The 71421-nt window shown below is 44.7% G+C and overlaps 3 protein-coding genes across 7 annotated transcripts in view; 2 read left to right on the top strand and 1 right to left on the bottom strand.

Annotated features, from left to right (window-relative positions):
• The window catches only part of PHF6 (PHD finger protein 6), a gene marked incomplete at both ends in the record, with an annotated part of 16005 nt that extends 5935 nt beyond the window's left edge, over positions 1 to 10070 (top strand). Inside the window, 5 exons of one of the 2 annotated variants that reach the window (XM_079541931.1) lie at positions 6818 to 6981; positions 7161 to 7304; positions 8295 to 8399; positions 9177 to 9310; positions 9941 to 10070. In XM_079541931.1, coding sequence (XP_079398057.1) covers positions 6818 to 6981; positions 7161 to 7304; positions 8295 to 8399; positions 9177 to 9310; positions 9941 to 10070 — 677 coding nt within the window. Of the gene's footprint in view, positions 1 to 6814; positions 6982 to 7160; positions 7305 to 8294; positions 8400 to 9176; positions 9311 to 9940 lie in introns of both variants that reach the window. The other variant, XM_079541930.1, reaches the window with a different exon arrangement.
• A 13191-nt stretch (positions 10071 to 23261) lies between these two features.
• Positions 23262 to 38043, top strand: HPRT1 (hypoxanthine phosphoribosyltransferase 1; the record flags this gene model as incomplete). The annotated part of the gene is made up of 9 exons (XM_079542028.1): positions 23262 to 23288; positions 24433 to 24539; positions 25957 to 26140; positions 31177 to 31242; positions 32131 to 32148; positions 34137 to 34219; positions 36456 to 36502; positions 37349 to 37425; positions 37996 to 38043. 9 exons carry the CDS (start codon positions 23262 to 23264, stop codon positions 38041 to 38043), a joined length of 657 nt encoding a protein of 218 aa, XP_079398154.1.
• Positions 38044 to 68097: 30054 nt separating this feature from the next.
• Positions 68098 to 71421, bottom strand: part of PABIR2 (PABIR family member 2) — a gene marked incomplete at both ends in the record, with an annotated part of 7980 nt that continues 4656 nt past the window's right edge. For all 4 annotated transcript variants that reach the window (XM_079541709.1, XM_079541710.1, XM_079541711.1 and 1 more), the window contains 2 exons: positions 68098 to 68248; positions 69300 to 69396. In XM_079541709.1, the coding sequence (XP_079397835.1) occupies positions 68098 to 68248; positions 69300 to 69396 (248 nt within the window). The remainder of the gene's footprint in view (positions 68249 to 69299; positions 69397 to 71421) is intronic.

The raw sequence follows: 71421 nt of genomic DNA, 5'->3' as shown, positions 1-71421 counted from the left end.
TTTTATGTCACCTCTGTTGGGGGATGTTGGAAGAGTTTTTAGGATTGTTGGGTTTGATGCAGCGTGGAACAGATTTGGTTTTGGTTTGCTTTTCTCTTCCTGTAGGTTGCACTGCTGCCTAATAGCAGGATTTTTCTGTCCCTGCCCTCAAAAGCAAGCGCTCCTTTTAGCATCCTAGCTCGAGTCAGAGTTCTGATATACCTTTTCTTAAGATTTTTAGTTCTTCAAATTATTACTTGTTTTTTATTTCCAATTTATTTTAAAAAATAATAATTTAAAAATCTGCTGCTCATTTAATGCCTGTTAAAGAAAATTTCCTGAGGCTATTCGGAAGTTCAGATGAAGGACCTATGTTGGAATTAAGCTTACCAGGTTAAAACCTAACAGAAAGGACCTCTTAATTATTATTTATTGCTACAATGAAGTTCAAGTGGAGCAGGAATTCATCGGACTCAGTATCTCCCTACTCATCAAGACAAAATTAATGAGCGACAGGAGTTCATTTCCCTTTAATTTTGAGGAGCTGTGAAGTACCTTCTGTTTTTTGGAATATCAAAGTGACAAACGTGGCAGCAAAGCAGCCTGCTTTACATTCGTTATCAGATTCAACAGTTGTTAGCTTTGTCTGATTTATCTGTACAGCCCAGCCTTCAGGTGACACAGGACAGGAAAAATACATCGCATTTACTCTTCTGCACATTTCAAGTAATTCATTTGTGCCGTGTTCCCCCTAGCTGGTAAAAGAATAGCAGTGAGGTGCTCTCTTTGTTCGTGGCTGTGAGGCTGATGAAATTGAGGACACGGCAGAGCAGACCAAGCTGCTGGTTTTGTGTCTGCATGTCGAGATTTTTATCTTGCTGCTTACCAATATAACTGACCTGACCTGCACTCAAATACTTTATTCGTAAGCTAAGCAAGCCTTCTAAGTTTCCAGTGCCTAACAAATTATGGGAGACTGTGCCAGTGCTTTCAACCTATCACAGCTCGTTCTTAGTCAAATTGCTGTCCCTTTTGGTACAGTTCATTTTTTTATAAGAGTAAAGCTTTGGGGCTGTTTATTGGAATTTATTTCAATTTTTATTTAAATTATTGAATTTTATTTATTTATTTTTATTTATTATTGAATTTATTTCGGTTTACTAGAAATAATCATCGAAATTTTAAAATTGCTGTCTTCTATTCAGTTCCCTGCAGGTGGGGCTGCCCTGGTCCTTCTGTATTTAAAACAAGTTCAGCTGATCCAGACTAGTTTAATATTAATTAAGAGAAGAACATCATTTCATTCTTCTGTTTGATCCGTTCCCTCCTAATGAAGAATAAGGAAGGCAGCCATGTGACTGCCTGTTGTTAATGTCTAAAACGGACCCTTGGGAGCTGCTGGGTCAGAAAATAATGTCGGTGATTCCTATTGTAGCTGTACACAAAGCCTTGGGGAATTAGGTTTCCATGATAGAAATAAGGACGCGCCATGTCTCAGCACCCTTTTTATCTCATTCTAAAGCTCAAACTGAAATCTGTGCTTATCTTTTTGCATAGTAGGTGTGGTCAGGATAATATTCCTGTGTCTGACCTGGTTAGAAGTTCAGTATCAAACCAATCCCTTTTTCAAAGTACTGTTGAAGCCAGAGGCTGGTAGGAGAAACATCGCAGACCTGGTGGCATTGTGACTGGGTAACATTTTGATTCACCATGGGATGCCTTAATCTTTGTTTCTTCATAGTTGCGTTTTCTTTAACACTGTTCATAGCATAAGCTTGCCTTCCGCTGTAGGTGCCAATGCAGCCAGGTGTAAAAGCTTCTGTAGCATTGCAGTTTGCTGTCCTTTCAGCTCTGCTGGTGGGTGGTTACAGTTTCTTTCTAAGCTCCACTGACTCAGCCTTATTGTCTGTGGTAAGGAGCTGCTCTGAGTATGGCATCAAATGCATGTACAGTGTTAGGACAAGAAGGATTGATCCAGATAATAAATTAACCACATATTCAGTCCATTGTAGACTAATTAGGTATTTTGAGGGAACATCACTGTGGTGCTGTCCTAAATAAAACCATGTAGCTAATGGAAAAGGAAAAAATCAGAAAGTAAGGTAAATGGTTTATACTGTCTGTGGAGCTGTGCTGTGATGTTTACATTGTAATTCTGCTTCTTACCTAGGCGGGACATTATCCAAATAGAAACTTGGTCAGCTGACTGATGTTTGAAAGGTTCACCAGACCAGTTATTGTAAGCTTTTTGATTATGTAGATAATATATTATCAGTCTGCTGTCTTTTGTCGGTAGCTGTTTGCTTGAAAGAACGTTTATGTTTGTAAAGGACTATTTTATTCATTTTCTATGTTAAAAGCATTTCATTGAAGAAATAATCTCAAGTTCTTTGTAACATAGGTACTGTTGAGTCAAAAGTAGCTTTTGAACAGGGATCATCAGTTCCTTGAGGAATCTGATACTTTGAAAAATGTGGTGTTGGTGACCTAAGGGTTAACTTGTTTTTCTGCTTCACCCCTGTTTTCTCGAATTTAGATATGATTGACATAACGCTTGTCCCTTTCCATGTTCAAAAAGAAAATAGAAATTGTACTCAGCATTTAGATACTTGATTTCACATCGTTTTCTAATATTAGTGACTGCTACTTCAGGGCCTGTTCACTTGATTCTCTATTTGCTTGCAAATATGGAAGCCTCTGGTTCTTATTAATGCTTAGAGATGTACTCACATTTTTTATTACTGTCTACTGAGACAATAATGTTTCTAGGTTTTTTGACATTTCAATTAAACATAATTGTTGTCAGACATGATTCGTTCTTTCTCAGCCGTATTTTTAAGGATCTCTTACCTTAATGTGCTGAAATACATTTTTTTCCTTTTTCTGACCTTCTGTTTCTCTTCTAAAAGTCCAGCAAGCTTGATTTTGTTCCCTGTAATTCAGGACTTCTCATATCACAAATGCTCTGGGAAACTTCCAGAATGTTTTCTTGTTTACATAGCGGCACATTTAAGGTGCTTCTGTATTCTGCAATTTGACTTCTTTGTATGGACAGTCCTACCTGTGTGGACAGTCCTACTTGCAGATGTCTTTCTCCAGTCAGTTCTGTTTACCTTCCTTGTACACCCTTAGACCCTTTGCTTCTGGCTCACTTAGTCCATTGTTTCAGATAATGTAGGAGGTACAGAGAGCATCATTAGCCCTTGTTGGACACATTCTCTTTTTCTTTGTTATTTCACAGCCTTTAAGTCATTTAATGCTGTGTGTTAGTTTGCTTTAACCTAGATTTTGGAAAAGGATGATTCCGGGTTTATTTCAAGCTCAAGTAATAAAGAATAGATGAGTGGGATAAGTAGTATCTCCACTTCTTGTCAAGCTTTATTTTAAGCAGCAAAGCATCTTGATCCCTTTTCCCTCTAGTCAGATCAAAAGAGAAATCTTTGACTTTCTAAAGCTCAGTCTCCATGTTAACAGTTTATAAAGTACAGAAGTTTGTTCATCTTCTTTTTGTGGTACTTTGTACTGCTCATAGATTCCTAAAATGCAAATGTGGGGCTTGTTGTTACTCATCTCCCTGCTCATCTGAGTTTACAGTATCATGTTCTTAGATGCTTTTGAGAACATAAAATATTTCCTCTTGATTTCTAACCCTTTACACCCTCCTGAGAGCACATTGCATATTAAGCTTGTTTTTTCAGACGCGTTGTTCAGGGACTTCTGCAGAAAGCTCACAGGATACCTGCTTTGAAGAGTTCGTATAAACTTGTATTGAGGATATCGTGGTGATTTTAAAAATCAATGCAGCATTGGGATATGGGATGGGGGCAGTTGAAGAATACTTAGAGAGTCAGGGGATTCAGAGCTTGGGTGATGTCCATCGTGAAACTTCATCTGGTGAGGGAGGAGTTGAACAACTTTTTGTGTTTTCCTTAGTTCAAGCTGACATGAGAAGTTGGAAACACCCAACCATCAGATGCCAGGGAAACTGGGTAAGCTGGCAGTGGGCTTGAGGGGAGGGATAGGGCACGAACCATACTGCTTATTGAAACAGTAAAGGACGTCCCAGGCAGGTGTATTTTAAAGCTGGTTACAATTTTCTTTGTCCTTGGTACTGTTACACCAGCTCGTAGCACTGTTAAAAAGGAGAAACTTTAAAGTTCTGTGGTGTTGCAGAGTGATGTAGTGCAGATGGTCACATTTCAGTGGTGTTAATCCATAGCTCCATGTCACATAGAGACCTGACTCCACAAGGAATTGCACTGACTTGGATCAAGTGTCTGGACTTCAGTGAATTCTCAACATTTTGGGGATTAGCAGTTTTGAGGACAGGAAAGGGATTCTTCTTAGAGGAAAGCTGTGAAATTGTGGTGGATTTTTGTTACACTGGAAACATCCTTTAAAAATACAGCATGTTTACTTGTTAAATTTTAATATTTTACTTACAGATTAAAAATTGCACTTGAGAACTTACTCTGTAAGGGGGCTGTGGCATTTCTTACATGAAACTGACTTTCCTATTTGCTTGTACTTTTGCAGTTAATGTTCATTTCCAGTTGTGAGAGTGTGAGTATGCAGGGTTCAGAGTATGCTTTAATGCTTAGGAAAAAAATGTGGACTAAGTGTGTTATGGTTGACAGGATTCTGGATTAAAAAAATAATGTTGGTTAAGGGACTGCATTCCATTTCATGGAACGCAGTAGCGAAATCTCTGATTTTGGAAGGAATATTTCTAACTTTTCATATGCTGATGTTACTTAAAGGCTCAACAATTTAATGGTCACTTTTGTCTATGATTCTTTTCAACAAGGAGCCACCTGTGCAAAAGACTGACGTTTTTAATACATTAGGGGGAAGTTCTTATCTATGATGAGAGACAAGATGGAGTTATTTTCTTTGGAAGAACTTCTTAGGTTGTAGTAAAACTTGCTATGTGCAATCAAGAGGTAGGATATTTAAATAGCACAATGTTGCTTTAAGAATTTAGTAGGTAATGTTAAATGAAAAGTAAGTTTAGATGGTAAATTCACTAAATAATCCCTGCCATCACATATTCTTTCCTTTTCAGACTGAAATAAATGGCGGTACTCTTGCAATCTCAGTGTAAAGTAGGATGCATACTGAAGCATAGGAAAGTTGTAGTAGATGCATTTATGTATTTTAGTCGTCACTTGGGGATATGTCTATATAGCTGATTGATCTGGAGATTTAAGCCAAAATAATTTGAAGGCTTGTATGAATTTCTTCTCAAATCTTTGCCTCCTTCTAACCACACGACTGCACAGTGCTTTTGGGGAATTACATTTCACCGTAACATGTTGTGATGCATTTGGTTTTCTTTGCTGTGCAAGAAGCTGTAGTTACTTCTGCGTTTAGCAAGAAATGTGATAGACTAAGCTGAGTAGGATGCACTCGGATGCAAGACTTTGGTTTTCTGCTGCTAAAATTTTCTGGCTTTGGAATATATTTCAGAGCTTTGACTTCGACCTTTTGTGCGGTTGATTCACTGTTAATCATGAGCTAGAGAAAATGTGATCTGATTTTTATGTGCTAGTCGATAAGAAATAGGAGTTCTGGTGAAGCAGCTCTTAGAGTAAGATGTTCTGTTTGTTGAGACTAAGAAATATCGGTGGTAAGTGCCACCGCAATACTTAATGGTAGTATCACAACAGATACATGTCCCATTAATGTATAGTAGAGAGATTCCAGATCTTCTGATGAGGTCTTCCTTCCATTTTCGGGATCATGATGATGTTTGTGGCTTGGATTTTGAGATCTATATAGCAGAGTATATGCATTTTTCTTCAAGTGAGTTACTGAAATAACTTTGTAGTTTGAGCAGAGGTGGATGTTGCTTATTAGAAGGAAAAACTGTTCCTGTGAGCTGGATTAGTAGAGATGTTGCTAGCAAGAAGGTAGAGCTAGTTATTAATATCAGGTGTGGCTTAATTAGATCGTAGTTGAAGCAACCTTGGGAAGTTTGCAGGGTTGATCTGTGTTGACTGTATGCATCTTAAAAATCAGCAGTGCACTGCTGTAATGCCAGACGGTTCTGTGTAGCAATTCAGCAGTTGGTCTGGCATTTTCAAAGGAGTTCGTCAGACTTCTTTGGTATATCTGTATTCAAAACATGCTTTCTTATATTCTTAATGGTCCATAAACACTCTATTTTGGTGGTTAAATCATCCATGGTTTTCTGTAAACTGGCTTTTTAGGTGTAGATGCAAAAATGTTCTGCAACTAAAATGAAATATTAGATGTGTCTCATAGAGGCAAAATACCTTCCAGTTCTACAGCTGGTTAATATTTTAGCCAAAATGTGTGACTTTTTCTTAAATCGAAATACACCAGTTAATAAGGCAAGGAGAGAAGTGTTACTTAGATCTGCTGGCATAAGATCAGGTACAATTTATACTGAACGTGTGCATCTTTAAAAACAAAATTAAAATTGTTTTGCACTATGGATTGACATCTGTTGGTCATATTTTCAGTGAAGATGGAAATAAGCACTGAGGCTGTGTGTTGGTCCTGAAAGTAGAATTTGTAAGCAAGGTTAAAGCTTTCTCAAACGTGACACAGCTTTGGATCTTTTTAACATAATGCTCATGATATGAACATAATACATACATACGAACATAAACAAAGTAAATGGTGTTTCCAGGATCTTGCACGTTTGTAATAAGTGTGAAAAGGTTACTATTTTAATTTCTGACCAAAATAAGGAAAGTACAGGTTGTTGGTTTTTTTTTTCCTTATCTGTTTTTGGTTCTGGTTCATGTGATATTTTTGAGAATTACAGTTATTATTATTTTTTGATGATGTTTTCTAACTTTTAAAGCAGATTTAGAAGAAAGTATCAACGAACATGAATTGGAGCCTTCACCTCCCAAAGGAAAAAGGAGGGGTCGTAAGGGAAAGCCAAGAAAAACAAATTTAAAAGGGCAATCAGAAGACACTAGATCCACATCTTCACATGGCACAGACGAAATAGAAAGCAGTTCCTATGTAAGCAGTAAATACGCTCAACTTCTTAGATGAGAGCATTTGTGTGTTTCTTCTTTGTGAATATCATTTTAATTAAAATTTGCATTTGTCTGAGCCTCCAGCTGGTGGCCACAGGCTTTTAAAATTGCAACCTTATTTATAACCCAGCAGTATATTTTAGTAAAATGTTTTTCTTTCAGAGAGACAGGTCTCCCCACAGAAGCAGCCCCAGTGATACAAAACCTAAATGTGGATTCTGTCATGCAGGTGAAGAAGAAAATGAAGCTAGAGGAAAGCTTCATATATTTAATGCCAAAAAGGCTGCAGCACACTATAAGTGCATGGTGAGTAACAGCATTGTTGTTAATCAGTTTATTATGAATGTTATCTGAATTGCTGTTTTGGGTTTTAATACAGTATCTTTACATGTAATTATGCGTGAATGTTGTCTTGCTGATGGTCTCTTTAAGCACTGAAGTGTTGTGAAATGTGCAATTCATTTATTTTCACTGCAGGCAATATGGATAAAAGTTGGCTGCGGGCTCAGAGATGGAATTAGTTCAGGGAAGCTCTTTAGCATATTAAAAATGTTCTGCGAGTGTCAAAATGCATACATGGCATTTAAAGGGAAAAATAATTAACTCCAAGAGTCCACTCCAAAAATTCAGTACAAGCACCTTTACTCCACAGGCATTCAGGCAAAATCCAGGAAGAATCAATGAACTTAATTTTCTGACAGTGGATCCAGGCTGTGTGACTCAAGCAGGGGGTGGGACGTGGAAGTTCTAGAAAATTCTTGCCTTTAGATGATTGCGTTTGGAAAACTGTCATCTTGCAGGGAATTTGCTAATTTCAGTGCACTTGAGCAAATAGTGCTGTCTTTCACAGAATTAGCTCTATGAAAGAAGTAGGGCCTTGCAGGATGGCCTCAGCAGTTTCTGTTTTACTTCAGGATAAATGCAGTGGGCAGTCCATATATTTGTGCTCTTCCTATAGCCACCTTAACTGAACAGAGAGCTGGCGTTCCCCAGCAGTCTTGGGAAGGGAACAGAATACTCCTAAAATGTGTGGTGATATTTAATGATGCTTCTTGTTTATTCCTTTATATTTTCAGCATTTTTTTGTCTACTCCTTTTTCTTTTAAAATACATCTCTCTGAAGTAGCAAATGTAGTTAAAGCAGTCAGGTGGGTCCATCAGACAGAACACTCACCATGCTGATGGTTTTTAGCCTGAGATAACTGACTGCAGAACGTCCCCTTCTGTGAGTCGTGCACGTAATTTTTTAGCCATGTTTGGTAACCTGAGAATATTTTGGACTTATTTGTTTTACAGTTGTTTTCTTCTGGCACTGTCCAGCTAACAACAACATCAAGGGCAGAGTTTGGTGATTTTGATATCAAAACTGTACTTCAGGAAATCAAGAGAGGAAAAAGAATGGTATGTATCTGGAGAATGTAGAGAATATATTGCTGATTCTACTGAGGTGTATACAGGTCTGCCTACTTCCTTTTGTGAAACAACCTTTTCTATTTACTTCTTCATACAAAATTGAGATGTGTTATTACTTCTGGCATAGCTACCCAGATTGGAATCACCTTTATAATTAGTGGTGGTTGGGCTACTTAGGGTTTGTTATGGTGGTGTACATTTGTAAATGAGTATTAGCCTTCCTGTACTGTAAGAGAATAAAAGTAAAGTTGGTAGTAGAGGTCTGTAAAACTACAGATAGGCTTAGAGAATCCATCATTGCAGTGACTTCTTTCCAACTGATTTGATATTTTAATATGTGGAAGTGTTAAGACCTTAGACAAAATGTCACATTGCATTTTAAGAAAGTCTGTAACTTTAATAAAAGTGAGGGAAAAAAAAAAGGGGGGGGGGAAGCAAAACCTAGTAATGTTGTCAGTTGAAAAAAAATAGTATCAAAATACTAAACTGGTAATAAAATAATACTTGGAAATGCAGCAGTACTGCAATGAAGCTGTGTGTGGCAGTTTTCGGTGCAGTGGACAGGTAGATCTGAGCGTTCATGTTTTTAGTAGGTTTGTTTTACAACATCTTTGATTCCAACTTTATTGGAAGGATGATGTGCCAGAGAAATTACTGTGCTCCAAAATAGTTGCTGTAAACATGAGGAACACTAAACTGAATGTAAACAGAATGTTAAGAGGTGGAAAGGCTGAGCAATGCCCTTCTTTTCTTCTTCCTAAACAGAAATGCACGCTTTGCAGCCAGCCTGGTGCTACTATTGGGTGTGAAATTAAAGCCTGCATAAAAACGTACCATTACCACTGTGGAGTAGAAGACAAAGCTAAATACATCGAGAATATGTCACGAGGAATTTATAAGTAAGGAGCTGTGTAAATCTTGTCTGGAGCTGTGTAAATCTTGAGTCTGTAATGCGAGTGAAAATATTGCATGGCACTTCTGCCCAACTTGACGTCAGATGTATTATTTTTAAATATATCTCTATGTATCTGTTATTAAGGAACTGTTAACTATAGGAAATATTTCAATTAGGCTGCTGAATTCAAATTTCTGTAGTTCTGTAGTAATATACAAATTGAGAAAAAACAATGATTGGACTTAAGGTATTTTCCTCCTTAATTAATTGACTCATTCTGTTATGGAAGCCCTGGATAATCTAAGTTAGATTTCTCCACATGGATACGTTTTGTAACTTTACTTTGGCTTCACTTGGATCCCCTGACTTCCATTACTTCCTGTGGTTGAGTTTCTGATGCCCACAAGAGGGCATTCTGTGAGCAGTGTAGCAGCAGTTTTTCAAGATGAGAATTGATCCAAGTTCTGTTGGCTAGTCTTTTCTCAGCCTTATTTTCTTTCTGTTTAACTGATTCTTGGCTGAAAAACATGACGTGAGTTACCAATTTCCTTGTAGTACTTCTCAAAACTAACTGAGAGCAGAGCATCTCTGATATTTTCAGCAAAAACCCTCACTGTTTCTTTCATTGTGCTAGACTCTATTGTAAAAACCATAGTGGAAATGACGAAAGAGATGAAGAGGATGAAGAAAGAGAAAGCAAAAGCCGTGGGAAATCAGGCACTGACCATAACGACATTCCTCAGCAGCAGCTCAATGGAAACTAGGTATGGAAGTTACCCCTGACAGATCTATTACCGAGACTGAATCGCAGTATCCATTTAACGTAGTTTATTGCAGTGAAGTATTTAAATCTAGTGTATGCAGATAAGTATTTTTTATTGGCACACTATAGAAAAATGGGGAGGATTTGTTGTTTTTTTTAAATCCAGCTGACTTTGTAACAGTATAAGAAAGGAGGTCCTCATTTCTATTGCTAATGTAGATGTGATATCAAAGCTGCGAAATGCTTTTCTGTACGATTTTAAATTTACCATTCTTTTCATCATTTTTTAAACAGGTTCAAGGGACAGAGTTATAGAACTGGGAATGGCTAAGACATCATAACTACTAATTCTTTTAAATTGTTTTCTAAAATCAGAAAAGGGTTAGTAACTTTTTACTACCCAGCTCTGTTAGAAATTTCATTGAACTGCCTGAAACGTTCATGTGTGTGAGCCTTCAGTAAGTGGCAGAGTTTTACATGTCAATATTATGTAGTTTGTAGTCTGCAGTGTCTGGAAAAAATGAAACACTATATAAATGATATGTAATATGTACAGTGTCAAAAGTTAAGGCAGACATTGAAATGAAGTAAGATCTATATTTCTGGACTGAATAAAAACCTTAAGATTTGGAATGTGTAAGTTGTTTAGTGGATTCATGCAAAGAGGGAAGGTCTTAGCTAGTTTAATTGACAACATGGACAGAAATTGGTGGTGGCAACAAGCTGGTACTTTGTGAATTTTGCATTTTCTTCATATACAAGTTCCAGAGGCTATAATGGGAGAGCCGCTCTCTGTTTTTGCTTGCAAAGCACACAGTAGAAAAGGACTCAGCGTACATCGAAGCACGCTTGAACATTTCAGGTTGTTCCTGTTGTGATTGCTCATTCCACCCAGCATTGTTTGCGGGAGACTTACTTGAGCAGCTGTTGGTTCTGAGCTGTGAGCTTTAGAACTCATGCCAAAGGGCTGTAGTTCATTCTTTCCCCAAGGACCCACTTCTTTCTGTGTCTCTGATTTACAAAGAACACTTCATTAAGTGTGATTAAAACCTTACTATATAAACGCTTGGACTCTGAAGCCCGATTTTTTTTCTCTTCAGAGAGTTACAACTCTTAACTCACTATGGAATTTAGCCACCATATCTGACGTCCATACCTCAAGTGTTCTGTGTTGTGTGGAACACTTCATGTTTAGTCCAGAATATGCATAGAGGTCCCATATTCTGTAAGAAGAACGAGGAAACAACCTTTTTTTTTTGCTAGATTGGTATTTATTTTTTAATCTTATGACCACTATGTGAGAAACTGCTTATCATCCTTATTGTTTTGGTGATTAATTTTTTTTTTTCCTCCACTTTCTGTCAACAATCACATCATGGAATTCTTCGTTCCAGATTTTGATGTTCCTTTAGGGAATAATCAGATCTAAGTTATACCAAACCTGACAGATCAGTCCTCTGACTGCTTTCAGAATACCTTGTCATTTCTGATGGCTCCAAGCTTCTTCAATTGGTCTGTTAAAGCACATTCTCAGACTGACTTAAATAAAACCAAAAAGCTGAATCTAGTCCACGTTTGTCTGTTGCTGTCACACCACATTGTTTAGGGTTTTGACTTGTTTCACTCTGAACCCCCAACAAAACTCCTAGATTTGAAAGAAGGAAACGAGCAAAATACACTGATTTGACTATAAACTGCTACAATTCTTCTGTGATTGGTATTGCAAAACAGTTAATTTTGTAACATGAGTTTCTGTAGCATTTTTTACTTGTATTTTTAAATAATATAACGTGTGTCATTGTCTTCTTATGCATTCCCTTAATGTCTTGAGGGACTCAATTACTGTATATTAGACTTTCTAACATTTTACCTGTTAGAATTCATTCAATTCTGTTTGCTTTCCTGGAGAATAATACAGTTTTGGAAAGAAATATTGCTGTGTACAGAAAATACTCAGTTACTGCTCTAAACATGATGCCATGGATCATTTTTATTTTGTATTTGTAACTTTCAAAATTAAAAGCGTGACTTGAATTGCAATGACAGATCGATTACTGAAATTGTCTATAAGGTGTTCTGTTTCTTTGAGAATACAAACATTTCTCAGCCACTCAGTTTTAGAAGGCAAAATAACGTCCTTCAGCATTTAAATTACTTGTAGATTTGTGCCTCAGACATGGCCCTCCCATGAGATAAAGGCACTTTGTTTGCATCTACTGTATTTTTGACTAGGGTTGGATGACAGGTGCTTGGGGGTAGGTCTGCCAGCATACTGATTGTACTTGAGACTGAGCTCTAATTCATCTTGTGTCCATTGCTTAGTATAATATTCAGTCCAGTAATTCATCTGTTGTGAAATAAATTTCCCCATTCCATGCCTCTGAGAACAGCACTTTACCTTCGGGTAGCAGAACGGTGGCTGGTTACCTGTTACCTCCTTGTGCTGAGATGGCCTGACTGAATCGTCATTAATCCAAAATTCATGGAAATAATGTTAAAAGCAAAAATCTTTTCTCTTACAAACCTCAAATTTGTCATAACTGACTTCAACTTATGTATGCTGGGTAAAAGTGCCTTACAGTGTAAAAATTGTATTTATACGTTCCCAAGTAGCATTACCTGCTGGGGAGTAATTATGTTGTGGTGTTAATATTTAGAAGAAATGTACCTCAGCAGTGTATTTACTGTACATCTCTTATGTCCTTAATTGTAGTTTTTAAAAGCATGACAATGTATGATAGTATACAACATTTACATCTTTTTTTTTTTTTTTTTTAAGACAAGATACTGCCATTACTGTCTCTTTATGTGTATTTTAGCTTGGAATTTCAGACAGTCTGTCTGAGGGGTTTTTTGTTCGTTTGTTTTGGTAAAGTAATGTAATCTTTGCAAGCATATATTGAAGAATATTCTGGAGCATCTACTGCGTTCCCAGAAATGTTAGAAGTAATGGAAGTGCTCTATAGGTGGAATAGGTATGTTTAAACTAGCTAGGTAAATTAATGCAATCTATCTGTTACTGAGATGGGTTTTGGTTGTTTTTGTTTTGTTTTTTATAGGCACCTTCTGTTTTTCATCTCACAATCAGAACTCTTGAATTTAACAGAACTTGTCTTACGAAACTGGTCTCACTTTATTTGATTTTTTTGGCCTTTGGGCATTTCTTTTGCTCACGAGTGTAATCAAGAGTAATGTGTGCTGTTAAAGTCTCCTGGAATCCTCTGGAATGGAGGTTTCTCCCCAACTCACTGTATCTCTATATTAACAGATCTGCGATCGTGCTATACCAAGAAAGGACTGTACCAAGGAAGGACAGGCATCAGAAGGGTATTGTTCAAATTACTTGAGGATACAGCTGGTGTAATGCCAAAGTCCCAAGGCATGATCAAACACCAGAGCAGTAAGCTGTGATATTACTCCATTTCAAAGAAGGGCAAAAGGATGGTTCAGTACCAGCATCTGTGCAGCTAACTAGGATGAAACAGATTAGGTGATCTAAAGCTCTGCTTATTCAGCAGGTGTTGATCCACAGGAGGCTCTGTGATAAAGCTGTACTAGGAGTTACACCAGATTATTGCTGCCCTCCAGGTGTTAAGTCCATCTCCTACACTCCACAAAGTCTGATCTTAAGGTACAAAGAGCTGTGCTGATCTGAAATGATAGATTATACTGAACTGGCTCTAAGTGTCTGGTATTCAGTGTACAAGAAATGGAATAAAAGGAAGAGGGCTTGCTTCTTACTGCAGCCTATTTGAGGAATAGCTTTAGACTGAAGCAGAGTGAGAGATGAAGATGTCATAATGTATTTGAAATATCAGACTTATCTGCCAGGTGATAATCAGTGCATTCCAAAAGTATTAATATGCTGAATCAGACTGACAAGAAAATGAATCCTCATTAGATGAAATTAATCTGAATGGAACTGAAAGTACGTTGTATCAAATAGTAGCCCTTCTTCCTTGTCACAAGGAAAAGATTCCACTGTATTAGTGATGGAGATTTAAAAAAACAACAACAACACAGCTCTTGATTTATATACTTTTTGAAGCCAATTTCATATATGCATATGTATGCACATTCGTTAGTCAGCAGTGACATCTCAACCCTTAAAAGATCCTGGAGAACTGTTTCTTGTCAAAAAGCACTCAGGTTAGGTTAACATTTGCAGCTTTTGCTCTAGCATACATTTACATTAGGTGTAAAGACAAGGAATGTGTAAAAGAGGGTAAATGCATTCCTATCTACAATGTTATGTATATTTTGTTCCTGTTATATTGGCTTTACTTCCAAAGTTGTAGTTTGCAGTATTAGTTTCTTTTTATTGGTATCCTTGCATATATATATATATATTCAATAAATGAGTTATGAATTTCATATTTGCATGTCTGTCCTTTTTCTGGAAGCGTAACTTTAAAACTGACATTTTAATGCATTGAAAGCAGTATTTCCTATTGAGGTTACAGGCCCGTAACATTTTGCTAGAAGAGAAGTGAGAGAACATTCCTACAGTATGGACTTAGTGATAACTGTGTATTTGTGTTCTGTTCTTACCTTGCATAATGGTTAACCTTTGTATTTACTGCTTGTTAGTAATATGAAGTGGCTGATTCACTAAAGGTTCCCATTCTCACCCTTGAAGAACTTTCTGAAGGTCTGTATCACATGAATCAGTTTAGACTAAGACTGCAGAAAGTGATATAATTACATTGTATAAGACCAGATAAACTCGGGATGCACATTGGAATCATAAATGAAGTGTAAGATATTAACAAAACAAAAAGATTGCTTGGAAGATGCTGGGTTTGTCCAAATACTCTCACATTCTAGATTCTGTGATTTCCTGGAGTGAGAGAGCAATAAAATTCAGTGATCTTAAAATATCAAGAAATGTAATGGCAAAAACTTTTTTTTTTTTGTAATAGCTGCATGCTTTTATGTTATCACCTTAAACAAGAAATCAATTTAATGAACATAGTGGGTATTTATTGTGATCTGGGAAGTCGTATCTCCAGTCAGCACAGGCTTCTCTGTCATGAAAAAGTTGTCGTAGATCACAAGTTTGATGCTGGGAGCAGTTCTACCGCATAGCGCTTGATGTCATGGAAGTAGTTACTGGATACACATCTATTTCATTTTATGTGTGTTTTTTGTTTGTGTGTTTTTTTATTCAGTCAGCTGGGGGATCAGTGAAGGAAGCTGAGGATATTGGTGAGAAGCTGGTCACTGCAATCTTGGTATAATGGCAAAGGAATCCACACAGGAGCACAAGATTTTCATTGACCTTGTGCAGTATGGTGCTAGGGCAGAGTGGTGAGTTGTCCTCTGCCCCCACTTAAATGAGCTCTACTTAATGTACCGTAGGTAAGAGATTTGCAGCATAGGCAAAGTAAGAGGAGTCATCTTTATGCCTGGGTCACGTATCCCACGTAGTAAATTATTTTCAAGCCTTAAAGACAAAAAGGAGATGCGGTAAAGTCTCCAGGCTCAGGTTGTGTCTCTTCTTCCACCCTTCTGTTCAGAACTCTGAGCCAATAATTTAAACTGGAAAATTAATGGAACAGAGAAACTGCCTGCAGGCCTCTAAAAGAAAGATCAAAATGATTTGAATGTAGCTCTTTCACATCGACATGACAAACTTCTTTGAAGAAAGGAGAAGCAGTAGGCACAGCTTTATTTTAATGACTTTCCATAAGAAATGGGGTCTATGTGAGGTCAATTTAAAAGTAAAGCTTTGGAAACCTGATTGGAAAACTCCATGCACAGTCAGACTGCAGGAGTGTTGATTAGGATTCTCTGCGCTTTTGCTCTGACTTGATATTCTTTGGTATTTTCATTAATGACTTGGATGGCATATACTGATTGAATTGTCGGAGCACCTGTAGTCTGAGCTAGCAGTCTTGAGTTAACTTCTGACCGAGTAGAATGCAATTAGAATTCAAAGTTAACTTAATAAATTCAAGTAACAGCGATTCGATAAATCCAACAGTGAATTTGACAAATGCAGATTTTTGCTCTTCCAAAGCACACAGTCAGCTGAGCAATTACAGAATGGCACAGGACAGAGTGCTAGGGCAGCAGTGGTACAGGAAAATAGCCTTTGGATTATAGCCAGTCACCAGCTGAGCATGGCAACAGTGTGCTGCCAAAAAAATAAACAAAAACTGCTGTGGAACGTGTGAAGAGAAATGTAGTCTGCAAGATGCATGATGTGGTCCTTCTTCATATGATAGTAGGAGAGCCTCTCTTGGATATGGTGTCCAGCTGTAGGCACTGCACTTCATGGAAAATGTGGAGCAACTGGAGATAACTCAGCAATGAGAGGGATGACAGGATGGAAGATCAGGCTTGTTTCAAGGTGGTGGGAGAGACATGTCTTCAAATCTGTAAGAGTCAGTTGTAGAGATGGAGGAAGCAAACAGTTCTCACCACTGCAGGTAGGACAAGAAAAACAGATGACACTGCTGCAGGAAGCAATAAGCTTAGACATCAAAATGGGTAATTGGCCTTGACAGCAGGAAGAGTGAAGCTCTGGAATGTTTCCTTGGGGGGTTGTGAATATGTAGAATTTAAAATTTTATAGGAAAAGTTAGTGGGCATCTTTTGGACCTGGTGTGAATGCAGGTCAGAGGTGCTGGGGATAACGCCAACAGAAGTGCCTCCCAGCTTCTATTTTTAATAGTGCCCTCTTACATTTTCACGCAGAGGCCTTCTGCAAGGAAGTCAGAACCCCTCTTCTGGAGTTAAACACTGCACTGGCAAAGGTCCTGAGCTTGACCTCAAAGCTCAGAGTCATGCATTTCCGTTTTCATCTTTTCAGTTAAAATAGTGCTTGTGGTAATACTAATATACATGGGGAAACTGACGTGCTCTTGTGGAGTGGCCCATGTCTGCCTGCTTATTACAAACTTCCCAACACCACCCAGCATAAGACATTCTCCCTTCTTTTACTTGTGATTTTCAGGAGTATTTTAGCACTCCCAAATTCCTGATTGAAAACCTTCAAAATACATTTCTGTTGCATGAAGTGACAACAGTACTTTACTTAAACGTGTGGGATTACTGTATGCAACTTACTGGTAATTCTTCATTGTGTGCACAAGTGCACTGCAATCATACTGCAATTGGAGTTACTGACCTTTTATCCAATTATTACAGAATTATGGTGGCTGCAATCTTAAACCTTTATCTGAACTTTTGCCAGAGATGGTCTCTGCATTTAAAATGAGTTCCCTGCTTGTTTCTGTTTGCTGTCAAGCAACATTCAAACTGAGAAGGGACCAACCAGGGTTGGTACTGCCCTGCTTTTTGTACCCCGAACACATGTGTGTGTTTTCACATTACTTACTCCTGTTCAGAAAAGTCCTGCCTAGCAGTGGAGGGCATTACAGAGTCTGGGGGCAGGAGGAGGAAGAATTACACTCCCAAGCCATATACTAAAAATAGGTCATTGCTGTGCGAATAGCTATGCTGAACTTCCTTCTGGCATGTAGCCACGCAACTGCTTTACACTTTTAAGCCTAGATACCTCTCCAAAACAAAACAGAGAAAAGTCATTCATTCTTTTTTACTTGAACTGGTTATTTTTGACTTAAGCCATGGTTAAGACTAGTGCTGGCAGTCCTGAATACTCCAAAGTGCAAAGCAAGGAAGGAGGCCTTTAACGTAATACTGAAACACTCGGGTGACACATCCAAGAAGTGCTTTCCTATAGAGCAAAAATTGCAGTAGCTAAGTTGCAAGCAGTTTTTAAGCGCTCTGAATTGCTGCTCACTAAACACACTAAATCCTGACCTGACAAACGTGAATTTGAAAGTCAGGTCCTTAAATTAGACTAGCTTAAAAAGAATAAACCTTTTGTACACAGGACTCTGTAGGCAGTTTAACTGGATAACAGAAGTGATTCATTCAGGTCTTGAAGCCTATGGTTTTCTTGGTTTCACCATATTTTCCAGAGATTTATTAGTGCCAATTTTGCCCCAAAACAAACTACATTGCGTCCTTCTGTATGTTTTGACAGTGAAGAATGAAGTTTCGCTTTAAATATCAAGCTTCCTTCCAGATAAGCTTGAAAAAGCTTCAAGCTTAGTTCTTTCTCTAGCAGGTTCAGATTTTTACCTGCTTGCAGGGAGAGGTCAGACAAAATTCTGTTTCTCTGTCCCTCCTTAGCCTGGGATCTGACAGTCCTGTTCGGAAGAGTTTCCATCCTTGTCTTTTGGGGATTTTTGAGGGCAGATTTCTGAAAGAACTTTCCATTGGATAGAGCAGGATTACTGCACAGATGATAGTACATAGGAATTGCAGATCCCCACAGCTTTTGGTTCATACTGGGATCCAAAAATTCACTAATTTCCCTTTCTAAGGGGAAGTTCTTAAGGCAACTCTTCCACTGAAGTGTCTGACTTCGCCCTTATCTCATTCAGTCTTGCACCCTATACACAAATTAAGATTCAGGGTCTGGTGTTGGTGTGGTCTGGTGTGAACAGCCTTTAATACTTGAAGATCTGAATGACTATTTTGCCAGCATGTGACTCAAGAGGACTTGCAAAGGGGAGGGGAGTCCTGGTGAGCAGTCACTCCTGGCCTGGCGTGCACTTCACATCTCTGCTTCCCTTACAGTCTGCCCAGGAGTGATTGCTGAGGTGCTTGTATGACTACCACAACCTGCATGGGAGGCAGCAGCTTTGGCATGTGAGCTCTGCCACCTGATGACTAGTCTGTATTGAGACAGTGCCAGCTGAGTGTAATCCTCAGCTATACAACCTCCTGTCAGCAGGTTATTTGATTGGATTGCTGCCTTGTGTTCTGATGATCTTCCTCATTTCTTCTCCCCTTTTACTCACTGAGTGTCTAGCAACACAGCTAGTCCTCTGCAGCCATTTAGAAATGTTTTGTGGGAGCTGCAAGAAGGTCCTGCACTTAGGTATGTACTGAGAGAGATGAACCTGTTCATTCCTTAGAAAGCAACTGAACAACATGAGGAATCCCACATCTCCTCCACTTCCCCATTCCTGACAGCAAGATCTCCTGCCAGCACCAATTCCCTGCCTTTGGGGTCACCCAGCCTCCCCCTCTGACTAACACTGAAACTACAGTACAAAGCTCCCAGTGCATCTGAGGTTCTGCTGCAGGGTTCCCTTGCTTTCTTGCTGGCACAGTTTCATCTAAGCATTAACCAAAAAAAGAAGAAAAAAAAAGGAAAGAGAGAACGTGTTAACTATGTTGTTACCTAAAACAAGCTGCTTGACTTGAGCAAGCGTTTCCCATCTCCCAGCGTGCCCTTATTGCCTGTGTACTCCTAGGAGTTTGCTGCATGTGCATATTCCAGTGAGGGCATCTGTCCACTCCTGTGCTCCCTGAGACTCCTGTAACATCTCATGTTAAGTAAGCCATCAGTCACATTAATTTGGGTGGAGTTTGCACAGAGAGCTGCTGGTTCTCCCAGTTTCTGGAAAAGACTGTTGAGAAAAGTGCTGAAGGGAACATACCCTCTTACCAGCATGGAGAAAAAGTACCTCTCAGCAATGCTGTCTGCATAGTGAAGGGAATAATCTGATTTTCATAACAGGCCTTCATCCTGCTTTGCTTTTGCAGGGACTGGGGATCTCAGGTGGCTGCTTCAGCACGGTGCATACAGCAGAAGGAGATGGGCTGAGGGGAGGTCAGCCTGGGCTGTGCAGTATCCTTACGTGCAGAGGTTTGGGTGACACATACACTGTCTAATGAACACCAGTAGAACTCCTCAGGTGGCAACAGGGATGCTGTGTGTTTGCAGTATACGTCAGCCCCAAAGGCTGATGAGCAGCCAGCACAGTGCTGCTGTTTGTTAAAACAAATTCCTGTTTTTCTACTTCTGCTGTTTGAAAAGTCAGCAACTTTTCTGCTCTGACTTTGTGAGTCACTCTGAGCTTGAAAAGAGCCGTCTTAAACCTAAAGAAAAAGACCTTCCTGGTAGTTACATTGCTGAGAGTTGAACCTTTGTGTCAGGACAGGCTCCAAGAAAACCAGCGTCTTTCGAGCAGGGCTCTAGATTTAAGGTTAGCTTTCGCCCCCATCCTTGCCACCCCCATAGATATCCCATGCCTGGAGAGCGGAGGGAGGAGAAAGCTCAGACCTGTGCTGCTGGGAGGGCAGTGGGTGCCCCTTGTGCTCTATCATGGAAGTGGGACTCGGGCTACTCAAAGCCTCGGGTGCCCCCAGGAGCGTGGGCCCTTGGGACCGGGTCATACTCAGGTCAGGCAGCAATAAGCCCACGCCAGCTCCTCAGCAAATGCTATGCTGCTTTGTCAGATGAATCTGCTCTTGCTTGGTTTCTGCCGTAAGATAATCCTTGTTTAAGTTTCTGCAGGCCCCTGGGCCAGCTGGATCTTGGCAGCACACTGGCACTCAATAAATCCCTTTGGGCAGGATTTACACCTGTATGTGCAGTGCCTAGAGCAGCCTCTTCACCGTGCTGTGACAGGCACTGTCACGTGTTTGGCTGTGTACTTCTGTGCTGAACCAGCACCACCGAGATAATTCTTCATGGATGGGTGTGCTTGCAGATGAAGGCTGGTAAATGCCATGCATGTCAGCTTAGAGGTGATGTTGACTGCACTCAGCGTTTCTGAGGATGGCTGACATTTTGTGAGCGTTCTGTAGCACGTGTGTCAGCGACCATTCCTTGCACTACTGAACAAAGAGCAAAATCTCTGTAATTTCTTCAAAAACTCCCACAGAGAGCATGAAGGCATTTTTCCTAAGAAGCTCCCGGTGCCTAAGATCTACATGGAAAAGGAAGTTACCTACAGCTCCAGAGGTCAGAGGTTTTGCCTGTTTTCATTTGGTAAATACGTTGTAGTTTGTTAGCTGGGCAGGGAGATAAATCTTGGTAGAGCCATCCAGTCTTGAAACAAGTAGGCAGACACACACTGCTTTCCAAAATCGCCTCCCAGATTCGCTTTGATGACCAATTTGTGCAAAAGTCAACAAGACTGAGAACAGTAATATCATTATTTAAGCTGGTATTTTGCAACAAAAAAATACCTTTCCTAGGGAGGGTATGTCTTTTTTTTAGTGTTGTTTTGGTACATCTGGCTTCCTCTCCCATTTGAAACATTAGGCTGGAAAAAGAATGCTGTGCTGTTTAAGTCAGTTGTCAAAGTAGAGAAATTTCACTGCAGACTAAATTCACATTTTTGTGCTATATAACACTAATGAGATATTCCTTTCTGATTTTCCACTTGATTAAAAATGTTGGTGCTTATCTCAGGATCAGTTTAGCATGCCTTGAATTCTGTGTGTTCATGCTGTCTGCACAGACAAGTTTTGGGTCAAAAGTGCGTCCTGCTGGTCTCAGCTGTTAAGCTGTTGAAAAATCATTCTGCTCTTTGCTTTTTTAGGAGGCCTGTCTTCTGTAGAGACACAGATAAATTACACTGATTCCTTCTGAGTCACCCAGCAGCAATGGCAAAGCTAGGAGAAAAAAATGGGAGGGGAAAGAGGACTGATGAATGGGTGGCAATCCAAAGATCACAGAATCACAGAATTGTAGGGGTTGGAAGGGACCTCCAGAGATCATCGAGTCCAACCCCCCTGCCAAAGCAGGTTCCCTACACCAGGTTTATATCAGATCAGATTTAAAGTACATACTTCAAGCACAAGTTCCCAAATATGAATACTCAGTTATTTTCTTTGGGTACCCCAGCACTGGGGGGAACATGGTTTCACCAAGCCAGGTTTTAGTAAATGAGTTAATGAAGTTACACACCACTGCCAGTCACACAGGCTGTGACTTGCCAGGCCTGAGCACTAAGATATTCCTGGATAAAATAATTATGAAATCAGGAATTGAGACAAAACATTATTTGTTAAATTATCTCTCCTTCCAGAGCAATCACAGCATTGGCTCTCCAGCCTTTCGCATCATCTAGGCAGAAAACATACAGCTTCCAGATACTTCCAAATCCCTTCTCTTCACCCTGCCCTGGAAACATTGATGGCTCCCATATGAACAAACACAAAAAAACTGGTCATCTACTAAATCTGTTGCTGATCTCAGCTAACCAACTTCCTGTAATATCAGCAAATATTTCTGCTTTTGTAAATCTGTGCTTCCCTCCATAATGTGGTGCCAGCAGGATCAGGAATGCTTTGAATCTAGAAATGTGCTGGTTGGCAGGAAGAACAAAGAACGTGCTCACCCAGAAGGGCAAAAAAGGGCTGATGCTTTTGTCCTCTCAGGAGAAATGGCACAGAACTCAGTGCCAACGGTTTTTGCATGCAATCAGAAAGATGCTGTTGGATGTTCCTTTGAATAGCCCACATTAATATCAGTCATTCATGAGAAATGTCTTAGATAACTCAAATCAAAGCAGATCCTGAAACACTCAGTAATGTCAGGCTCTCCATGGACTCATCAGGGCAGCTGCTGTTTTTCCCAGCCGTCTGGAAACAGGCCAGCTATGACATGTAGCTGATATTAGCTAGCTGTTGGCTGTATTTCACTCTGCTGCTCTAGGCAACTTGATAAAGGCTTCTTCCTCCCGCTGCAGAGCTCACCCACCCAAATCATAGCTGAACACCTGTGTGCAACACCGCTCCACTTGCTCGGGGTGATGCCTGATGCTAACATTTGCTTACTGGGGTGTTTTGTACAAAGGAACGCTCAAACTGGCCTCTGGAACGGCAGTAGTAACGCTAGAACTGCCTGATGTACATCTCCGTGTAGATCTGGAGGCAGCTCAGCCCCATCTTCATCACATGGAGACGCACAGATGCATTTAACGGGAAACCTCTCACATCACTCAGCGCAGGGAGGTGGCGGGGGTGCAGGGCGTCCTTTTCCATTTGTCTGTAGGAAAGTGAAAAAGCACAAGCACGGTCAGGTGAGAGTACCGTTACTCTGTACGGTACCGGCGCCCGTTCCCGCAGCACGGTAGCACACTCGGTCCGTCGCCGGGGAAAATCCCGCAACACAGACAGCTGCGTACGCGGGGACCGAGCCCCGAGAGCCCTTCGGAAGCCCTGAAGCGGGAAGGCGCTTATCGCGGACGCCCTGACGACGCGCGGCTCCGCGCCAAGCCGCGCAGCACGGCAGCGCCGCCATGTTGAGGGCGGGGAGCGCGGGGGCGGCGCCGGGGCCGCCGCGGGGCGCAGCGCCTCCGTCCGCTCCTCGCTGCCGCTCAGCAGCCTGCCCGGCGGGCCGCGCCGCTCCATGGCGACCCACAGCCCCTGCATCGTGGTGAGTGCGGGCCCGCGGCGGGGAAGCGGCGCTCCCGATGCCGCCGCGTCTCCGGGCCCGGCCGCGCGGAGCGGGGTGCCGCGGGGCGGGATGGGTCGCTCCGGGCCTCGGCTCCACGCGCGGGGCGGGCGGCGCGGAGTCACCTTGAGGAGCTCGGCCCGCCGCCGCCCGCAGGAACGAGCCGGGCCGCCGCGTGCGCGGAGCCGCTCCCCGCGCCGTGCCGCCCCGCCGGCCGTGCTCGCGGCGGCGTCTCCCGGAGCAGAGATGGTCGGAAACGCCGGATCCGCAGCTCCAGAGCCGCCCCGAAATAACTTCCTTTCGCGCTGCCCGGCGCGGCGCCGCTTCCTATTCCTGTCGCTTCTCCTCGCGCGCTGAGGTGCCGCTCCGTGCGGCCGAACCCCGCGCTGCTGGCGGCGCCCGGCCCCGCAGGAGGAAACCTCGGCGTGCCTCGGAGCCTCGGCTTCGTTTTGTGCGTGAGAGCCTCCACCTGCGGGACCGGAAAGCGGAGCGGTTACGAAGCACGCCGTCATTGTCCGCTTGCGGCTGGCTTAAAGCTCGTGCCGCTCTGATGGTGTGCCCCCAGCCGCAGCACTGGGCGTGTAGTCATATGCGTGTATGAATCCCTCGGCCTAATTAATACACGCGTGCCCGCGTTGCGGGCTGTGCCGTGCAGGGGATGTGCTCGCAGCTGTGAAGTAGAGCTTTGATTTCTGCTTCGGGATCTCTGAGCACTGTGATCCCCAGCCCTTGTTTTGCCCCCTTTCCGCAGCCGTCTCCCACCGACGGCCGGCTGTGAGCTCTGCTGTGATGTGGATGCCCACGTTCCGAGGCCTCCCCGCTTAGTTGCCAGTGCAGGTTTTGCATTACACCGCTAAAATCCAAGGTGTCAAAAAGCTGCTTGTTTTTTTTTTTCAATGAAATAAGATCAGGCAGGATGTAGGACTTCCATTTTTCTGCAGTGTTTCAGACAATTCCTGCAGGCTGACGCTTTCTGCTGTGTTCACCGTGACTAATGCTTCTGTAGAGGAAAAAAATCAGGTGATCCCAATGAGTGTAACGTGTTGGATAAAGCAGAAGATCTGCACTTTCTCACTGCAGGCTTTCTATAAGTCTTGGTAGAAATCTCACCTGATTTCCTTTTCAGATTGGCGATGATGAACAAGGTTACGACCTGGACTTGTTCTGCATACCGAAACATTATGCGGATGATCTGGAGAAAGTCTATATTCCTCATGGGCTCATCATGGACAGGTTTGTTTGCCTTCAGACACTGCACTGGTTCCATGGCACTGCCACTGATAGCTTGCTGCCTGGTGACTGTCTAAATAGGCTATATTTAATCAGAGACTAAGTAGTACATGTGTTCATTCGCTGTTTCTTGTTTGGCTTCTAAGAGTTTGTGCTTTTGCAGTTACACAATTGTTTGGAAATTTGTTGTAATCCTCAAAAGAAACAAGGAGGTATGTAGCAACCTGCGACGTCTTCACAGAGTTTCTTTGATGTTTTACCTTCTTAAAACCTACTGAGAGCACATTACCTGTTGTGCTAGTTCAATCTGAAACGATCAGAGTCTCCTGAACTTCCCTAGGATATTAACAACCATAAGTTCTTAATCACACCATTGTAGACTTTGCTGTGTTGCTGTGATAGATAAGCAATATCCAGCATCCCCTGCTTGTTGGGGGGTCCAACCTTGTCACCTGTGGTTGCTGAAATCTGCGGGGTGCTCTGCAGGTTTTGTCTCATGCTGTCAAGAATGGGTCCGTAAGGACATAAGATCTTGTTTTATTTCCCTTTGTGATGCTTGCCTAGTTCCTGTTAGAATGAGCAGCAAATTCAGAGCGGTTCTGAGTAGATCTCTGACAGGCCTTAAGAATAGGAATGCTTCTAGATTGTGTGTAGTGCTGATCAATTGGATTAAACTAATCCTAAACTAAACTAATATAGTTCCTATAAAATGTTTTGTTTCTTTAAATTGTAAATGCTGTAATAACTTTGCAATGGAAGACCATATATAGGAAAAGATTGGACCAAGTACACATCATTGAGTAATGGAAGTGAAGTTTATAGTGGTGGGCATTCCCTGAGTAACCTGCTGCTGCTCTGTAAATGTGTACCATGCTTTCTAAGATAAACAGCAGTACAAATTTAGAAACAATGATTGCAGAAAAACAGGTCAGTGTTCTCTTGCTCTGCCTTGTTGTTGTTGTACTTCGCAGTTGGGACAGATTTGCAGCTTGGCAAAATAAAAAGCTGTTATTTACAGTTAGAGAGTTCTCCTGCTCGTTGGTCAGTGAGGGCTGCTGTCTGTATGTATTGATTTGTTTTGCTCTTTGTATGGAAGTTGAACCTATGCTTGAAAGGGGAAACCTTTGTGTGGTTTATCTGCCAGAGGAACAGTTTCGGAATGTTAAGATTTGCTTTGGCTGAGCATGAAGTATGAAAACAGAGGAGTTTGGCAGCGTTACTGTTTGATTAACCTTGAAAAGCAAAACTGGGATGGCCACTAGTGTGTAAAAGTGGCTGAAGTGGTAGGCAAACATTTCTAAGCAAAATCCATTTCTGAGTTTGCATGTGTTTGCTGCTGTTGTTTGCAAGACAAAATACTGCAAGGGTAAGCAAATAGAATGTGTTATGACAGCTAACTCTTGTGTTGTTTTTTTTATAGGACAGAGAGACTGGCACGTGAAATTATGAAGGGCATGGGAGGACACCACATTGTAGCTCTCTGTGTACTGAAGGGCGGCTATAAATTTTTTGCTGATTTGTTAGACTACATCAAAGCACTGAACAGAAACAGTGACAAATCAATCCCCATGACTGTGGACTTCATTAGGTTGAAGAGTTACTGTGTAAGTATATCTGCAGTACTCTGCCATTTTTATATAAACTAACTTCTAGTTAACCACACAGTTCCGTATTGTCACTAGATACTGTGAAAACTGCCTAGATGTGCTCATGACATATAAAAAAATGAGAGAATTAAGAGGGGAAAAGTGGTGGTCTCAAGTTAACTTGCTCTTTGCCTATCTTATATAATCTGTTTGCTTTTAGTCTTTACATCCTCAGTTCAGTAAAGTCCTCATTTAGAGCAAAGAGACCTTTTCTGTGTCCTTTATACGTTCAAGAATTTCCTCTCTAATGCTGTGAATAATACAGAGGAGAGTCCTGCAAATATTGTGACAAAAAAAAGAATTCCAGAAATGTTGATGTGGCTGAGACATCATTCACTGGTTTGAAAGATTGGGAAACTGCAAACATGGCTGTACCTGAGTTCCCTGTATCATCTTTTGTTTTGCTCAGCTGAACAGTGAACAAATTAATTATGTTTGGCCGTAAGGAAATACTGGATTCCTACACATAGATTTATGGTTAGTGGCCACAGAGTATGGTGCTACCTCACAGTAACTGTGTGCAGGTTGCCTTGGCTTCATGATCTTTAAGGCCTTTTCCAACCTGAGCAGTTTTATGATTCTATTTAATTCTGTGGGAAAATGGAGCATGAGATAATGGGTAATTTTTTGATAGAGGAAGTATGAGATTTTGTTGTGAGGTCAGAGGAAGAGGCGGATGTCTGCACTCTCTGTTTGCTGACTTAGCAGCTGAGTCTTGTGTTTTCTTGATAGTGTTTGAGGGTATTTTTGAGGTTGTCCATCAGACCACCTGTAGTGTGGAAACAGTTAATGCTTTTTAAAATTCACTTTGTGGTGCCAAAAAAAGTTGTTTCCGAAGGTTATGCTGTGTGTCTCAGCACCCTTGCATTCAGGTCAGCAGTGTGAGCTGTTGTCACAGTCACAGAGCATTGCCTGCTCGAGTAGAAAAAACAGAGGTTGCTAAATTAGAAACTCATCTTCATCATTCATCTCATTAAACCATCCCCACGTAGCTGGGAAGCTCTCTGCACGTGGCAGCAGCTGCATGGTGCTCCCTTTCTGCTCCCTGCAGAAGGTTCTGGCTCCCTCTGCCCATCCTACACAGCCACCATGTGCCCACACAGCGCCTGTCAGCAAGTTGGATGTTTCTATTGCAGGGCAACGCTGGGCAGCATAGGAAATGATGAGTCCCACCTTTGTTGGCAAGGAAATTTCTACCTTCTGCTTTCTTCAAGGGACACATCCAGTAACTTATTTGATGTATTTAAAAACAATATGAGACCACCCCACCCTTCTGCTCTCTCCGCTTCCTAAATAACTTGGAACAAACAGTTGGAAAAATGTTGTGAAACACCTGAAAAAAAAATACCATGTTGAAAAGCCAGTCTTGTTCCCCAGTAAGCTTTCTTTGTTCAGCTTTGTGCATTGGGCAGTGCTTTGATGCTGCTGCTTTTGTTTATTGTCACCCGTAACGATGGCGCCTTGATTCTGATCAGGAAATAAGCAGCAAAATAAGTAATGGAAATTATAAGCCTGCTTTTGGTAGCAGAAGGGATTAAGTGAAGAGAAAGGAGAGAAATGTGCACGGAAAGCTGTCTAAGCAGAATGTTTTGCTCTAGGTGTTGGCTTCAGGGTTTTGGTTTTGTCAGCTAGTTCTATAGAGAAAAGTTTTCCTCTTGTAGAGGAGGAGCTGCAGTTACCTGATGCCTCCCCCAAGGCGGTATCTATGAGCATTTCATTGCTGTTGACTCTCTTAGGTGGTTATTAATATCCAGACTTGTATTCTTTAGATTGCACAGCTTGATAGACTGGGTGAGAGTGTCCTAACTCTCCTATCCTAGGAGATAGTCCTAGATAGACACTGTCCTAATCAGTGTTGCTGATTGACCAGGTTTTTCATTATTGATAGTCCTGCAGTGCTAGATTGGCTCCATCGTTTCTATTCATGCTTTACTAAATGAAGGACTTGGCATTCTCAGGGATGAGAAAACCTTCACAAACCGTAGCAGGCAGCTAGAAGTGGAGCTCTCCTGTCATTGCCTTGGGATGCAATTGCTTGGTTGTGCTGCCTGCCTTGCCAGGCCGGGTGTGTGATGTTAAAAATACCACAACTGCTCAAATAAAGCAGCCCAACTCGTATCGTGGTTCTAAAATCAATGCAATTGATGTGCTATTCTTATTTGAAAGCCATCTTTTAATATTTGCAAGCTTGTGGGTTATTTGTTTCATAAAGCAAAGTTCCTGGTGTGACAGCACCCAGAAATAATTCTCAAAGGATATGGAGATAATCATGCTGTGATTAACCATTGCTTCTGACTCCTGCTTTCAAAGTGCTTACAAGTGGACGGTAATGATCTGGCAAGCTGCTAAGAAATGGAGAGACAATGTTTGTGATCAGAACTGGATCGCTGTGTTCTTGACAAGCAGTTTGTTTGGTTTGTGCAAGAAGCATGGCATTTCACCAGCCTCCTGTGTTTAGAGGTGGGCTGAAGTCGCTGATGTGGAGTCAGGAAGGGCAGCCAGAAGTCAGCAGGTGTGCTGCACATCACTGGGGAAGGTGGGGCTTTTTGATGGAGCACAACACCACTGAGGTAGAACCTCACTGGGCTGATGGAGGCAGCGCTCTGAAAGGTCTCGTGCTACCCAAGCCTCATAGCAAACAGTGTGAGGAACTTCAGTGCTTTTACAAAAGGTGATGGCTGAGTCACTGGTAAGGAGTTCTGATCTTGCAGTTCAGTGTTGCTTTTATTTTCCAGCAGTGACAATGAAGTCACAGTGAAAACAGATCTAACCAGCAAACCTCTTCTGTACTAAGCCACAGAGCATTAAAGTCTTACCAGTACTGAAATCCGAAATAAAAGGCCTGAAGATAATTAAAACATCACTTAATTATTAAACAAAGTTCGTTCCAGTGGAAAGCTGGTTAGAACCAGCATTGGAAATTCGTTAACCTTTTTTTTTTTATCCTTTAATTGCTCTGGAGCTCAGTGCCTGCATAGGAATGCAGGTAAATATGTCATTAATGATTTGTGATTTGTGTTCAAATGTAGCAATTTGTATGGCTCTTGGTGGGAAGGAGGAGGAAAGTTGCTGTTAGTCAAATCATTCTCTGCTGGTCTTTACATTTGAACATGCACAATCCAGAGGTTTACAGTGTTCTGCAGAGTTCTGTGGTGCTCTCCTTTGATTGTAGTGTGTTGCTTTGAAGCCGGGGAGGTGACCAGGAAACTCGTCTTAATGTGTGTGCTGAGTGCTGGGCTATCATCTGTGCCCATCACTAATGGAACAAATACCTGCAGCATCTTTCTGCATCTTTCTTTCATAAGGAACGATGCTTCCATGGAACAATGATCAACTCCGTGTTAGCGGAGGAATAGGTAAGAGAGAATCCTGCAACATAAGGAAGAACTCAAAGAAGCTGTCACTTCAGAGAGCTGTAAGATGGGATGAAGGCAGGAGCTGCCCCTCAGCATAATGAACGCAGAGCTTCACTGAGTCGCGTTCTTCTGGTTTGTCTAAGCAGTGTCTCAGGCACCCAGCAGCATTCTGCGTGTCCGCTGGGATGATTTGGGCATCCTGTTGTTGGACTATTTCAGCACAGCACTATAATGTTATATTATTTATGTTGTTCAGTTTGGTTCTGTTCTGCTGCGATGGAAGTGCTGGAGCAGCTGAATATTTTCATCCAATGGAGCAGTATGACTCTAACAGCTGTTATCTTTAAAACATACGGTTAAAACTGTGAAGATGCTTTTCCTAATAGTTGGCTTGCGGGTGGGGATTTTCAGTATTGTGCTGTAGGAGTGATACACAGGAAGTATTTCCAGGTTTAACCATCTGCTTTTACATCCCCTCAAGCTGTCAGCACTTCGTTATCCGAGAGCACTGACATCACTGCCCAAAGGATTTCAATGCCTTTTCTCTTTACTGTAATCCCTGTGTTACACACTGTACAGTCAGTGTCTGCGTCTCCCTAAATCATTTGGTTCCTTTCTTTTTTTTTTTTTGAGATAACACTTTCAGGTTTTCTCTGCAATTCATACAGGTGAAACCTGTCCTTGAATACCTATCTGTGAAAGCAGGAGGTTGTATGTGGCCATTTCTTTCCTTCTATATCTACTATTTCTGGTTTTAGGGAAGGAACTGATCATGCAGCAAGCTTAGGCTTTGATACAGGGCAGCAAAATAAGAAAGGCTTTCTTTCTAAAGGGAAGATACGTGGTAAGGAGCTATGAGAAGACAGTTTGACAAGAGATATAAACTTTCATAGAGTCATGGAATCACAAACGTTGGAAAAGACCTAAAAGTTCATCCAGTCCAACCGTTCACCTATTCCCAATAGCTCCCACTAAACCATGTCCCTCCACACAACATCCAGCCTTTCCTTGAACACCCCCAGGGTCTGTGACTCCACCACCTCCCTGGGCATCCATTCCAGTGCCTGACCACCCTTTCTGAAAAGTAATACTTCCTCATGTCCAGCCTGAATCTCCCCTGCCATAGCTTGAAACCATTCCCTCTGGTCCTAAAAGATCAAATGGTTAAACTGTAGGATAATGGCATCACCCGTAAGTAGTGCAGCAGTGAGCTTATCACATCTGATGTGAGGCACTGCTGAGCTTTGAAGTCAGCTTTAATAAATGTCAGAGGTCTGAGGTGCTCCTCATCATTGTTTTTCACTTTCTCTGTGTAACAGCTCCTTGAGGACTGTGTCAAAGCCCAGTTCTGCTGAAACAGCACTATTGTAGTGATAGCATTGGGAACCTGTGTTGCAGCTTAATTTCTACAACAAATTATTAGATCATTATTACCCTTTGTTGTAAAATAGGCAGTCATGCTTCCCTGGCTGTTTTGTAGCTTATTTTTCTTATTCTTACTTGTAATTGCTAAGTGAATAGATGCTACTGGTAGCATTAATACTGGTTCATTATGTACTTTGCAGTTGTGGTATTTATTGGAAGAAAGATGACTTCAATTCTGGTAATGCTAATGCTCTCCCTTCTCTTTTTTATTAGAATGATCAGTCAACTGGAGATATAAAAGTCATTGGTGGGGATGATCTCTCAACCTTGACTGGAAAGGTATGGTTCTTCGTGTGTTTACAGAAACCAAAAAGGAAACAACTCCAAAGAACCCAGGCAACTGTGTGCTTTCTCAACATGTAGGGATAATAGAGTTTTTTCAAGGGAAATGGGTATGTTTCATTTTAAGTAGTCACTGTTGTAATTTCGTGACATGCATAGGCCCCACCAGAGCCATTGGTTTAGTTTTAACTTAAAAGTAAGTGTATATTTATTCAGTGTCTGCAGTGTGAGCCATATTCAGGGTATTTGTTTCTCTGTGTTCCCTGAGAAGAGCAGTCTTGTCAGGGTTGTTGTCTTTAAGCTACCTTTAGAAGAGTGTGGCATTATTTATTTACTGTGCTGATGTTTCAGTGTGGTAGTGAAGGGAGCTCACCCTGCCTAGGCACTGTAACTTGCTGGGTTAGGAGCTGAGGGTCCTGTTACAGGTAACAAAGAGAGGGAAATGCAGAGAATGTCAACTGGGAGTCTGCTTTTCTTCAGTGGCTGTACAGAGGTCGTTGAGCTGGGTATCTGTGAGCAAAACGCCGCTGCCTCCAGTTCATCGCTTTCCCCTTTTGATTACATATAAGCAGTCTTTAAAAAATTGTGATGCATTTCAGTGTGAAGGCCTGAGGTGTGACAAAGCTGCTTGGCTTTATAGCACGACACTCGTTGCATTATGAGAATTTAAAGACCTGGCATGAGATACTGAGGCTGATTGTCACTGCAGCATCAGAAATGTGAGCTAAGTAGGACCCACTGTTACATGGCCAGACATGCATAAATCATGGTACAAATATTTAACTGCATTAAAAATGAAATTAAAAAGTTATAGGATATATTAGAAATTGTGTATTCTTTAAATACTAATGGATTCTTCTTATCTTTTTTTTTTCTTTCCAACAGAACGTTTTAATTGTAGAAGTAAGTATTGTGTTTCACTTCAGAGTTTTCTGTGATTCTGTCAGTTCTTACTTGTCATGATTTATTATTACTTTTTAAAATTCTTATTAAAAAGTGACCTGAGCAAAGTAAAATTAAGCACGTTAGTGTTTTGGCAAGCTAGGAAGTTAAACTGAAGAGCAGAAAGAAGTTCCTGGTAGGAATATCCAAAAATAGTGGAAAAAACAAAGAAGCCCAGCCCTGTGTATGATTTGTTTAGAGAACAGAGACATGGAGAATGCTGATTTCTAATCAGCATTTTGCTGTTGCTAATTCCCATATCTCTGTCTCGTTGCTGTTCTTGGGATGATACTGGCAACACTACCTATAGCTGAGTGTGATTTCCTGGGAGGTCCTGTTGCTTCGCTCTGGCTTTCACACCTCTCTGTTGTTAGACAGCATTGCTTATGTTCAGAGGATGCCCTTGGGTAAGATGCTGATTGCAGGATGGGGAAGCAGAAGCACTAGACAGGAAAAGTGAATGTGCAGTGTAACAATGTTTTTAGGCTGCAGGTAATGGAGTGGCTTTGTTGGTAAGCACAGGAACAGCAGTGGCAACCAGTTCAGCAACCAAAGAGAAAGCTCTTCCCTTCTGTCATATTATTGCACAGGAAGCATGTTCAGTTTTAAAACCAAACTAGTATGTATACAGCAGTCATCTGTGACCAGTGCTCTCCTTTGAAGAGTATTTTTCTTCAGATAGGCAGATGCATTTAATTGTGTATCTGCTCCATTTCAGATGAATGTATGCCTTTAAAGTGCCAGGCAGCTAAGTGGGTTAGTTTCTCATCTGTTCAGTGCATCACCTCTCCAGTGACATCTTATGCATTGTCAAATATAAGCCCTTTGACCAACCACCATTGTTGCAGTTGAACAGTATCTTCTGCACAGAGCACTAAGATGTTCCATACAGCATCCTTTCATGTGCAAAAAAACCCCCCATGAAATGGAGATTTGCTTCCAAAAACCAGATAATCAAACAACACAAAATCACTAAAACTTTTATTTTGACTTGAGAGCACAGAAGTGGTTGCTTTTGTTTGTACATCAGCTTTTATCCATGTATATCTGTCTTTTTCTTGAGTTGATAACCATGAATAAAAGCCTTAGGTGTTAAAGGTGGTATAGCTGACAGGTGCTCTGTTGACACTGATGTGTTTATTGATGTATTTTAATTGAGAGTCCTGAGAAAATAAGCAGAAATCAGGAGATGATAGAGTAAGCATTGCTACTTCTGTGTTATCTGCCTCTTCACTCCAAATAAACCTGTAAGTTCCAGCCAGGGTGAGGGCTGTCCCTCTGGACATCCTGTGATCTGTCAGTCCAAATAGAATATCCACTTCTGGTGCTTCAGTTGTGAGTCATAGACTCTTTTTTTCTGCTTATCTATGTAGTAAGTGGAATTAAAGTGATGCATCAAACTTCAGTTCAGTGTATCCAAATAGCAGCTGTCAAACTGCACCCAGATATTACCAGTACAGTTTCTTTCTTTACTTCTAAAATCTGTAATGTAAATTGCACTCCTCTTTTTTTTCTTTTTAAATTACATTAATGAGTTGTGACTGTTTTCCCTTCTTATGTTCCTTTTCTTTCTGTTGTATGCAAGCGTCTCTGAGCTCAGCTGCAAGATGGATGCTATGCTTACAGTGTGAGAATTAGACATTGTTTGTCTGATTGCTGCAAGGAACACGGGCCATAAAATCTGCCAGAGGCGCCAGGAAGGTCACAGTTCATGCTTGTGAAGTAGTTGTCCATAAGAATTAAGAGCCATTGTGAACTGCTGTGATCTCTTTCCTGAGCGCCGTGCCTTAAGCACAGCGTGGCGCTCCATCTCCCTCACAGCGGATGGTGAGCAGTATTGCTACAGTGTGTGTTCCTGTTGCTGCAGATGAGCAATTCCTGCCTTAAAAACTCAAAGTGCTGCTTTGACAGGTTTCATACTCGCTCTCACGCGGCGTTTTGATTTTCAGGACATCATTGATACTGGGAAAACAATGAAAACGTTGCTGTCTCTACTAAAGCAGTACAATCCAAAGATGGTGAAAGTGGCCAGGTAAGCTTCTAATTGTGGTTATTTGTGCTGTATTTCACCTTCAGACTGAGCACAGTGTAAAAAGAGGTAATGTAGAATACATTCCCATAAAGCACAAACAGCAAGGAGCACTTCTTCAGAAATGGTATGCGATGCACTTGGAGCTCAGTGTATAAATTACACTTTGCTTGTTGTGACGAGACAGAAACACCATTCTCTCCAATCCTATTGCTTAAAACCCTTCTGTCTCAGGAAGGGATAGCTTGTGCGTGCCTGGGACACGTATTGCTCCTTGATGTCTGGGAATGGGGGTTTCACTGCTGTCTAAACTTGGGTTTAGAATGGAAGAACGAAAATTTTTGAGCTTAAAGAAATCACCCCCTAGCGATGGCAGAAGGATTTTCAACATGAATAGAGTTCATAAATACAGACTTTTAATGGAGATTAGGATTTAAAAAAATAACAGTGGTTATCTCAATATGTCAGTGTCTATCTGAGCATATTTCTGTTTGCACTGTTTGCAGTTTCAGTATATTTCAGTGGTGTATCTGTGCAGTGAAGACCTTTTTTTGGTCTGGTGCCTGTAATTGTAGAATTAAATTAGTTTGCATGCTGACATTACTGTTTGTGTAGGGTGTGTAGTGTAGCTGAGCTTTAGAGGTCACTCTGTGAGAGTCACCCAGCCATATGCTCTTCCAGGCTTTTCTACTTAGTTGCGTCTTTAATCAATTAGTTTTGAAACATTTTCTAATTGAATAATTTAAATTTAATAATAAGGAATGTTGTGGATAATAATAACAGCTAATATCAGCATTCCTCCTACATCTTTTTAAATGGCATCTTTTATACTCCTATGCTACAGTTGTGTATTTTGCAATAAAAGCATAATGAGTGCTGGGGATTAGAGATAAACCAGAGCTGTGTGTAATATCTAATCAGTTGTGTTGCCATAACGATGTCGAAGCAGTTGTTAGATGTACTAGAACAGCTCTTCATGCTGATAATCCAAAGGTGACCTGCTGAAGGTGAGCTTTTTCTTCCTGGCCTGGTTAAATGTACCAAATGTTAAGCAATTGTTGCTGCTCAGTACCTTAGCACTGCAGTCAGTACACATGGTGAGTATGAAACAGCATCAGCCAAGTCCAGTTCCGTGTTGTTTAAACCTGTTGTAGTGGGCTGGGTCTTCAAAGGCTGAGCACGATGTCACTGGGTAGTCTCAAGTGTGGTGTTCTTAGTTGGTTCACATGCCTTTCTTTTCTTGTTTTCTTTCTCTCTGACAATACATCAATTGCAGCAGGGAAATGTGAATTAATGCTAACACTAATTGGGGTTTGTTTGATCAAGGCCTACACAATACTCAAGAATTAAGCCTGGAGTAGAAGTTTCAGAAACAGAATGTCTAGAATTGAAACCGTGGATGTGACAAATGAAGTCTCACCTTCAGAGGTGATCCAGGAAGGGAGGAGGTCTGCAAATACAGAGTTATGTTGCTCTGTCTGTGCACTTGGCCATCACCCACCTTTTCCTTTCCTCCCAAAGTCTCTCTCACTCTCTGATACAAACAAATGTCAGGACGGTGGAGTTGTCTTCTGAAAGGTAGATGTGCTCAACTGAATAAAGAGCGAGTCAAACTGAACTAGCGAGGCATCTCTACCTGCTGCAGTACCCCAGCTCTGTATTTTCTATCTTCCTGTTTCTTACACCTCTGACATTTAATTCTGGAAAAGTGGAGCTGGTTTGTATCAGCTGAGCATCAAGACCTGTTAACCTTTTCTTTATAGGGGTAATTAGTATTACCAGTGAAAAACAATTGAGGACACGTTGTGCAATTGAGGTGGTATTAAACCAACTGATTTTGCTTCGTAATGCTGATAATCCATCTGGTTTGGCTGGATCCCATCTCTTCACCTGTGAGCTCAAGTGGTTGCACCTGAAATTTCTTAACACACAGAAAGCCTCACTAAGTCACTTTTGGCAACAAAAATCCATACAGATTAAGATCTCCCAGCCTCTTTCTTGCAGACTTTATAGTTATCCTTTAAGCTACAAACCTTTAGTGATTCTACAAAGTTTTGAGTTTATCATTGAGATCAGCTGCACCTGCAAAGGAAAAATGTTTAAAATCTTTATGGCTGTGCTTTCAATTACACACGTTGAGGCTCACTGAAGTGAAATCCAGGCTGACTTCATCACAATTTCCTGTAGTCCTACATGGTGCATTGCCGTGTTTCAATTTTACTTTGATTTTATTTGACAGTTTGTTGGTCAAAAGAACTCCTCGAAGCGTGGGATATCGGCCAGACTGTAAGTAACTCTGACAACCACTGCTCATTTTTAAAAATACGTTGATATTTTGTGCCACAGTCCACGGGTGTCCCAGATAGTTTTCATGAATGGTTTTTGATTGATTTTAAAAGAAAACAAACAAACAAACAAAACAAAAAAAAACAACCAAAGAAGAACAGCAACTTGAGTTTAAATATTTGCAATTAGTTTACTATATGAAATGAAGGCTTAGATATTTTGGTCCGTGTGAATCCACTTTCATTTGTAAATTCTCCATGCTCAGAAGCAGTCAAGACTTTGGTCAGCTAAACCTGCTGACTCACCTTTGGCACTTTGGGGAGTGTTTCAGGTGCCTAAATGAAGCCACCCACTGTCATTTTGGAAGCTCCTTAGGGAGGGATGTGTGTTTTATCCCCATTCCTGAGGCCAAATTCTTGTTAATGTGGATTGTGCACTCTCACAATGGAAGTGGAGTGAATTCAGCCACAGGATCACGTCCTCTTCCTTCTCCTTTCCAAGACTGTACAGTACTGATGGAAGCCTCATTCACATGTTCCTTAGGTTGTCTTACAGGCTGTGCAGTTGGACGGATGCTGCCCAACTGTCCAAGGGCTGTCTTGCTCGAGCCATGCGTTAGGGATCAAAAAATAAACCTATTTAATTTCGTTTTAGTTGAATTCAATCAACAAAAAATGTCAGAGGTTTAAAATAACGTTGAGTATGAAGCTGAGGATACCTGAGTGGAAGAAATAAAATGTTAAGCAGCTTATGTGTGGATAAAATTCCAAGTTGTGTGCGTGAAAAGGTCTAGTGAACTCGAGGAAATTCCTTTCTAACATACTGGTGACTTATGTTCTTTTTTAGTTGTTGGATTTGAAGTGCCAGACAAATTTGTTGTGGGATACGCCCTCGATTACAATGAATACTTCAGAGATTTGAATGTAAGTAATTTTTCCCATATGTTTTTGTCCATTTAAAACAAGGAAGGAGGAAGGAAGGGAAGTCTCCTTACATTGCTCTCCCTCCTCTGTGTAAATCACAGCTAGGTGCAAGGTTACTCCATCAGTGATGAGGGCAAACCTTAGAGCAGCACAGCAGTGTTAGGAGCTCTGATAGAACTAACATTTACTTTGCTTCACACAGAACAGAGGCAGTTTGTGTGCAGTTTCTTATCATACCAGATATCTACATTAAATTTGCTTAGTTCCATGAAAATAAAGAGGGGAGACCTCGAAAGCCTTTTAATACTAAGACACAAATTCTTCACCTGGGTCTTATATGTCCTTATAATGGACACTGGGGGGGAGAGGAAGGAGAAGGAAGGCAACACTGAGGTTTGTAGCCAAAAACAGGCTGAAGTTTTTCTGCACAAGCAGTGTCAGAACACTCTTCAGGGCTGACACTTGTATGGCATGCTTTCATTTCTTTCAGAAGAGCAGTATTGACTCTGTGCCTGAACATCAGCTTCTTACATTCCATCTCTAACTGGAGGTTTCAATGTTTTGTTTCAGCATATCTGTGTGATCAGTGAGACGGGGAAGCAGAAGTACAAAGCATGAAAGCACGGTTGAAGTGCTCTGACTACAAAGCTTTGAAATGTTTTGTTTACCAAGTCCTATCTCTCACTGGCTTCAACTCTGGTACACCAGCTGAAATTGTAGAACGCCCCGTCGTCATACGCTTACTATAACTTATTGCATGTACAATATCAGAATCTCGTCTTGTTCATTTATATTATAGAAATGTAAACAACCAGTGCAGTTCTGCACTCCTTATTTTGATTTGCACTATGACTCTACCGACTATTGCTGCCCCTGGTTGGGTTGTGCTGTTCGTGAGCTCCAGAGTCTAACTCTTGCAGTGGTAAATTGCTTAAACCTCATCAACCCAGAACTGAAATAGTTCGAGTACTGTAAATGTAAAACATTTTATGATAGGGAAGTCTATTAGTAATATTTTTAAAAAGCTGTAATTTAAGTTTTATATTTTAATTCACAAATGTGATTGTGATTAAAGGATAGTTGCACCTTTGGGTGTTATGGAACATGAGAAGCAGCCAGTTACAGTATCTGTAATCTCCAGGGAGCCACTGACACCTCCTGGAGTTGCCTTATTGCTGTAAAAAGGAGTCTGGGTAAAAAACAATGTCTTTTCTTTTTTTTTTTTTTTTTTCTTTTTTTGAGATGGAATGACAGAATGTTTGAAGTCTAGTTTTAGTTGAGCTGCCTGTTTCTTTCAGATTTTTTCTTTAAAAATATCCATCAGACAGTGAAATTGCCTTTTAAATTTAAACAGTTTTAATATATTTGTGGGAAAAAAAGAAGAAAAAGTATTGTAATGTTTACTTTCTAAGAACTACAAAGCAAAGTACTTTAAATAAAGGCTCTCTCTTTAAAATACCCCCCACACATCTATGCCACTCACTGTGTATATTGAGGTACTCTCCAGATTCTCTTCTCAGCAGCGTATTTCATCAGTGCTTCTGGCAGTGAAGGCAGGCTCCACGTTTGTTACCTCTGCAGAGCTTTCTGTCAGTACAGTGCTGTCTATGGGAGATGATGAAGGCCTGAGGGAAAGCTTTAGGAAGGCTGGCATATGCTGTAACCAAACTGGATTTCAGAGAGAACGTTCTGAGTGCTGTCCCTTCTCCTGTTTTGGCAACAGTGAAGAGTGACAGATATTCCTTCATTAAACACATACCAGGGAGAGAGAACCCAGCCAATTTGTAAGTACCTGCTTTTATTCACATCTTGTGTTGTTGCAATGCTAACCATGGCAGTGCACACCTTTCCTTCTGCTGTGCTGCTCTGTCCTTTGCTTATGCAGTTGGTGTGCTTGCACATGGACTCACTGCGTGCTGGGATTTGGTGCTGGCAGTGCTTGGTACATAATGAAGCATTTGTCATCTGTTCTGCAAGGTGTTTCCTGGTTTTTGAGTAGTATTTTTTTACATTCCAAGCACCTTGCAGCACTGTCTGCCCTTGGTGTGTTCAGTTGCAACTGTGGCACTTAATGGCAGCCCTAAAACGTGAGTAACTTACACCATGTAATTGTGTAATGATCAGTGTGCTGGAGATCTAGTTGCAGATCAGTAAGAAAAATAACACTGCTCACAATTGTAATTTACTTTTGTTCATGTTATGGTTAATGTTCCAAAGAGCTTTTCTAATGGCACTACGTAGGCTGATTCCATTTCTGAATGTGTGCGTGTGGAGAACTGTGCTGTGCTCAGGAACTTCCTTTCAGCAGGTGGTGCTTGGCTGAGGAGAGGAAGCACAAAAAGCAACACAGAAAACTACAAACCCTCTTTAGAATTATGACATCCATTTGAGTTTTCATTGGAATGAAGGCCTCATTACAGAAAGCAATGTTCTCTCCAACCTCTGCATAGTTCCTGCATCACTGCGTTCTGGAATAATTGATGGCATCTGGATATTGCACTCAAAAGGGGGCGTAAAAGTACATGAAACACAATGAAACAGTGAGACTTGCTCATATCTTTTAGGACTAAACCCTGACACGAGTTTTTGCTTTGCAATGTTTTCCTGCCTTGGTGTAGGATGTTACTCAAATGCTGTGATGTGGGAGAGGCTGGAGAGGATGGGTGTTACAACAGGGGGTTTGTTGGAGCAAGGAAAGGGTGCTGGAGCTGTGCAGCCTGGGGGGCTGGCCTTGCAGAAGAGCAATTGTTAAAGTATTATGAAAGCACCGAGAAAATCTTGCTTTAAACTTGCAGTGATCTGAATCACAGGTGCTCCAGGCTGAGCTTGGAGGGGTGAGAGAAAGCTTGTATGATAATTGTGCTGGTGGTTCCTTTTGGGGGGTGGTTTTGTGTTAAAGAGAAGTCCTGGATTAGAGAATTCAAAGAAGCAAGGGTCTGTGCAGCCTTGAATTACTCTTGAATACTTACTAGTAGCTGCAGGAGCTGCTGTTGTGCAGGGAATGGCACTGCTGCTCAGGGCAGTTGTGGTTCAAGGCACCCCCACCTCTACCTGTGACTCTCCCTGTGCATTCTGCGGGCAGGAAGCAGTCCCACACCACCTCCTTGTGCCCCTGTGCCTTTGTGGTCTGCAACACAGCAAGTCTGGTTTCAGACTCTCTGCCTCTACACATAAAATGATGATGCAAAATTTTTAAAGCATTAAAAAAAAAACAAACAAAAAACTGATGTAAAACTTGCAAAATAAAGTATAGAAATGCAGAAATGCTCACCTTCCGTGCTGCTGGGCCACACCTGAGCCACGAAGCAGTGAGGGGACATTTCCCCACCACCCTCCTGCCCCACAACTAGACTGGGATTCAGTAATTGCAGGAAACAGTTGAAAACCCACTGCTGTGGGACAGCCAGCCACCAGAACCCCCAGCACAGCATAGGACTGGGGCTGCCAGTGAGGCACCATCACCTGCAAGATGTGTAGATTCATTGCTGCTGCAGAGGATGGATGTCCCCTGATGTCCCAGTAGTGCGGTGCAGCCCCAAGGGAAGCAGCCTTCAGCCCACAGGTGCCCCTTTGCTGCCACCAGAACTGGGTAGTTCAGCATGGGAGATGCCAAGGGCAGAGCACTTGCCTCTTACCCTACCTCCAGCTCCCACCACCTCCCCAGAACCTCATTTCCCACCCAGGATGCTGGGGAAGGGCTCGGTCCCCCATGCCAGAGTCCTGACCCCATTAATGACACCAGGCCCTCGTTACTCACTGTGATTTATTGGTGCTGGAGATAGGTTCCCCCCCACCCCCTGCAGCACAGAACCCCCAGGTGCCAGGGACTGATTTCCAGCCTCACTAAAGCAGCAATGCAATACTGGAGAGCAACAGGCGATCCCCCACTCCAGTATTTACGTGCTGCTAGAGCACTGCTGACAGCTCTCCAGCCCCGTGCATCTCCCCACAGCCTTCAATCCCCCGGTATCTCCACCCCCCAAATCAGAGGGGGCTGGGAAAAGGCTGAACGTGGAGCAATATTGCTCTGGAGGCACTGCTCCACCCGGGATGGACACAAAGAGCACAGGAGGAGCAGAGCCCTTCCTGCACGGCCACCCCACGGACAGGTGTACCTGCACATCCCCGTGCTCCTGAGCTAAGGGCTATGGGGACACGTCAGCCTCCACCCCTATGATAACCAGAAGCTCACTTTCTTGTCTTATCCTTGAGGTAATGAGGCAGCCCAGAATGGTCTGTATCTCCTTGTCCCTACAAACCATGATGTGCTGCTACATCTCCTCAAAGCCCACTGAATGTTGGCATTCCAAATGGTATTTTGGTTATTATTATTGTTATTATTATTATTATTTGTAAATCATGACATAAGGCAGCGACGAACGCTCTACATGAAGACATGAACATGCATGCATTACCACCTCAGGACTTTTGTGTTGATTTGGTTTGTTTTTGTTTGTGGTTTTTTTTTTTTTTGCCTTCCAGGTGCTATCAACCTGCAACTACAAAGAACAAGCAGTTACACAGTGCAAACAGACAGAAGTACCCCACTCCCCAAACCCACAGTGCTGCAACATGGCACAGCTGCACCCCCAGAGCTTGTGGGGGAATGATCCACTGCCTTTCCTTCTTCCCTTAGGGGCTGTGGTGCATCAGCTGTTGGCCAGGAATCACAGTGTCAGCAGCTGAATGCACAGCTTAGCAGGGAAAACCTCGGGTGTCCTTAAACTGCTGAAGGGAAGGAAGGGAAGGAAAAAAGAAAGAAAGGAGGAAAGAAGGAAGGAAAGGAAGAAAAGCTTTTTTTCCCTCAAGCTGATATGATGCTCATGTACCTTTAGAATGGACAAACCATCTGCAACCAGAAAATAAAGGTACTCTGACCCTCCATCAGTCCCTGTGCAGAGCAGAGGCTGAGGCTGCAGCACAGAGCGCCCAGACCTGTGCAGACAGCCCGCACTTCTTTGTTTCCTCTTGACTTTTTTTCCCCCAGTTATGTGACAACTTCCTTCAATTCATTTTCCCAAAAAGCAACGTCACAGCAGCGCAGAACGACGGCAGCAGCCAGGCCTGTCCCACAGGGAGCTCAGCCCCTGTGCTGCTCTGCCCTTTTAGCAAACTGAAGAACGGGATTTCAAGAGCCCTCCCGGCCCGTGCCAGCCTATTGGAAACAGCCAATTCAATATTTGCAAAAAGAAAAAGTATTTCTTCCATCACTTCAATGTCCTCTGTGCTGATGGCAGCAGCTCCAGCTCTGCAAAGTGCAACTGCTGTGCTGTAAAGAGCCAACAGCCGAAGGGAAACCCACCCGGGGTGCAGCAGAGCAGCCCCGCAGTGCTTCAGCTCTGCTTCGGCAACAGCACTGCGAAGGGCTGCACCTGGGGAGGATCACTGCTTCCATCTCTTCAAGCAGCTCGAGAAAACAGAATAAAATACGTTAAAAAGGCAATAGCAAACCAGCTCAGTCGTAGCATCCACTTATATAAATATATTAAGTAATGCAAAGTCCTGGTTGTAGCTGGACAAGGTGCAGGACACTGTTGCAAAGCTTTCAACACGTGCCCACCAAGCAGCTCGCAGAGAAGCTGGAAATCTGGGATAGGTGGGAAATACATACCTGGGAGAGTGCTGTGTGCTTCTGATGGAGAATGGCTCTGAGCTCTGCGTGTCACAGCAGTGAGCTGCCTTACACTCACTGTGAAAGGTGTGGGAGGGGATGCGAGTGCTGCAGGCTCCCAGCACTTACCTGCCCTCACCTGGCCGTGGGCTACAGCTCCTCCTGCCAGTGCCTCCAACCACATGGGAGCTGGAAAGCAACACAGAGAGCTCAGAAGGGTTTGGGACTTCAGTGACAATGGGTTGGGTGGGCACACAATTAAGGGAAAACACAGAGCTCCACCAAGACGCCGTTTGCTGCACCAGCAGCCTTAAATATGGAGAATATTCCCCCCCCCCCCCAGAATTTGCACTGCAGGACTGGAATTGGGGGATTTGCTCCATACAGCACCTGTGGAGTGAATTCCCCATATAATGGGAGGAGCAGAACGTGCACGAATGCATGAATGCAATGCAGCTCCTCCTAGTACAGCAACTCGGGCTGTGGAGTACAGCACAGCCCCAACGCCCTGAGATAGAGCCACCCTGAGATATGAAGGGGGGCTTGAAAACACCAGCGCCAACCAGAAATGAATAAATAAATAGGGGAAAAAGGAGAAAAGAAAGGGGAAAAAAAAATGTGAAAGAGGGGAAGGAAAGGAGAATCCCATAGAGGAGCAGTTGTGCACGCTCGCCCTCCTCTACTCGCACGCTGCAGCACGGGGTGAGCTCTGCAATAAGTCAGCATTAAGCATTTCCTATATGGGTTAAGCACAGGGAAGGGATAAAACAGCACACCGACCCAACCCGGAGCTATCACAGCTCTCCCAGCCGAGCTGTCTGCGTTCCAAAGGCACAAACAACGAAAAAAAAAAAAAAGGGGGGGGGGCACTTTGCACAAAGCCTCAACGACTCAGCAATGAGAAATCACATGAGGGAAGGACACGGAGAAGCCGGGGGGGGGGGGGGGGGGGGGGGGGGGAGACGTCCGGGTGGGGCCGCAGGAATCCCCGCACCGCGTTCTCCCCCCTCCCCCCCCCCAGCCCATCTGTGTGACCGCTCCGTTAAAACTCCAGCGATGTCCGCCAAGGCGGGCAGTTCTCATTTTCCACTTCTCATTTTCGCTCCCCCCCCCCCGCCGCCCCCCCCCGCCCCATTCCGATACGGTCCTACCGATGGATCTGACGGCGGTGCACGAAGGATAACCCCGCGGCACTGCAGCACGGGGCAGCGCACAGCCGCAACCCCCCCCCCCCCCCCTTCCCCCCCAACCAACCCCCCACCCCTCCGCCCGCAGGATGTTCCCGTTTCCTGCACGGATAAAATAACAGCTTTACAAAAAAAAAAAAAAAAAAAAAAAAAAAAAAAAAAAAAAAAAAAAAGCGAAAAATGCCAATATGCTGCCGTTATTTCCAATCAGCCCGACGGCTTCAACTTTCTGGTATCAATAAAAGAAAAGAAAACGCCTCCCCCACGTGCAGAACGGGCTCTTAAAGGGACCCGCACCCCGCCCGGCTCACACCTGCGGCGCGCGCACGTGGGGCCGTACCCGCGGTGGCGGCGCGGAGCCGCGGGCGCGCTCCCGCCTTAACGGTCCGTGCGGGTGCGGGGGGCTCGGCCCCGCCCCGCTGTTACCGCACCCCTCTGCCCTTTGTGCTTTATAAAAGTTTGGTTTTTCGTTTTTTCCCTTTTTTTTTTTTTTTTAATTTCCCAGCCTTCCACCCCCCCCCCATCTCCCTCCCCCACTCCGCAAAGTGCTCACTGGGGGGGGGGGACGACGACGGTTGGGCCGTTGTTCTTCCCCACCTCCCCCCCTTCTTCCTCCTCCTCCCCAGCTCCCATCCCCACTCCTGCAACGCCGTTCGGACCGTCGCGCAGTGCCCCCCCGAACCTCTCCCCCCCCCCCCCCCCCAACCGCCCCTTGGGCCGGGCCGTACCACACCGTGAGGGGGGGGGGGAAGGGAAGCGTTTAGCGGCGCTGGGGCGGCCCCCTGCAGCGCCCCGGCCCCGGCGCCCCGCCCGCCCTCCGTCCTCACCTCCGAGTCCACTCGAAAATGGCGCCGAAACCGAAAAAACTTCGCCAATTTCATTGTAGGCGTCTGCAAGGGCTGCTGGGAGCGGGGGGGGCGCGGGGAGGGGCGGGGCGGAGGGTGCGACCCGCCGCGCTGGGGGGGGGGGGAGGCGGGGGGCTGTGCGGTGCCTTCGGTTCGGGGAGCGCCGGGACTGCGCCCCGCGGTCGGGCCTTCGGGGGGGTGGAGAAAGTATCGCTGACAAAGCGGCTCCGTGGGCTCCTTCCAGCTCGGGCCGTTCTCTGATCCATCGGCCGGAGCTGCCCGCAATCGCAGCCCCGCATCGCGCGCACCCGCCGCCGCTGATGCTCAGCGCCATCGCCCTCCTTTACCCACCGGGCGTGGGCCGTTCTGGGGAGAAAGCGGTTATTTGCCCCATAACGGTCGTTTCAAAGCTGTTTGTTTGTTTGTTTATTTGTTTGTAAAGCCTCCTGCAAAATCGCCGACCCTTCTCTCTTCCCCCCCGAGTTTCAGCTGCCCGCTCTGTTTGCTGGAGGCACAAAGCGCTGCTCTGCCTCGCGGCTTTCAGCCACGAAGGCGGATTTCTGCAGAAAACCGCCGATTCGAAAATATCGCAGCCGAAATCGGGGTTTGGGGAACGAGAAAACACAGCGCGGGCTGCACTGCCCCGCAGTGTGGGGCTGCACAGAGCCGTCCTCGGACGTGCGGGCTCCGAGCGCCCAACGGGAGCATCGCACGCGGCGGGGTTGGGGCACCAACGTGCCCGCAATCACGAACAAGTCGGCGTGTGCCGTTGGCAGAGGATGGACTGAGCGTAGAATCGTTAGGGCTGGAAAAGGCCTCTCTGATCCCCAGTCTCACCGCGCCCATAAACGCGTCCCTCAGTGCCGCACCTCCACGGTTCAACACCTCCAGGGTCGGTACCTCCAGCCCCTCCCTGGGAGCGGGACCACCCAGGGTGTGCTTAATTAGTGCCTCTCCTAAATGAGAGTGGGAGTGGGTGGGTGCGGTAATGGGGCTGTTTGCAGGTGGAGGGGAACGGGTGAGCTGGGGATGCAGGGGCACCTGGGTGCGGCAGGTGGGGGGCAATGGAACGGCAGCCCAGAGCTGTGCGTTGTGTTGGTCTGGAGATGTAATGCAGCCACCGATGGCCCCTGACCACGGAAGCTGGGAGGGGAACCGTGTTTCTGCTCTCCTTACAGGGGAGAAATGCAGTTTTGTTTTAGTGAAAGTTTTCTCCGCTCAGGGAAAATACTCGACTGGAAAGAGAGTGAAGGCAAAGCCCACGAGTTTCGTGATGTCAGTGAATGATAACACGCATTGAGAAATCCATGAGTTTCACTGAAACCGGTCCCGTTCCCACCCCCGATCCCCCCCACCCCCACTCAGTGCTTTGCAGAAGGGCTGGGGGGAGCTGCAGCAGCGCCGAGTGGGAGATTTGGGAGAATGGTTTCGCTGTCGGATTAGTGCAGGAATGACATTTGTTCCTTTCCCAAAGCCGTCGCCACAGCCCTGCTGGGCTCACCTGCACCTCTCAGGGCTTTGCTCTGGGATCCGTGGGCACTGCGCTGCCTTTTGCCATCCTCCCCCCCAGGGAGGTGCTGCCCTCCCAGCCCCACTGCTGCACTTTCACTCCTCCAGCGCTGCGGTTTCTGGTGCTGCAGGAAAGCAGCTGTCGGTGACACCGAGCAAAGTCAACACGGGAGACAACTGCACGTGTTAACCGTTTGTTTGCACCTACAGAGCTGCTCGCGCTGAGCTTTTTCTCAGGAGTCCGTTTTCATCTCGGTGCTGTGCAGAGCAGAAAGGCGTACGGCGGCTCTTCACCTCCAAAAAGCCCCACACGCATGTTGCTGCATGCACACACATCGTCTGCAGAGCTCACCCAGATGCAGCTCTCGATCTCCTTGCAGACCCATCTGCAAAACGCTGCAGCAGTGCTGGCTGCGACGCTCGGGGGCTGCGGGGCTGTGCCACAGCCCGACATTATGGGATGGCTGCACTAAGGGAAGCTGTGGGCACGTGGGAATTGCTGGGCAGATTTGTGTTTGTGCAGCAGCTGCAGGCTGGGCCGGAGCTCACCTCCCTGCCCTGTGTCCCCGAGGAGGGTGATGGGCACAGAGCCACAGCGCTCAGGAAAAGCCTTTGTGCAGAGCTTGACCATTGAATTTGTCTGTTGCAGAGAACCCCACACAACAACAAGAGTTATTGTTTGCTCAGACAGCAGCTCTGAGTCGTGGGGGTGTTGTGGTGGAGGTGTGGAGTTGGGCTGCAGTGCAGGAAAGCAGCAGGAGGCTGCTGGCAATGGGTGCACCCTGTGCATCCACTGCTGTCTCTCCCACCCCACAGAACTGAGCCTCCATGCCCTGCAGCATCCCAACCTCAAGGGCATGTCTCTGCTGCTGGGGCGTCAGTGTTTCCATAAAGTGCCCTTTGTGTTCCTGAATATGGGCTAACAAATCATCTCCAAAGGCAGCGACCACCACCTCCCTGGGCAGCCCGTGCCAGTGCATCCCCATCCTTTTGGAGAAGTTGTTCCTGACATCCAACCTGAACCTCCCCTGACACACAGCACGAGGCCATGACCTGTCGTGCTGTCACTGTTACCTGGGAGCAGAGGCTGGCTCAGCCTCGCTATGATCTGCTTTCAGGCAGTTGTAGACAGTGATGATGCTTCCTTCCTCCTGGACGGTTTTGCGGGGCACCACCGGGCGCGGGCGGCCCCGACGTGTTGGCAGTGCGGAGCGGAGGCGGCTGGGCCGGGCCGAGGGCCGGCAGAGGGAGCACAAGAGTGCGAGAATCCCACCTGGGAGATGGGAGGGCAGAGGGCTCCGGGTTGTGCGCGCTGAGGGCGTCCGCTGTCGCCGTCAGGGTCTGCAGCATCACTGCCTTCGTGCAGGAGTCTCTGAATGCAGCCAGGAGCAGGCAGTGATGGACACCAACTACAGCACGGGCTAAGGGAGGAAAAAAGGCAAAGAGAAAAGGAATGAAATCGCACTGGGCAGCTTGAACAGTCACTGTGGGGCAAGCTAGGTCCTCTGCACGTATGCAGAGCAGCAGAGCATCTTTATGTGGGGCAGCACATCACTTGTTTGGACGGGCAATCAGAGCTCAAGAAGGGCAGAGTCCTGTGTGCACACCTGAAGCTGCCATGGAAGGAAGGAAGGGCAGGAGGTGGGACAGAATGGCAGCTCTGGGAATGTATGAGCCGTGCCCAGGGCTGACGTTGGGGTGGAAGAGTTGCAGTGCATGGGCTGGGCTGCTCTGCAGCCCTGAGGGGCTCTGGTGGGTGCATCCCTGGGCTCAGCCCCACAGGCACAGCAGCAATTGTGGCTTTCTTGCTGTTGGGCAATGGACGGGGCCTGAATATTGTTGTGCTTTTCAATAGAGAATGCTTTCAGATTGAAATGACCTTGGTTGTGGCTGGTTGGATAATTTGTTGTGAATAAGGTTCTGTGCAAAGTTTGGCGTTTGCTTTTTTGTTGCATAATAATTAGTGATTAGATTTTTCCACTGTTTATCCTGTGCTAATCTTGATAGGAGCCTGAAATGCCAGCAGTGGGCTGACATGAGCCAGCACCCATGTAAACTGAAGGCATTAACTGCTTTCTACAGGCCAGGAACATAGAACCATAGAATCCTTGGTGCTGGAAGAGACCCTTAAAGGCCATCTGGTCCAAGTCCCTGCAATGAATAGAGCACCCACAGCTCCATTAGGCACTCAGTCTGGTCCATCAGCCAACCCTGTGAGCACAAGCTTTCTGCAAACATGCATTGCTCTGTAAACCAACTTATTCCCACAGCGTTCCTTGCCATCATCACAGGATCGTGGTTTTGGTAATGAAAATGAGGATGAGCAGCCCTTGGTGTTTACATCGAGCATTTACAGAACCAGAAACCATGCGATTTCTGGCCTAAGAGAAAAAAGACAACAGAATTATTTAATGTAATAATTACAGAAGTCATTTAGTACAAGTGCCAGGTAGATTCACAGCGTCTATTTGCAAAGAGATTTGTCTCTACGGGCGCATCTGGAATTGCACTGATTAACAATGCAAAATTTGATGTGGAACAACAAACTAGATGGGCACAGCTAGGTCTTGCACTACGATAGAGTATGCCTAATTAAATTGTCTGGGATGAGGTTTGAAATAAACCACAAGAAAAAGTCTACTGGAAACCAGCGTGGTCGTGTCTGTACAGGGAGTTGCAGCAGAGTTGAAGCCAATGCAAATTTGTGCTCAGATGGATCCTGCGGGGAGGGAATGGCTGCATGTGCCGTGTCCTTGCAGAGGTTCATGCTCCTGCTTGCAGCACACCCTGCCTGTTGCAGGAACGTTATTTTCTAGCATTTGTAGGAACTTTGTATTTTTTAGGGGTAATTTCTTTGAAGGGTAGGAATTGCCTCTGATAACACCCATAACTTCAAATCCTTTCTCTGTAGTAAGCTGGCTGACACAAAGCTGAGCCTGTTGGTGTCTGTGTGTTGTCAGACCGTTGTGAAGTGCTGACAGGGCTCTGAGTCCTCTGCTGCTCTGAGCCCAGCAGTGCAAAGGGACGGCTCCGAGTAGCCAAAGGAATGGGGTGGGAAAGATGTTGGAGCATCTCCATTGGGGCATCTCCAATGCAGCATCTTTAGGGACTTCTCCAGCTGGGTGTAACCAATGGAGCATCTCCACTGGGGCATCTCTGTTGGATATCTCCAACGAGACATTTCCAACGGGACATATCCAGTGGGACATCTCATGAGACATCTCCCTGGAGCCATGCTGGTGCCATCCAGCACACACAAGCACAAACGCTGAGCAGGACAGCAGGGCTGCAGCAGCACAGTGAGTTGGGCAGCCTGGAAGGAGGGCTCATCCCACACAGGGTCAGGGGACCAGATCAGGCCGGCTCCTGCAGCCTTGGCCCAGAGGAGTGCAGACAGCTCTGCTGTAAACGTTATTGTATATTTATAAACAGAGGGGATGACATGGCTCTATTTACTCCAGTGGCATGAAAAAGTAAACAGCCCAATGAGCTGATCATTAACTCGCCTCCCCTGCTTTGCTTTCGTGTCTTCTTATATGAATAGAAACATTCCTGTCTGTTTTTGTTTGCCTTGTCTCTGCGAGGACTGCTGCAGGAGCCTTCCCTGAACTCAGAATGGGCTGTCATTTGCTCACGGATCAAAACAATGCTGGCTTCCTTATGTCTGCACCCCCCTAAATCCTGCTTTACCATCGAGATAAAGAAAACCTCCCCTCCATTTCCACAAACAAACAGGCTACGGAACTTTGTGTGGTTCGGTCCCGTGAAAAGAGAGACTTCACTGAGAGTTTGGTCACAAGCCAACTCGATGCATTAATCTACGGAAATGAACCACATGAATTAGAGATAAGCACATGCTCCCCCAAGCAGACAGAAGCCACTTGGCTGTGAAAGGCGTGTCCTGCTCAAACACTGGGAGGCTCTGCTTTCTTGCTCACAGCCGGTGGTGCTGCGGGGTCTCGCCGGCTGCAGGCTGCAGTCGCTCATCTCCTGCAGTGCTGTGCAGCAAAGTCAGGGTGGGCACTTTTACCACCCACACGCTGTCAGCAGGATCCGACAGTGCCAACGCTGCTCAGCTCCTGTGCTGGGTCAGGGAGTGACTCCAAGTGAACAGCCCAGCAATAATGCCACGTGTAAGTTCTGAGGATGTGCCTGAATGTAGCAAGACCCAAAGTGTGGCCCATGAGGTCTTTAAGCACCTCTCTTGTGTTTTGGTGCTGCTGCCTGGGACTTGGGCAGCTGTGAGCTGTGCAGGCAGTTGTGGAGATGCTGCTTGGGGTGGCAGAAGGGATGGGGTTGAGACTCCCTGGCTCAGCACAGAAGGGGCTGCCTGACCCCGCAGTGCCTCTCCTTCCCCCCACCAGCTCCTTGGGGCCGTGCTGGCAGCCGGCTTGCTTCTCGCAGAGCTACCAAACCACATTTCATGAAGATGGATGGCAGAAGCCATTGTTGTCCCATGTTAAGCCATTGATTTGCTGACGAGTCCCCGGGGGACTGGGAGGGAGAGGGGGAAAGTGGACCATAATGAGAGCAGAGGGACCCGGCCTGGCAGGGTGCTGGGAGCCTGGGCTAACCGCAGTGCTGCCCCAGACACCACTATTTTTAGGCTGATGTCAGGCTGGCTCTGGCCAGCAGTTGGCTCAGAACAGCAGGGATGTGAAATTGGGGTCATGGGGCAGGCGGACCCCATCGCTCTGCTACAGAGCTGCTGTTGTGCACTTACCTGGTGTGGATAGAAAGGGTAGAGCAGGGACATGCAGGGGAAACAAGAGTGACGTACCATTGCTTTGTCTTGCAGGGATTCTCCTGAGCTCAGCCCCTGCCCCAAACCCTTGTTGGCCAGTGGCTGTGCCCCAGGAATCATTGGTTCTGATCATAGCACACAGTCACATCCTCCAGGAATGGAGAATAGCTGCTCCTTTATAATGGCTGTCAATAGAGAGAGGGGTAATAACCATAGTGAGTGGAGTCACCTTCTGGGGAAGAGCAGGGCTGGGTCTCTTGCAGACACCTCTGTGCCCGTGTGCAGGTCTGTGCAGGGCTGTACAAGCACACAGCATCTGCTCCTGCTCCTGGGCTGGGAACATTTCAAACAGGAGTCAGGAGAGCAGCGAATAATGAATCCCACACTTTGGTCTGGGCTCTCGGATGAATAATCATTGGTGATGAAAACTATGAGGCTCTGTGCGTCTGGGAGCCGAGGGTTTGCACCAACACCCAGAAGTTGTCCAAATACAAACAATGAATAAAATGAACCACAGCAAACTCAAGCTGGGGAAGGGGAGGGCTGCTTCTGCTCTGTCTCCCCTTTCTGTCACCAAAAAGGGGACAGGGACTGGCTGGCACAGGCACCGTGATGGCCCAGCAGTGTCCCTGGGTGCAGGGACTGTCCCTATTGGCACCACGCAGCAGTGGCACAAGAGGGACCTTGGGTGGCTCCTGGCTGTGTTTTTCTTGCCTGATGACTTGGCCGGTGGCTGTTTCTCTAGGTAGCTGTGCTGTGCCATTTCAGCTTATCCAGCAAACTTTTTGTTCAAATCTCAGCTGTACTAAATTTGTGCAAAGCAATTCTCATGCTGTCCAGATGCCACTGCTTCTAAAAATAGTCCAGTCTAGTCTGTTTTCCCAGCTCCTTGCCTTTTATCAGTCATACTTTTAATAGTCTTTGCCATATTTTAAGAAGAGGAGTCATTTGTCCATGTCAGGCCAGTAATTACTGGGAACAAGAATCCTCCTTAGTTCCCCTGTACTCCCATTCATACTCCTACACAAAACAGACCCAGACACAACTGGGAGCAGCTTCAGGAGCTGGTTTTGCACTAGCATACAGAAGCTTTGGGTGGGAGACGTGCCGTGCTGGGATGAATTCAGGTTTTCTTTGCAGAGCTCAAATGCTGCTGTGGATCCCATCATCAGAGCTGGGGAAGCACCTGGAGTGCGTGTAGGATATTCCCAAGCCTCCCTGGCATGATGGGATGCTATCCCAGTCTGGGATGGAGACACTGGGATGGGATGGGGGGGGAGGGGAGGGGTTGGATGGGGTGAGATGGAATGGGCTGGGTTGGATTGGGATGGGTTAGAAGGGGATGAGATATGGTAGGATAGAGTGAGATGGGATGGGATGGGGTATGATAGGATGAGATGTGGTAGGGTGGGGTAGGAAGAGCTGTCAGGCCGGTGACAGACCCCTCCAGCTGCCATCCCAGGGGAAGAACTGCAGCACAAACCTGTGCCTCAGTTTCCTCACCTCGCAGTGGGTAGAACTGCTCCATTTGCTATCACATGAGCTCCGTGCCTGTTGGACACCACATCTGCAATGAGTGCAAAAAACAGGTACTGTCTGTGATGCTCTCGTTTGTAAAATTTTGTTTCATGAAAAATTTATGCCATTTCAGAAACATTTCTGCAGACGCAAGCAGTTTTTAAGGACATTGGCATCTTCTGAGTATCCAGCAGTGTTCTCGAACATTGTGGCTTTTCCTGTGTTTATTTTTCCTCCTCCTGGACATTTTGCTCAGCAGACAGGCTGCTTTTTTTCCCCTTCTTCTCTGCCTGCCCACAAGCAATGTCCCAGAGGTGCAGTACCAGAGCCTGCATGGGGCTGTTGGGGTGCTGGCTGCAGCGGTGCCAGTGTTGTGCCCTGCATCCCCCCGTTGAAGGCTGAGGGCTGGGACTGCAGGATGTCCTCTTGCAAGGACCGGTGCTTGCAGGGCTGAGAAACCCTGAGGGAAAAAGTAACTGGCACCCAAGGGATGGATGAGGGGTAGGGCTTCTGAGGCAGCTGTTTGGGGGATGGCTGGAGAGAGCATTACAAAACACCACATTTTGTAGTGAACACCTGGTGTGAAATATTGCTCAGTGGGTGGAGAGGATCCATTGGGCTGTGCCTTACGGGATCCCCACTGAGTTTGACATACCCCATTCCACCCCATTCTCCACCACTTTGGCTACGGGCGTGAGTGAGGTTTGGAGATGCTGTTGCAGGAAAGAGCTTTGCACGGCGGGTCAGAACGGCGATGTCCCACTGCAGCGTGCTGCTGGGTGCTCCTACCCGGCAATAACAAACACCGCACCGCGACCTCCTCGCCTGCAGCTGCTGGGAGGGCGCGGAACAAACAAACGGCCGAACAATGCTTTCCAGGAACCTCTTGTTTCCTCCCGCAGCCCCGAAGTCGCGGTGAGGAGCAGCCGGACCCGGCAAAACGCAAAGCTGTGCGTCCCACCGAGCCGCCGCGCCGCATCCCAACCGTAACGGCAAGGACCTGCGCTTGGCCCCATCCCCCGAAGCAGCTTTCCTGCTTTCCAGCAGCCCGCGGGGGGGTCCGGCCGCGGGGAACACAGCACTCGAGCTTCTGCACGTTGGCGTTTAGGGGGAAGTGCTGATGAAGCAATTTGTGCTGCGGCTCCACCGAGCAGGAGGGAAACACGAGCGGTGTGAGCCCTCGTTCCCAGAGCTCCTCCAAACATCCCTGCCGGGAGTGGGCTGCATAGAAATGATCCGTAATAAGGTTAATGTTCTGGAGCAGGTGGAACAGGGCAGGGCTCAGAAATTAAGTGCAGAGAGCAGTAAAGGGCCGGGCTGCAATCTCTCTTTGTTTCAGGAGCCCGGCTCACTTTCTGCACTCACAACGGGTCGGCACAGGGCACAACAGCAATTGCAGATTTGATCAAACTATTGGACAGCATTCCTATGCTAAATGATGATGTGCTGCTATCTGTGCTACTGTATGCAGAGCTCAGGAGATCACAGCTGGATCCACTGCAGCCAGAGCGTGGCGTAACAGGAGGTGTCATTATGGAACTAAACAAGAGGGCGAAGAAAGCAAATTTGCTGTGTTGCTGCCCAATGAGCACACAGACAAGTGAGGAACTAAGTAAGGAGAAATACGGATGAACACAGATGCATGTTCTGAGCTTTGGGAACCCAATCCAGATGCAAACACTTTAGGCAGGACCCCACTTCCTACCACCAAACTTGCAAACAAAGCTCAGCTGCGTGGATCCCCTTGTGCCAGCCAACGTTTGCAGAGCCAGCTCAGGGCTGCTTGAAGGCATTCCCAGCACAAGGATTGCTTTGCTTTTATACTTGCTGCCCATTCAGTCTTTTGTGAGCTGTCTTGAGGATTAGCATCCCAGTGCCTGGGCAGAGGAGCTGGGAGGATGTCACCTGCTTGTAAGGATGGGGACACAGGGCACGCTGTGGCCCGGGGCTGCTTCAGCCCTCCTTTTCTCCACACCTGAAAAGACATCTCTGGAAAGTATGGCTTCCCAGTGTGTCACCATTCCTGGCCACAGGGATGGGGTCCTGCAGTGTCACCACACTGCCCTGTCTCCTGCCCTGTCTGGTTCCAGGCAGCATTTTGCTTTGCCACAGTGCATCCGCATGTCCAGGACAATATTCCCCCAACCTTCCCATTCCCACTCTGCTATTGCCAGCAAGCAGCTCCCTTCCCCCCAAGAGATAAAATAAGCCCCAAGCTCACGGAACTCACCAGAACCAAAGGGTTTTATTGCCCACTCATTGAGCCCCTGTCAGCCAAATACTTGGCCAAATGAGAGCCGTCCATTCAAAGCCAGTTCACAGCACAGTCTTTATTTTTTATTTTAAAAGCATCTGGAAATTAAAAATCCCCTTTGGCTCTTGTCCACTTTGCAGAGGGAGCCAGCCCTGCCGTCTGGCCAAGAAGCCCCACGCTGCCGGGCTGGGTGGATCCTGCACTGGGACATTCTTCTGCCTCCAGCAGACGCAGGCAGCTGGCTCCAATCCAGCAGCTCACAGACTTCCCGTGTTGGTTTGGTCCTCATGCTGTGACTGGGACACTATGGGACATGGCAGCTGTTGGTGCTGCCCCCAACACTGGGACATTCACCAGGTGATGCCAACTTACACCAAGAGCTGAGGTCCAGCCGGTGCATGTAGGGTTTACCCCAGGTGAACCAATACCAAATGTGGGTTATTTCTTCCAATTTTGGGGTGGCTGCAGGTAGGTGTTGGCCATCTGGAGGACACTTTGCTGTTGTGGATCCACGCTATCTTGGGTGTGGTGCACAGACATGAGGAAGGGAGGGCTTGGGTGAGGGTGCAGTGCCAATACTGGGCTCCTCTGTACCACTGTGGGCTCTGCGGAGCCAGGGTTTGCCCTTGGTCTCTCGTTCCCTTGGGGTTGGCCAACCATGACCTGAAGGAGATGAGTCTCATTGCTCACTGGTTGCTCTGCTAGGAGAGGAAGGCAATGCACCATTTGGCTGTGCAGGAAAGGCCCATTTCACCCCTCCCGAGGATCAGACACTGGGAGAAGCGAGCAGAGGCTCTTCTCTAATCTCTGCTAAGCTCTCACAAAGCCCTGCTGCACATTCCAGACATCTCCAATGGCTCAAAACTGAAACAATCATGGTCAGATGCTCATGGAAATGGCAATGGCAATGCGCCCATCTTCCCCTACTGGGATTCAAGTCCTTCTTTCAAAGTATGTAAGCATTACATCTTTCCAAAGAAAGGATTTCCTGAATCATTCCAACACTGAGAAATATGGTGTATTTCCCTCTGGTCTGCCTCTTGCTGGCAATTGAACTGCTTGGCTGGATCTGGATCCATCAGAATGGGATCCTGCACTCAGGAGGATCAACAGCTTCCAGAGTGACCAACGCTGCCTCCAGAAATATTGGCCAACCCCGTGAGCGCTGTGTGGTGTCCAAAGAGCACAGTCAAGTTATATCTTCCTTTTGAAGACAACTTTGATTTAACCATGGCTTTGGATCTTTGAAAACCCCAATCTTCTCCAGTTTGTTTTCCAAGATGTCACCTTACCTTACCTGTCTCCCACCACAGAATCAATCGTTACAAACCAAATTCTTGGTGCTAGCAATAACACTAGAGGGCCCTGCTTCCCCTGTGCTCTCTGGGCAGTGACTAACACAATTTGAGTCTCCAGATGTAATTTGAAGCATTCTGAAATCATACACTGGTGAGATGAAGGCTGACCAAGATGGTGACATTTACATTAGAATAATCTGTAGCAGCAACAGAGTGGAGATTGTCCTCCCTCAGCCTAATCCATCGATCTCACTTCCATGAATTTAAGCATGAAGATGCTGGAAAAGGGAGACCCACAGGTTGGTTCATCTTGCAGTTAAGTTTTCATATCTTTGTCATCCCTCCTTTACACTGTTTGCTGTCTTATTCTCTTGAAGCATTAAACTGGAGGTGTAGAGAAGGAGGGACGGGAGGAAGTCCTGGGATCTGTATGAGGTTTTTTCCTTAAAAATAATGATTTACTTGTCCCTTGGGTTGTGTTCAGCACAGCACTGTTTATTCTGGTTGCTCACATTGGAGGTATAGATCCCAGCAAGCAGCTGTCCCATGGTACAACTGGGTTTACCATAACGAATGGGAATCCTTTAAAGGCAGCTTTGATTTTCACATCTGAAAGTCTCAGTGCATTCAGAGTTGCCAGAATCTTCTGGTCTTCTGTGTACATTATGCCACATGTACCATAAGTGCTTTCAGATTAACTCCAGCCAGATTTCCTTTCTGCAACCAAGCAGGAAAATGAAAACAGAACTCATTACATTGCCGACCACTTTCTTTTCCATTCCAATTAGACACTGCATGTAAAGTGATAGGAAGGCTGTTTGTGTTGGGATGTATCTGAAGGGTTGGAAAGGAGTCAGCTGCACTGTGGGGAGGACAGTAAGTGCTGCAGGTTCTGTTCTGCTAACAGATGTGCTTTAAGAGTTGTACATCCAACAGGTGCCAATGCACAGCTCGTCCGCATCAGGTCCACGGAAACAAGCACACATGCTTTCTTCCTGCCTTCACTAAAAGAAGACAGGGTTTGGCACTGCTGTACTTTCTGTAATTCTCCCCTCTCCCCACTGTGGGTGGTGGCAGAGCTCATCACCCCGAAGAACTGTGTTAGGAGAGCTCTTATGGAATGGACCTCATCTCCCTAATGCCATGGTTGAACAAAAAGGGAGGAGAGGAGGCTCCAGCCTCAGTTTAGCAGGTAAACAGTGACACAGAAATCAGAAACGTGGCAAATGTTATTACCCTGTATTGCTGGGGCAGCCTCCTCGGTTGCCTTAGGGCCAAGGCTGGCAGGGCTGCTCCTTGGGGTGCTCAGCACCACACGTGGGGAGATCACAGCAGTGAGAAAGGGAGACACAAAGCCTCCTTTCTCAACCTCTTGGCTAAAACCCAAATCGTTTAAACAGCTCTGCCAGTGCCTGATTCCCCCAGCGCTCATCTGTGGCTGCTGTAAACCCGGGGCTGTGTACCCGAGGTCTGCTGTGCACTTCATGCCTCTGTTGGAACAAAAAGCCATCCTAGCCAGCCCTCTAGCGGTCCCAGGCGGGTCGATGGAGCCAGATCCAGGCACTGAAGTCTGAGCAGCACAGGAGGACCAGGGGAAGCTTCCCTACAGCCTACAGCCCCTGGAATCCACGAAGCAGCACCCAGCAGGCAGCCCAGAAGTAGAGGAGCATCCCAGCTGCGCACCAGGAGGGCATCCAGATGGGGAGCACGGGAAGGGCCTTCCTGGTGAGTTTGTAGAAGTGTCTTCTTGGTGGGGGTGGAGGGGGAAAGGGTTACTCACAATTTTATGGTTTTTTTTCCTTTTTTATTTAAGGGAAAAGAAAGGAAAAAAAAAGAGGGATGATGGATGTCATGCCAGTGGGTAAATGGAAAGATCTGTTGATCTTGCAAGACTGCTGGTAAATAATTTAACGAAGATCTCTAACAAGTATCACTTTGAAGGGAAAAAATACATCAACTTAAAACACTGCTTTTCCAATTTGGATGCCTAAATCAGTATTACAGCCCTTTAAAACAGCCAGACTCTGCAGGAATTGCCATAGAGAGTCAGACACAGGCTGCCAAATGTAAAAGAGAAATGTGAGAAACCCCATCAGAGGCAAACATGGGGTGACCTCCCTTCCCCCCAAAGAGCTCATCCAAGCTCTGGAGACCAGCGGAGGTATTGAAGCAGGAGGTTTTGCCCTGCCCAACAGCAGCTGCCGTGAGCTCTCTATGGCTCTTCTCCATCGCAAGACTCTGCAAAGCTCTCGATAATTTTATGGAAGCACTTTGAGTATTCCCTGTACCATCTCCATCCTGGCGACATCCTACCTTCATCTCCTTTGAAGCCATGGGAGCAGCTTGCACAGGAGAGTGGCTACCAGGAGAGCCTGGGGGAGGGAGCATGGGGCAATTAGTCACTGTAACACAGCCTAATGAGGCTACAGAATTAGGAACTGCCAGGCCCCTGTAAAACGCAGTGCTTTATGTGACTCGGGATGCAGTTGGAGGAATCTGGCTAATCTTTTACTCTCCTAGTAAATCATTCACTCAGGCCATCTGTGAAACACGAGAAGAGCAGCTCCCACCCAACATTCCTGATTAGCAAAGCTTGGCTGGAAAGGAGCTGTCCTGATAAAGCTGAGAGCAGGTCCAAGCCCTCACAATTTACTTCTGGGGAGACAGATGAGTGGGTTTCCCATGGTGATCCCGTGGGGCACAGGCAGAGCACCCAGCACGTGCCTGGTGTCACGATGGCCCGGACCGAGCTATGATTTGGTTTGAGGAGAGGCAATGACACCCATCTGGGTGGTGATGTGCAGCTGAGCCCACAACTTCCTCTGTTTTGGGGTGTGAGATTGTATCTGTTGAGGAGGAAAACAGCACCCAGGTCTCTCCACACCAGCGTGCTTGTGTGTATCCATGTCCCTCACCCTGATACGGCCCTATGCTTAAGGAGCTACCAATCCTTCTCCATAGGCACTACTGCTAATCTGGGAATAGCAGAAAGTCCTTAGGCAAATACTTCACAGTGCAAAATAAATACAATTTTAGCTTATGGGAGAAATGGGCTGAACGCTTAACCACAGCCTTTAAGAACACGAGCTACAATCTACCTCCTCCATGAATTGAGCCAATATGGTTTTTCACTTTATTTTTTTTCTTAAAACCTTCTATTTTTCTGAAGTTTTAGGAGCTGCAACTCCCAGGTGACTCCAAAGCCAGAAAGAACAGAGAGTTTCAAAGTGAAGGATGAGATGCTCCAGCTCCTGGAGCCAAACGCTTACAGGAAGAGAAGCAAAAATCCAAAAAGGAGGCAAAACAAGTAGGTTCCAGCATCAAGCTCCATAAACCCATAGACCCAGAGTTACGTTGGCTTGGGGCAGCTTACAGATGCACAGACACGGATGTGAGAACAGATCCTGGGCTGAAGCTTGGCAATAACACATTTGGTTTAGTGTTGAAGTCTTCTGAAAGCCTTGGCTCAAAGTAAAGGTCATGATAATGACCAAGAGATGTTTGGGAGGTTGTGGGGCACAAACAGTAGGAGCTGTAGTTCCTGGGAAGCCAGAGATCCCCCTTGATATGCAAACTTTAAGCAAGCTTTGGGGAGATAATCCCTCAGTGCTGTGCTGTGTGAGATTTAACTCTTCTCACTGTTTTCCTTGGCTGCTTGATTCTTCCTCTGCTGAGCGTTGAGGTCAGTGGTGGTATGGAATGCATCACTGTTTCTGCCTTCTCCCAAAAACCTCCTGAGATCTGAGCAGAGCATCATCTCACCAACCTTCACGCCGACCGACCTGGGAGGAGTGTTTTTTCTTTTGTGGAAAGAAGTAAGCTGAAGCCAATAAGACTGTAAGTTGCTTCATTTTACTGCTAAAAACCAAGGGTTCTTTCTTTCTGCTTCCTCAGTGTACAGCTGTTGGGTTTCATTTAAGTAATTGTTCTAATGGATAATACTATACTATTATGACTGGAGGGCTAATTACTAATATGCTGCACTACATTCAATAACCTGAGCCCAGCATGAGTTGTCCGTCCCGGGGGAGGCTCAGCTGTTGGAGGAGCCGTCGAGTTGCGTGATCAGCTCTGAAACCTTCTCCCCTAAGTTCCAGCTTTGGAGAACAAGCTGTTCACCGAGTGCTGAATTCAGCCTTGGAGTAACTCCAGTGAAAACAAAAGGAGTAACAACAGGAATGGATTAGGCCCAATTGCTTTCACATTTCTCCGGCTTGAATTTCCAATTGCAATACTATAGGAGGAGTGAAAAAAAAAAAACAACAAACCACCATATGGCAGGATGACAAATCCACTTCAACACGTCAGTCTGCCTGTGGAATTGCACCCAGGTGAGCTTCCATAGGCTTACCCATGAGCAAAACCGTGCTGTCACCTGGCAGGGCTGATACATACATATTCCTACTTTTGCCTCTTTGTTATAATGACATTTTTCACAAAACGGGCAAATCCATCCTGCAGTTCAAGGCTGCTCCACTTTTGACTTCTGACTGTATGTATGCACGAACAAAAGGAGTGTCTGCCAAGCTGAGATATCAAATCATGAGGATTCCATTTCACAATAACATGGTCAGTAAGATTAAATGGTGTGTGCTGTGTACAGAGCCCATTTTCCACGCACGGGGGGAGTGGGCACAGTTTCGCCTACAAATCCTTATCTGATAGCTCATCTCTTTGGCAGCTCTGAGTCTATGGATGTGGACCAACAGCAAAGGAACACGGACTGAGATAGAGAGCTGCACGCTTCTCTGATAGCACTCATTGCAAACCATTCCTCAACAAATATAAACAAATCTACGGAACATCACAGAAGCCCAAAGCATTAAGTGTGAGGGCAGGTTTGACCTGGGGGCTTTGCAGGGTAAATGCAGAGCCCTGTCCTGCAGCCATGCTGGAAGTGGAGGAGCCTGGCTCAGCTGCTATCTAGCTGTGAAATCACCATGCATTGTTTGCAAACTTATCGGGAGTGACTTGAATGGTGAATGAGCCTCAGCCAGGCAGCTGGCAGGCTGAGAGCACACAATGCCTGCTGAATCTGCACTTCCTGCTGGAGACGTGCAAAGGAGAAGGCAAACTATGAACGAGCAGAGGAAACGCTCCCCATGAGCCGGAGCTACGTGAGGGCCGGGGAAAGGCAGAGCTCCCAGCAGCAGGAGCGAGTTGGGGGCACTGCCAACCCAACTTACAGCCAAAGCAGCAAGGCGTGCTCCTGCCAACGCTCACCTGGACACCAGGTTGAAAAGCTGAGGCTGCTGTAAATGCTCCGAGGTCCGTGTGTGCCCATGGTGAGGAACAGCAGCACGATGCCTGCTGCCTGCGGTCTGATGGAATGCTGCAGCATCAGCACTTTGGGAGAAAGAGCCCGGCTCGCAATTCATTGCAACAAGCTGAAATGTGCCACAGCTTGCTTTCAAACAGCTTCCCGGGTGGGGAAAGCAGCCTAGAGGCAAAACACCCCGAGCACAGCTCCCCTGCTAGTAAGTCCTTTCATTTACTTCAGGCTGAGCAGAGCCTCCTCTAGTATGGGAATATGTCTTTCTTAGGACCAAAAGGCTCCACCTCTTTATTTTAATCCACTGTTTGTACAAAGAGGTGCAAATATCAGCAGCCCTGGGAAGAGGTGAGTCCCTCAGGGTGGGAAGAAAGAAAACGACACAAACTCAGCACAGGAGCTGCAGGACGGACACAACCCTGGCTGAGGTCACACTGCTGGTTGAGTTTGCAGGCCGTGGCACCATCCAGTGGTCACACAGACACCCACTGGTCTCTCCTGGCCCACCACACCATCACAGTCAGAGCTGTGCTGTGTGAGCTCACGCTTCCAAGCAATGCAAGCAGGGTGCTGGTGTGGGAGCTGCCTGTACATTCTTGGTGCCCACACCTTTGCATCCCTCATCCTGCTGCACTGTAACAGGGGAAAAAACTGATCACCAGCAGTAGCAGTCCTCAAAAGACAAATGTTTCCTATTACAGTGCCGGTCCTTGCAATCTCTTTGATGTTCTCTCTCCTGCACAAAGCTGTTCCTTTCCCAGACTGTTCTTGCACATGAACAGGATGTTACATGTGCTATATGTAGCACATCTCTACTTATTCAAAGATATTTGTCCCAACTCGCTGTACTTTCCATGCCATTTAATCAATACTCACATATCGCAGGCACAGAGGCATTTTTATTCTACTTCTCCCTGCTACATTGTTTGTCTTCCCAAATCTTAGGGGTTCTGCTGATAAGTAATGCTGACACTTAACTGTAGTTGAGAATGAGCAGGGAGGTGAGTTTTCCCCAGGATGTCAGGGTGCTCAGAGAGCAAAGGGTTTGCTTTCATTTAGATTTGGATTTTGGATTCATTACCTTCAGTTATTAATGCTGCCTGCTTCTTACCTTTGTATTACAGACCCCGACTTCTACAGTGGGAGAATTGTTGACCACGCATTGCATTGATAAACCATTACAGTTCTCATAACAAATTTAAATTGCAAACTATCTGGGGCGAGGAAAGTCTTTTTGTTCCAGCACAATAGGGTTTTCGTAATTCGCCTTATAAACAACCCCAATACAAATAATAGCCTGGCACTTCTGCTGCCAGCCCATTTCATTTTGGGGAAAGTTCACAAGCAGTGCAGACCGCTGCAGAATGCAGGGAGCTTGGTTAGGTGGTGCAAGGGTTCATTTGGTCAACTTCTGCATAAACAAACCCCACTGTTGTCCCCAAGTTTCACATTGAAGACTCATGTTGTTACACAAGTTACTCGTATACAGACTGCTGCGTAAACTATACCCAAACGCCCTGCAGAACTGAAACACAATGGATAATTATTTTAGAAGACACACATTTCATTATTGGAAAAACAATCAAAAATCCCAGACTGTGTTATACCTCCCAGTGAGAGACATGCAGGAGTTGGCCAAGTCCACCAGGGCTTTACCACAGCCACAGTAAGAAAGTCAACCTGTGGTCAATAACAGCCGACAGTTGTGTTGGTGTAAGAGGGAAAAATCTTCCATGCTCACAAATGCACATTCTTTGTAAATAGCAAGGACCTACTCGGCCTCTCCAGACTTTACAATGTAAGAACAAAACATTTGCTCCAGGTTTAAAGGGAAACACTGACTCAACACGCCACGAGTCAGAACTTAAAGCCCTACCAGCCCCATATCAAAAGGCTTTTAGATCTACAAAACATGTAATAAAAAGCAGGTTTAAAGCAAAAAATGGCTTGGATTGAAACAAATCCACTTGTTTCACTTCTGCTGAGTACCCAGCACTCTATGATAACCTAGAGGTCCAAGTTAGAAGGGGAAGTTGTTGTGCCTCTGTATTTCAGGGAATGGCAGCACCAAGCCAGCAGCTCCACTCACTGCCTGCATGAAGACTTCATTTGCAGCAGGAAGAGTGAGCTTAAGCCAGATCTGCAGCCTGCTTTCTCCTCCTGAAAGGAGACCTACCCTAAAACATCATGTTAGCCTGATGACCAAGGGCCCGGCTGCGAGTCGGATAAGCAGAGTCCTTGGGGAAGCACGAGCACCAGCTCTGTGCCCTCTCCAAAGAGAGCTGTTAAATTAAGCCAAATGCTGCTCGAATTTTGACCAGCAAGGCCACAGACTGAGCAAAACACTCCTAGGCTTGACAAGCAGCCTTTTCCTGTCAGTTGGAACAGCCCATTCACTCGTGAAAGTCTCAAATGCCAGAAACATTCTTTATTTGAAAGCTGGATAAACCAGGTCTGCACTCAGGGCTAAAGCTCTTATCTGTACTTGAGGAACTCACTGCTACATCCTTCAGCAGCTCAGCAGGTTGGCTGAACATCAGTGGCCCCCCTTGCATCACTCACTACATTTGCTAAGAATGATTTAACAAATCTCGAGCCAGTCTGAAACACTGAATGGTAGGCAAAGTCCCTTCTCTCTTACGATGGACTGTTGCCATTTATACAATAGCCCTGGAATATAAGAGGCAGTCTGTATAGCACCAAAAATATTTATTGGCCTTCAGTCTCATTACTTCATGAAATATCTGAACCAATATTAATGCAAAGATTTTTTTTTTGTTATGAAGTTACCAGGAAAATTACATGCGGATGAAATTCCTCCTGGAAAAACAAGTTCTCATCTTTACTGTCACACAATGTAACATTTGGGTCTGCAGTCGCAGGCAAAAAATCACCTCCCAAGATGTGCCTGTTGCAGTGCACCAACACAGTAGGTCCTGAACCTACAAGTGTTCAAGTTATTCTCTGCATACAGCCCCCACCATGGCTCTGCCTGAAGAAACCTGCCAACTCCAGGCCGTGCATTTGGAACACTTTCAGCATTTCAAGTTGTTACACTGAGCATTTTCAGGAATTTTTTCAAAGATGGACTTCAGTGTTTCCACGCAGTCCAACTTTCCTTGGACATCGTAAGAATGAGCTTTCCAACAAAGCCTGCAGGACTCAGATTTACATCCTCACAGACAGTTTAATTACTTTCATTGCAGGAGAAAGTATTTAATCACATGCAGTCAGAAAAACAGCCCCTCAAATAAAGCCTTTTGGGCCTGCGATCCCCAATCTGAAATGCAATGAATTAAATGAAACACCCATACTGCAATCCATTTCAGAACATTTGATATTATCAAAACAGAGTTCCACAGCTGGCATATATATATATGGTCTAACCCACTGGTAAAAGCCTTCCAGCATGTAATGCTGCTGAATGAGGGGTCAAGTGTACTTCAGGTGAAAGCTAATGGCAGCTAATTCACACGCTGAAACTACTCCATCAAAACGGTCGCTTAAACAGCAGTGGTGTTGGCTGCTGCTTTCACTTCTCCACGGTCACAGCGTCAGAAGCATTTGGCCACTGACGATTCTCAGCAATAGATCTGCACCAATGGTTTCTCATTTCAAAAACAAATAAATAAAGAGGGTGAGGAAAGGCAGGAATTCTCAGATGTTCGTTACGGCAATTCAGCACAAGTCAGCCTGTTGGAGTCATAGGAACCCACCGTGCTGTTAGTGGTTATCTATTAAAGCTGACTCCCAGCAGCAGCTGGTGCTCCTCCCCGAAGCGCCATCTAATTCATTACACACCAGACAGTTCATAAATCCTCAGCTCCAACTTGCAGTCAGCGTCTGCAGAGCGCCCCGTCCTAACCTTTCCACTGCAATCAAGGCTGATTCTGCAAGCAGCAGAAACTCACATGCAAAGTGCAAATATCAGCTGTCAGAGTAGAAGCCTTGCCCCAGTCGGTTCTAACACAAGTGGTATTACAGCTGGGTATGGATCAGAACGCAGTCCCACAGGGGACCTCTTACAACTCCAGTGAGACACTTCATTCTGAAACAACAGACAAAGCACGTGTGTATTGTATATATATTTTATAAAAGAGCAATGCCTTCTGAAGAGTGGAGAATAGCCAGAACGCTAAGAAGATGCTGTAACAAGAGTCAATATTTGTGCGTTTGCTTTATGAAGCTTACATTCTAACGTTTACAAAGGCCAGCACTTATATAGGACTCTCCACTAACAAACAAATCTGGAATACATCAATCGTACAGGTAAGTCAGCCCAAAATAAGCGACAGCTATGCTCTTCTGTTTTAAGAAAGCATGCAATAGTTTCCCCCCCCCTCTGCCACCCCTTGCCCGGGTTTCTAGATCACAGAACCAGTAAAGCACAGTATAACCAAAGTGGGGCACAGGTAACAGGTTGAATTTCATCACAGACCGTTTATCGACAGTTTTGCAAATGTAAAAGCAGCCCTCTTCAGCAACAGGAAGGCAGAGAAGATACAAGCATGAATAAAAAAATAATTAAGCAATTTAAGACATCCAAAATTGAAGAAATAGCACTGGGCATATACAAATAAAATTAACATTCCGTACTGCAGAGCTCATTTAAAAATGGCACCAAAGGACAATATATTACAATATGCACATTTATTGGAGGCGGGGAACTAACGCTCCACAGGTGAAAATGATCATACAAATAACAGTGCCAGCGTTGGCCCATCACGGTACTTCTCACAGCTGAATGAAAACACTCTTAAAAATAATCTGGTAGGTACACATCTGCAAATCAACAGCTTCTTCAGAGCAGAAAGGACTACGGATCTCTTCCTGTCCCTTTTAGCCAGACAGTATTGCCAGAGATTGTGCCCACTTTTGAAGCACGTTATCTCAATTTAAAGTCAGTGCTATTTTCTTTCAAAAAAGATCAGAAGTACTTAGAGATAACAAAAGCATTTATGTTACAAACATTCAGAAATGGAAGCTTACGGTTCTGGCAGACAACGTTGCGTATTAAATACAAACCAGCCAGCAAGTACTGAACATAAAAAACTTATTCAATCATAAAAAAATACTATAATTCATCACCACAGACTTTTTACATAGTTATAAATAATAAATAGCATAACACAGTAGATTACAAACAGATTTATTTTGCCCCGTTAAAGTCTTTAAAAAGTAAATTCTCTGTTGTCTCACTTCAGACTGACCAAAGTACTGTATCACGACGAGTCACGGCTCCAATGTAACTCCTAAGCCAAACCAACCTGCAGAGCTTCCACTCAACCTCAGCTTTGAAGTCTTCTGTTAGAAATCCAGCGTCCCTTCGCCACTTGCCCTGCTCGTCACAGAGGCGTTAAGCGCTGAACGCAGCAGCTCCCAAAGTTACTGCACAGCTGCCAGCTCGTTGGGGTCGCCCACAGCACCTGGCGACGGAGCACTCCTTGGAAAGGAACACTAAGGAAAGCAGCACTGATGACAGATCCTGGTAAGCACGCTATCAACAAGCTGTACATAAAGGACGTTTCCCACCCACCCCTCCGGTTTACATTCCATAATTTTGTAACAATGTCCCCTAAGGCACAAAAATACCTATGACCTCAATGCCACAGGAGACATTGATGGTGCCGTACGTGTTCTCCTACACAGTAGTTTTAATAACTTAGTTATCTGCGTGGTATGTCTTAGATCGAGGCATGGGTTAATTCTCCTGGGCCAAATGTTGCTAAATATTGACCTTATTCCATATGATCCATAGGATGAAGAGCGTGGGGAGAGAACTATGCAGCTATTTGAATCACGTTCATTTATACTGTTATTTCTTCACTGCCAGCAAAAGTGACAGTCGTTCCCTATGTTGTTGGTTTCTGTAATGCCATGGTGAGATCTCCAGACCCACCATGCTCTCCTGTAATCAAAATTACTAGCAGCGTTTACATCTTTCTTCTCCCTTCTGCAAAGAACTTGAGGCTAGTGCCTGAATTTAAAAAAAAAAAAAAAGGCAGGAAAATAGTTTTACTCACTGGTTGAAGAGCCAGAAAATAAATTAGTATTTTCAAATCCTTCAGAACCAAATTATTTCCCTAGACACAGCGACCACGATAACGATAGAAGTATTTTTCTCAATATTGCAACACTAATAGGTAGATACCTCTCTCAGAATCAAAAAGTGTATGCAAGTTCTCAAAAGCAAGAAGTTAGTATAATCTGAGCAGACATCTTGTTTAAAAAATAAAATCAGCAAAACCAGACATTAATATGGTCTACAATGTCCATTAAATGGATAAATCAAAATCACTGGAAAGTTTCCAAGGATTACAGTTACACTAATCTTCCATTTAACAATCCTCATATTAATGGTTCAAGGATCAGAGTTCATTTCTCTGTACAGCAAGGGAACAGCACGGCCAAACACTGACTCAGAACCGATTAAGTCACTTAGGTGAGAGATCATCCATCAAAATGAATGAAGAGCATGAGTTTGAGCATGTAACTGGCGACTCCGTGGTTATGCTGCCTTTAGTCAGTGAATCAGAGGAAGAGCCAACGCTGCTGCTACTCCCATCAAGAATATCTGAAGACAGGCTGGGGAAAGAGGAAGTGGTTATTTAGTAACACAGGCACCACGGCTTCATGTGCACAGCTAATGTATTTTCTCCTTCAGAGGAAGGCATGTAGGAGGCATATACTACCACTCAGCCTTTACTTGGAGACTGGCAGCCCTGAAGACTCCTTGGTTTCTGTAGCATGTTATGGATACATTCATGCTCCTTAAGGGAACAAGGAGCAGAACTGTGTTTTTTTGAAACATGCATAATAAATTACAACCCTGATTTTAATCAGTTGTAGGGAGAACTACAGGACAAGAACATAAAAAGTTATAGAAAAGGAATACTAAGAACCTCAACAGCAATGCAGCTGATGTGTCATTAATTAGCTAGCATATATTTTAATGTTATGCTGATCAAAGAGACATTTTGAAATGCATTTCTCCTTAAGTAAGGAATCACTTTGAATTTTGAAGTCTTGATACACGATTACAGACAGCGTGCAGAAAGATGCTTTTGGAATTCAGCTGGAATGAAAACGTACAAAATATCTGTGGTATTCCAGTTCTATAGGTAAACTTGAAATTACAGTAACACACAGTTGATTTAATACTCACTGTCTGACTTTTGACACAAAAAAGAATCAGCTTTTTATGACCATAATACACAAAGCAGACAGACAATTAAAGCTAAATGTCTTGAAGATTGCAACATGAACTGTGACTGCAATTATTCACACACACATTTTCTAAGTACTCAGTTAAGTGATGTGGATACTGTGACCATAGCCTACAACGTACTGGAATGACAAAGCAGCTTCCAGATGAAGTAACTTTACTTAGGAGCTGAGATTTCTAACGAATACATTCAGAATGACAGTTTGGATATGTAAAATCCAGGCTGCTGTCTGCCCACAAGGAATTGATTAGACAGACAGGAATGTTACCACACTGCAAATCACAGCAAGAGCTCCCAGTAATGCAGATATGCAAACCACGTACAAAATATCCTTTTTTTTCTGAAAAGCAGAGATCTTGCAATAAATGTGCATTCCCAAGTTTGGTATTTCATGGCACACAATATTTTACCATGAACTGAGATCCGTCAGATGTGTAACATCTGGAGAAAGCATGTTGGTTGTTCCTTGAAAAAGTCTCTTTGGCTGACTTTCAGTTTCCATTTCACCTAAAGAAAACAGTGCAAATAATCAAACTCACTTGAGTCTCTGGAATGTCCATTTAATATTTGCCTAATGTAAGAGAGGCCTGTCCCACAATACAGCAAGCTTGCATTTGTAATATGATAAGCCCTCAAGTACTTGGATAAGAAATTAATTTTATTCTAGCCACTGTTTAATCATCCAGCCTATTCCTTAAGTTAACTAATGCTTCAGCTGTATCTGAGAGGCTACAGTGATCTGAAAGACATCAAAACAGGCACTTGGTACTTTAGAATACAATTAGAGCAACCTAAAGCAAACTGATTACTGTGACTTAATTTTAAGCAAGCAGTTGAGATAAGGCAACTGGCATATGTCAAAATCCAGTGATTAAAACTTAGTGCTGATGGAAATAGAAATTCCAGCTTGGTACACAGTTTCACCCTTCCGAGTAAAACAAACTTGGGCATGAAGGTACACTTCTAACTAAAAGCTGAACAGAAAAAAAATCAGCATGAGTTTGCATTTCCAGTTACTCATCACAGATCAGACTATCTCTGTACCTGTACTCATCTACTGACACTGGAATATCAAACACGACAGGCAGAACTGATATAATCTGTTCAGTGTAGTCTGCCCTGAGAACGGTCTAGCTCATTAACAGCTCCTGCACAGTGGACATTTGCAAATACCACGAACTTCCCAACAACAAGCTTCAAAGAAAACCCTCTCAGCTGCAATACGTTTTAATTTTTTAGCTTGACTATCCAAACATAAGAAATGGGAGTAACTTGTTTCTCCTTTTCCCCATCTGCAGTTATGGTGCAGTATGACAGTAAAACAGTGGACATGTTATCAAGAGAATCACACTACCACTCATTTTATAAGCACGACGACACCCCCAGTTTCTTATTTCCTCTAGCACACGAGCATACAGACCCCTCCTTCAGGGAGGAATGACAGCTTCTATGAAGCAGAATGGGCAAATTAACAGATGTAAAATAGTTGATGAGCACAGAAAACCCAAACCACCAGTTTGCATACTGCTTAAAAGTTCACAAAGTCAGTGCTGCACTGCTATGCCTGGTCTGCCAGTGCTCCCTACAGCAGTGAATTGCTCTCAAATACATGATGCATTTAGGAAAAGACACTAAATTCATTCCAATTGATTAGATAGTTTAATATTAGGTAACACCCCAAAAATTCCTTGATATTGGAAAGCTTGCATCTCCTGTTTGTAAAAGGTGCTCCATCAGAACACATGGATAAGGTGAGCAAAGCCTGCCCTTGTGTTTATTTTTTTTATTACACTTAGGTACAGTCTGTTGTAAAACATTTCAAGTAAAACACTGGAGCGTGAATATCTGTTACCTGTTTGTCAATGAACCTGATACACTCTCATTCAACTTCTAATGGTTCTAAAATCCATATAACTTAATAGCCAGTGGAAGTTTTCTTGCTGATGTCATACTATCTTGGTGCTCTCTGTCCATCTAATACGAATTGCACGACACTACCTGACAGGACAAGCAATCAGCCTTGAAAAACAACAAAACAGCAACTTGTTTTGAATGCTAAATTGTAACTGTAAGTCTTAAAAAATTGAATGCTTTTGGTGCAGTTAGTGTCTAATATATACATATATACACACATCCAGAAAGGATAAATATAGCTGCAGACACACATTTCCACATTCTAATCTTACAGCTCCACTACAGATAATTGTTCTAGGATGTAATTTGAAAATCTTTAATACAGAATACTTCCAAGAAAGAATGCAGTTTTCCTCCTTCAGAAGAATATCAGTTGGTTCCACTTCTCTCCCATTCTCAAACACTCACCTTCTGAACTTTCACAGTGAAAACAAACATTCAGCACTAAGTTTAGAAGATATTGAATGATAAGCAACATTCCTAGGATGATCTGAGGGGTGTGCACTGCACAGTGGTACTCTGAGGAATGCCGGGGCTTGCAAACATTCATACATATGTAGTTTGAAGAATAACTGGCCTCTTTCATGCAGCAGCTGCTTTAATGATTTTCATTCTTGT

This window comes from Tetrao urogallus (genome assembly GCF_951394365.1).
Source record: "Tetrao urogallus genome assembly, chromosome: 13".
NCBI classification, from domain to species: Eukaryota; Metazoa; Chordata; class Aves; order Galliformes; family Phasianidae; genus Tetrao; species Tetrao urogallus.
The sequence above is the reverse complement of the archived record's forward strand: the minus strand, read 5'-3'. Positions and strand labels throughout refer to the sequence as shown.